This window comes from Brachyhypopomus gauderio, chromosome 16 (assembly GCF_052324685.1).
Source record: "Brachyhypopomus gauderio isolate BG-103 chromosome 16, BGAUD_0.2, whole genome shotgun sequence".
NCBI lineage: Eukaryota > Metazoa > Chordata > Actinopteri > Gymnotiformes > Hypopomidae > Brachyhypopomus > Brachyhypopomus gauderio.
In genome coordinates, this window is record NC_135226.1 from 17,276,952 (window position 1) to 17,330,196 (window position 53,245).

A 53,245-nucleotide genomic window follows, 5' to 3' on the forward strand; every position below is an offset into this window, starting at 1 on the left:
TATGGTGTAGGACTGGAGCATCTGCAGTGTTATGAGCCAGGCAGAACCCTTAGGTCCTTAGGAACTAATCAGTTCGTCCTTGTAAGCACAGACGAGCTGAATTTCACTATGCCGTTTCTAAATGGATCCAGCTGTGAGATATTAGGAGAGCTCCAACAGCGGATGTTTTCAAAGTTAACCGCATCCCTGTTTGGCTATGGCCTTCTTACCATCAGGTTCTACATGGTTACTTCAGCCCCTGTGGCACTGCACTTTTAACCTTGAAGCACCACAATTCTTGTTTTGATAATTGTATTTTATTAAATTATGCTTTATATTTTCATACTTTATTGTAATATACGTTCAGGTATTTTTTACAAGTAAATTTTAAATTAGCATTAATTCTAGTTTATATTTTTATATTTTCTTTTTATTATATTTTTATACTCATGTAAAAACTGCTGTCCTCTCCGGGGCTGAGAAATGACTGTGTTGTGAGAGCTGTTTTTGACTGTGAGATCACTGTTATCCTCTCCGGGATTGAGGGAAGAGCCTGTGGTATCCTCTCAGGGATTGAGAGAAGATAGACATCCTCTTAGGAATCGAAAGAAGATGTTATCCTGAAGACTGTTATCCTCTCATGGGTTAAGAGAAAACAGTCATTCTCTCAGAGACTGAAAGAAGACTGGCATCTTCTCAGGGACTTAGAGGAGACTGTGTGATAGGACTGTTTCTGGGACTGAAAATATCTGATACCCTCTCAAGGATTGAGAGTTGACTGTTTTTTGCTATAGCTATATATAAATTGTGAAATATCCTCATCTCTTCTGTTGACCCTGCTAATTAATTATAGGTGTTATTTTATTGTTATTTAATTTCTTACTGTATAAAATTATTTCACCTGTTTTCATCAAAGTTTGTGGTAGTTAAGACATTGTGTGGTTTTACAGTATAACCAATTTTCATGAAGTATGTGTTGTCTTTAAATCCATTAAATGAACAAAGCTCAGGAAATGTAGTTCACATCAGCACAGCAATGTACAGACATATGTATAATTACAGAATGATGTTGACTGGTGAGTTGTAGACCACCATCAGGAGGCTCTACAATGTTCATGACTTTGGATACAACCACAGGCCTTGTGTTTTCTTACTTAACTGGACAGAAAACAGCAACAGTGAATCATATCAGCATGAAACTTTAGGCATGTGTTTGGATTAAAGCACTAGTGATACCTTTTGAATCTGACCCTGATCCTGGGTACAATTAGGTACTGCAGTACCCTGTCAGCTTTTTAAATCAGGCAGCTTTGAATGTTTCCAAGTTGGACACTAAAAAGGTTCAAAGATCAAACTCCTTTGCAAATATAATTAATGTTAAAAAGTGCAACTTTCAAGTTATTATGATTTGTTTAAAATATATGACTTTACTATTCAAGGGTCAGAAGGTCAAACATTATATCTTTCGAGACTTTGTGCTCAAACACCAAATTAAATTTTTTCCTTAATTCTTCATTGTTTCATCATTCATCATATGAAGACCATTAAGAGACGTAGATGAATGCAGAGACTTAGATTAATGCATCTTCTACCCTGTGGTCCCATGAGGCCTGAATTGTGTTGATGAAGTACATTTTCATTATCAGCATAATAAGAGTTTGCTTTCTGTTGCTTATCTTCACACACCTCCTCCTTCAATTAACAGTGATACAATTATTCCGCATACATGGATATATTGAGCAAATCGATCTGTATGTTTTATTTGCACATGGATTCACATTATCTGAATGTAATAAACGTGTGACAAAGTCAGGCAGCTGAATTGTACAGTCTCGGGGCCTTCGAAAAAAGGAGAGGGTCACTGGGTTAGGTGTAAATCCCAGAGGATTAGGATTAAAGTTATACTGTAACTTCCCACTGTGTGGGATTGACTTCCTTGAACTCTCTTCAATAAAGATGGATGGGCCATAGTTCAGGAAGAGAGAATGGGCTGAAGAAACCATGTTTGTAAGACAATTCAGACCTGCTTTGCGCTTTGACTTCCCCTGTGACCTCAGCTGGCCATATGGTGGTCTGAGTGAGAACGTCATATAGACGTGTGTCGATCGAGATGAGTTGAACTGTACAGCTCCGCTGTTGTAAACTTTGCTAGCATGTTGATGCAACATTACTGATAAGTCCTAAAGATCTGGGAATAATTTGCAGCTCTCAGCTTCACTATTCATAATTGATCATATTGTGTAACTGCACACGACAGGTATATTTTTAAGCCAGAAAAGTGCTGATGGCAAGAAAGGCATGTGTGTGTATATAAAGACATTACTGGGAGAATTATGGTATCTTGCTGACCTGTGTAAAGTTTCCTGACTGCATTTCTGTTTCTTACTGCTGAACTCTCTCAGATTAATCAGTTGAAAATAGAAGTAATACGTCACTGTTCTGTGAATGTTTGAATGTGTGTGGGTGTGTGTGTGTGAATGTGTGTGTGTGTGTGTGTGTGGGTGTGTGTGTGGGTGTGTGTGTGTGTTCCCAGTTCTCTGGCAGGTTATTTTTTGCTTTCTGCTGCCTCAGCACCTGACTGCACATCTGGGGACCTCCCAAAGTCCCATTAAAACACTTATACACACACACACACCACAAACACACACAACATATTTGTGAAAAGTTGGAGAACAATTGATGTTTAGTGACCCATACCCTGCAACTTCAGACCAGTATACACCAGTCAACTTACCCCATCTTCATACACATCAGCAACTCCTCCCCTGTAGACAGGGTGACTGGAAGGGAAGAAGATGAATGTCTGATCATCTCAGATGTTCAGCTGCTTCTGAGGAGGCAACACAGGAACAATAGACTCTTTAGATCATAATAATCATAATCTAAATAATCAGCTATACAACACCATACTATATACTATACTATATACCATACTATATACTATACTATATACTATTTTTACTGTAGAGTTTGGGAACTGAAATATTGCAGTGTGTGTGTGTGTGTGTGTGTGTGTGTGTGTGTGTGTGTGTGTGTATGTGTGTATTTGTATGGATATCTCCCTATCAGCTACTCCACCCTCTCCTGTAGATAGGCTGTGCAGTAGATGACTTAGTAGAGGAAGGTGCTTTGAATGACAAAGTCATAAGTTGGACTCCCAGACAGCATAAATACTCTAATACTGACAAATATATTTTGGATCGATTTGGATCAGAGTGTCTGTGAATGCTACAAATGTAATGTACTTATCCCCTTTAACTTAGTCCCCGACCACTCACACACACACACACACACACACACACACACACACACACACACACACACACACACACACACACACACACACACACACACACACCTGTAATATATCTCTAGTTCTCCCACCCACAGATGACTCAGTCCACAAACATACATACCACCATTTATACCCTGCTTACGTAAGTGGAGTATCCAGAAGGAGTGCTGGTTGTAGTCATACCACATTTAAGAGTATGATGTAATTGCATTTAAAGCACTAGGTATGAGGTAGCATATACAAGCACACACCTGAGATACGTGTTATGTTCCGTTGCCCGAGTAGCACGAGGCCTGTGTGCGTGTGTGACCTTTAGAATGTGCTGCTGCTTCACGTACTGTACTCGCACACAGGATCGTTGCAGCAAATTCTGGGCCCTGTACTCTCTCAATGTCAGCGGGCCCCTATAAATGCCAGTAAATGAGGCACATGAGCAAAATGGGCCCCTCTCCCTACTCGGGCCCTGGGTAGTCAGGTCCACCCCCCCCCCCCCCACTACCACACCCATGCTCGCACATTCTATGACCACGTATTGGAACACACCTTCTTTCGTAAATGTAAAAATATATTTCGTCAATTATTATTATTTTATTTTTTTTATCGAGCCCTGATGTAAAAATCCTGGATAAACGAAAGATGCATAAACAAATTAATTAGATGTGCTATTCCACAGAGTATTCTCAATTCAGATTTTTCATTTTTTTTTAAATAGGCCTACATATTCATATACAAACTACTGATGTAAACATTTTAAACCATAGCGCGTGAAGCACGCCTAATATGTGTGCTTCGTGTAATTCACTTTGTGACACCGAAGGCGACGGCATCGTTACTTTTTAATTTACAGGAAAATGACGCCACACCAGTCTGATACTCTCCGTCAGAGAAGCACGCGCAGGTTAAGAGTTAATCTACCCCAAAGTGCGCGCGCTCCATTTTTTTCACGAAAGCTGAAGGCTCGTGACGTCAGGGCAGTGCCTGCTACCGCCGGAGCTGCAGCACCACGAGAGAGAGGACAGCTCCCGAGAACGGCGCGCGGATACAGGTAAACGCACGAGCCCGGCCACACACACACACACAACCGAGCGTTCGTCTCGCTCTTGTTAACGGAAAATCACTCGCACACCACGAGCTCGCGCATGAAAGCTGTCTCACAGAGAATCTTATAATTGATTAACAGCTGTCCTCACGAGACGCGCCCGTTTGCAGCTCGAGCGACGCAAGTGGAAACGTATCGCGAGGAAAGCGACCGACACCAACCGGGGCAGGTGCACTCACGCCAAACGTCATCGTCATCCTCCGTGATCGACAGCATCGCCGCGGGAGATGGAGAGCAAGGACAAAACCGCCGGTGAGGAACTTTACGTCTCCTACCGCCGGGGTGTGGGTGTGGAAACGGTACCGGCGGCGCGCGGGGCAGTGTGTCGCGTGCCGCCGTGTTTGTATGGAGGTATATGGACTGCGGTACTCTGAGCTGCTGCCCTAATGGGCGTCAGTCTGTTGCTCATCCCCGGTACAGACGGTGAGTTTGAAGTAGGGGTGAAAACATCTGCGCGATGGTCCTGCGGCAGTGCTCGCGCCGCCCCGTTCTGACCGCTCGCGCGCTCGCGCGCTTTGTTTTGCGTGGAATGGCGTTGGGAATCCTGATGCAGCAAAAAATTCGGGGAGAGGAAGGGTGTGTGTGTGTGGGGGGGTCTTCTCGAGCTACAGTGCTCAAAATACATAGATGACATGTTTCATTCATTCGTATTTGGCATAATCTTACGTTAATGTAACATCCAGTATTAATGCCGAGTGCAGCACACTGCAGATTTTTGAAGATTTGTTTAGATATGTTAAGACCCAGACAAGTGTCTTCGTAATGTTTGTCTGTGTGTGCGTGTGTGTGCAGAACTGTTGTGTCTAGTGGTTTTACAGCATGTGAAGAATGTTGATAAGCACTCCTGTATTCTTAATGTAGAGTGCAGGCTGGTGTGAACATGAGTGTGTGTGTGTGTGAAGTGTGTTCCATCTTTGAGGATTACTGCCGTCTTGCTCTTGGTTATCAGCATGCAGGATGTGTAGCACACTCTCACTTTACTGCACCCAAATGTTCAGTTGGAGTCCTTGGTGTGTGTCAGTGTGTGTGGGTAGGGGAGTGTGCACCTCTGTGTGTGTGTGAGTGTGTGTGTGTGTGTGTGTGCATAACTAGGTTGACTTGACCTCCTGTAATCAAGTCTTGGTCCTTCAGGTTGTGGTCTGACCTATCTGTAGCCTACGGCAGCTCCGTATGCAGCTGAGTGGGGTGCTGGGTGAGACGTTCTCCTACACCCCTGCTCCTACACCCCTGCTGCTACACCCCTGCTACTACACCCCTGCTCCTACACCCCTGCTCCTACACCCCTGCTGCTACACCCCTGCTCCTACATCCCTGCTGCTACACCCCTGCTCCTACACCCCTGCTCCTACACCCCTGCTCCTACACCCCTGCTGCTACACCCCTGCTCCTACACCCCTGCTCCTACACCCCTGCTGCTACACCCCTGCTCCTACACCCCTGCTGCTACACCCCTGCTCCTACACCCCTGCTGCTACACCCCTGCTCCTACACCCCTGCTCCTACACCCCTGCTCCTACACCCCTGCTGCTACACCCCTGCTCCTACACCCCTGCTCCTACACCCCTGCTCCTACACCCCTGCTGCTACACCCTGCTCCTACACCCCTGCTCCTACACCCCTGCTCCTACACCCCTGCTGTAGCACTACGGCTGCTGTGCACATCCATGCTAGCTACAGGCGAGGGCACAGTGTGTGTGTGTGTGTGTGTGAAGAAGCACCTGCACCACACTCAAGCACGGGCATGCCCAGCTGTGCCTTTTCCAGACGCAGCATCTGCTGGACCAGGTCTAGTGCGTCCACTCCTGCTCTGCTCTGGTCTTGGGATCTGCTGCAGCTCATGGCCAGCAGCACTCTTGTCCACCTGGCTCAGGTGTGTAGAGGAAACACCTGGAATGATTAGTGCGCTGTCAGCACAGCAGTTCCAGACCAGAGTGTTAGGAGCCTCGGTGTGTAAGGGGTGCAGTGACCTCACTGATACACTCCAAGATCAGCAGAGTTCTGGAACATCTGACGTTTAAAACAAGGTGTGCAAGACATTTGGTGCTTTTAGTGAGTGTCAGTGTTAGAGATCAACCCAGAATATTTGCAAAATACTTACAATGTGGAATGACCACGTTGTTTAGATTAGAGATGACATTACATCTACGTGTGTGGAACCTAAGATACTCATGTAGTATACAGAGTCTAGCTAAGATACTCATGTAGTATACAGATTCTAAGATACTCGTGTAGTGGAGTGTTGCTGATACTTCTTATTGATTATGGCTCAAAGTTTCAGATCTCTGGACATCTCACCCAAACAGCATTTTTCTTCCCTTTTCTTGCCTCGTTTCTGTCACACACACAAATAGGCACTGACACACACACACACACACACACACACACACACACACACACACACACACACACACACACACACACACACACACACACACACAGAGTGAATAAATGATCTGTGGCTGCCAGAGCTGCTGAGTGTTGTAGCTATAGGATTGTGATGTTTCTGAGTTATATAGCTCATGGTTTATTGATGTTATGGTGGACAAACACCAAGCATTAGAGTGTGAAATGACCGGAGGTACCGTTGACCCGCACGGAGCAGCCAGACGTCCGGCCTCCGCACGCAACAGCACACCAGGAACCAACAACCCTATAGGTCTCCATTAGTGAGAGAAGAGGCATGAAAAGTGTTGTGTCCAGTGTTAGTAACAGAGTCCTGTATGTTGTGAGGTTCTGCATGTTTTGCATGTGCACATATATGTGAGAGAGAGATAGACAGGGAGAGGTGGAGCGTGAAGGGGGGCGGGTGTAGCCACCGTCAGGATGGTTTTAGTTAAGGTCTTGTGTTTGTGTTTAGGGACTTGAGGTTGTGTGTCCTGTACTGCAACACTAGAGGGGAGTGTTAACCAACGCGAGTGTTATAAATATGAGCCTTAACTAATCTGACACTGGAAGGGAAGAAGATGAATGTGTGATGATTTCTGAGATTCCGCTGCTTCTGGGCCGGAGGAAGAGAGGAAGGAAGCAAAACAGCCTCAATAAACTATAGATCATCATAATCATGGGATTTTTAAGAATAGATATTGGGAACAGTGTGTGTGTGTGTGTGTGTGTGTGTGTGTGTGTGTTTGTGAGTGGAGGTAATATCTGGAAATCCATGGCCTTAACTGGACTATCCAATTTCATGTAATGGGCATACCAATTTTAAAACTTGCCAATTTCACATAATGGGCTGAGAGAGATTCCATTGACTGGGAACAGTGTGTGTGTGTGTGTGTGTGTGTGTGTGTGTGTGTGTGTGTGTGTGTGTGTGTGTGTGTGTTGACTGGGAACAGTGTGTGTGTGTGTGTGTGTGTGTGTGTGTGTGTGTGTGTGTGTGTGTGTGTGTGTGTGTGTGTGTGTGTGTGTGTGTGTGTGTGTGTGTGTGTGTGTGTGTTGACTGGGAACAGTGGGAATAAGAACTCAGCAGTGCTACTTCAGTCCATTCCAGTCTGTCACTCCAGCCTCTCCAATTACAACATAAAAGTCAAGTTGGTTAAGAGCTCTTGGATGCTAATGGCTTTTTGGCACATATACAGGAAATGGGATGTAATGGTTTGATATCAGCGGTTTTCCAGAACGGAGAGGACGGGAACAGAAGCAGGACGCCTGGGGCAGCTCGGTACTGCAGAATGGCTGGACGTCCACACCCAAAGACGAGCTCCTGGGAGACATGATGAGAGACATGAGCTGCGTCTCGAATCACACTCCGCACACACTTGACACTCCTACGAACCACTATGCACTACTATGCACTACTAGGCACTACTATGCACCAAACTATTCGCACCTCAAATCGAATGCTTCACGTTTCGCACTAAACACAAATGCCATTTTATCTCACGCCAGCGGACCGCGTCACCCACGGCAGTTTGGGTCAAGTGCGAAATGCGGCTAGCGATGGGGCCAGGAGGTCAGCTGTCAGCTGACATGCGTATGGCGGGTCGGGAGGCACAGTTTAGGGCGGTGGGCGGGTCAGAACCCACTGATTGCTTTGATAGCTCCTCCCTCTCTACAGCTGCAGACAGCGTCAGGGGCCGGGGCACTGCACACCACGTGGTTCGGCATTTAACGTACATCACCCCGGCGTTAGAAGTGCGTGACGTTCCACTGCATTTCGCAGCATGAGCACAGTATTGGCTCTATAAAGTGGTTGGTGCGCTGTGGAAGGATACGACTCAGCTTTGGTAGGTGAACCAGAGAGGGTCTGTAGCTGACGCCTCTGTTCACTTGACTTGCCTACGCGCTCTCTTAATGGCTGTGTCACTGCAGAACGCAGAGTTCACCAGAGACACTACAGTTCTTCTCTTATGCTATGTTTGGTTAGGAGCTTGCAGCATTATTGTCCTTAAACACCTTTTTTAAAGTATTTGTTTTATGTTTGAAAATGCTGACATAGTCCTATAATGACACTGTTATAGTGTGTGTGTGTGATTGTGTGTGTGTGTCTGTCTGTCTGTGTAAATTTGCTGTTCAGCAAAAAAGTCACACTGGTTTAAAACAAATGTCATCTACCAGACTTGAAAACTGATTAGTGTCATTTTTGACACTTAGAATAAATTATAGTGTCATCTATTACATGAAGGAATAGTGTAATCCCGTTCAGTAATGAAATGATTTACTAAATTAAGGTTAATCATACACTATATATATATGTGAGTGTTCTGTGATGCTGGAATTGTTAGCTGTAGGTCAGCTGCTCAGCATATATGTGTGTGTATGTGTGTGCGCGTGTGTGTGTGTTTCTGCCGAAGTCAGCATTGTGGTGTATATCCATCTTGCTTCTCTCTCTCTCTCTCTCTCTCTCTCTCTCTCTCACACACACACACACACACACACACACACACACACACACACACACGCTCGCACACACAGACACAGACACACACACGCTCGCACACACACACACACACACACACACACACACACACACACACACACACACACACACACACACACGCACACACAACCATATGTTCATACACACTCACGCACACACACACAAACACACGGGTGCAGCAGGATTAATTAGGACTGAAACATTTCACTAGATTTTTACTAATCCTCTTTTTAAATGAATAGATATGGTTATTTCTACACACACACTCATCCTCTTTGAGTCACCAGGGACGTTTGTGTTGGAAGTCTGGCTGTGTGGGCGTGGCCCTTACAGGCTGAAACAGCAGCACTGATTGGCTCTGATGCATGAGGTGGCCTCTGTAGTCACACTTCTCTTTCCATAGTAGCAAAGTTAATACTGACATATACTGACAGTGCCAAACCTGACCAACAATCTGTAAATGCAAATGTGTTCAGTGATAACATTAAGTTTAGACTATACAATATGGCATGCTACTAGCTTGCTACTACTCACATTAGCTTGACTTGACACATGCAGATATATATGTGTGTATGAGAAACACAAACGCCGTGGACCGTCTGCGGACTGCAAAGGTTCGGAAGTATTAAAAGCACCTAAGACGGTCTTATGTAATCTAAGTGGGCATAAGAGTATAAGCGTACATCCAGGTTAGACACTCATGTTACTGTTTCTGTCAAGGTTATGAAGGTTATATACACCAGTGGCCTGAGATAAGTAGTTTAGAATTCCTCCAGCTATGCTAATATACTCAAGGAACAGGTAGGATGAACTTCTCAAATGAATTAGCTGGTATAAATGCCTAGAAGTACTTAATATTCAAACTTTTACACCTCTGCTAGAGGTACACTTTAGGACATGACACACACAAGCACACGCAAACACAAATGAATGCACACACATTCACTGGCCAGAAAAAGGCTGAACAGAGACCTCTGCTGGTAGACAGTGGAACTAACACGCCAAGCTTCAAGCGAGGTAAATGGGCAAATGTTCTACCATGAGCTGACAAGTCTCCCAAAAAAGAGATTATTCACACTTATACTGTATGAAGTAAGAAACAGATGACACAACAGAGAAATTTATGTTGCTGCAAAATGTCTGTGGCGGATATTTGGGTGTGTTTGTGTGAGTGAATGTATGGCAGTGGTCTGTGTGTCAGGAGATGTGTGTGTGTGTTTAAGGATCTGCGGAATCTCCTTGTGCTGCACTTTCCACATGTAAACAGCAGTATTAATAGCTGCTTTCCCAGGTCCCTCTTTCCACATCGGGAAGAGCTCTTCTACAGTGACACCCTCTCTGTTACACACACTCACACACGATCACATTACACACCGCACACACACACTTAACTAACGGAGAGGGAATGTGAGTGTGTGAACTCCTGTGTACATCTGTAAGTGTGTGTGTGTGTGTGTGCAATGGTTTGATGGTTGAGTTTTACAGAGCATAGAGAGACCTAATGGATTAGTAAAGAATTGAGCAGATCTATCAGCACACACACCACACACACACTACACACGCACACCACACACACACACACACACACACACACACACACACACACACACACACACACACACACACACACACACACACACATGAGACACAGTCTATATACAGTAATAGACTAGCACAGTACAGATTACAACTTACATGCAAGCAAGACTCGATACGCACACACACACAGACACACACACAGAGACACACACAGTGGAGTGCATGAGACGGGATGACACGCTACCTTAGTCTGTTCTGCAGCCTGCTGTCTCATGGCAACAAAGCAGAAGATGAAGATGAAGAAGAGGGAGTGACGAAACATGAGATTCCTACAAAAGAGCCCGGTCAGACACAAACACACACACGCATGCACGCACGCACGCAGAGTCAGACAGAGACACGTACAAAAACCCTTAAAATCATCAGTTACACACACATACACAAACACATTCACACTGTGCCTGTTGAATTAATGAATGTGTGTGTGTGTGTGTGTGACTTTAGCTTTGCAAACAAGGACTTGTACAGATATACAGTAGCCTGCTGATATATGTTAGACCAGGTGCTGATATATGTTAGACCAGGTATAATGGCTGGCGTGTGAGAGTTACGTGAGTTGACCAAGTTTGTATTGCACTGTGTATATGTTCGTTGTCTGGCTTTGTGTGCAATTTGAGTCTATAGCTCTGTTATTATTCATTATAAGATATGGGTAATATCTGGATAATGTACACCTCAGGATGATGTAAACTCTTTTCATTATGATTTGTGACAAATGGAAATTAAATGTTTTATGTCTTGCTAGAGCAGAGTGATCATCAAATGATCAAAATGCTCATCAAATGATCAAAACCAAAGCACTGTCATTCATGTACTTGAAATCGTCCTTGAAATGCACTTATTCAGGTGCCAGTACACTACCTCAGAAAGGGAAGCTTGTCTTACTCATTTCCTGAAATCCACGTCTGATACAGCAGGCATCAAACTGGCATGTGAAACATGTCAATTATTTGTCTGGAGGTGTTTGTTTTGTTTTAGCTTTTGCTGGCTCACTGGTTGTCGATACTGAGCCGTGTTTCACAGCTGGACTGGAACCGGTCCCTGTTCTATGGAGGACAGAACATGACTCACCTCTGTTACACTTCTGTCTTTACACCTCTGTTATGCTTCTGTCTTTACACCTCCTTTAAATGTCTGTCTTTACAGTTATGTTACACTTCTGTCTCTACACCTCCATTACATTTCTGTCTTTACACCTCTTTTACACTTCTGTCTTTACACCTCCATTATACTTCTGTCTTTACACCCACATTACACTTTTGTCTTTACGCCTACGTTACACTCCTGTCTATACACCTCCATTTAATCTCTGTCCTGACACCTTTACACTTCTGTCTTTAAAATTCTGTTACACTTCTGTCTTTACACCTCTGTTACACTTCTGTCTTTACACCTCCTTTACATTTCGATCTTTACAGTTCTGTTACACTTCTGTCTTTACACCTGTTACACTTCTGTCTTTACACCTCCTTTACATTTCGATCTTTACAGTTCTGTTACACTTCTGTCTTTACACCTCTGTTACACTTCTGTCTTTGCACCTCTGTTACACTTCTGTCTTTGCACCTCTGTTATGCTTCTGTCTTTACACCTCCTTTACATTTCTGTCTTTACAGTTCTGTTACACCTACGTTACACTCCTGTCTATACACCTCCATTTAATTTCTGTCCTGACACCTCCTTTACACTTGTGTCTTTACAATTCGGTTACACTTCTGTCTTTACACCTCTGTTACACTTCTGTCTTAACACCTCTTTTACACTTCTGTCTTTACAATTGTTACACTTCTGTCTTTGTAGTTCTGTTGCACATCTGTCTTTACACCTCTGTTATACTTCTGTCTTCCTCTATAACCAGTGTGCTCTATATTCAATGTTTTTCACTCCAACAATGCCCATCACCGCAGCCACACAGGACACCATGTGCATGTCCAGACTTTCAAATATAAAACTAGAATGATAGATATTGGTAAACACTTTATGTGTGTGTGTGTGTGTGTGTGTGTGTGTGTGTGTGTGTGTGTGTGTGTATACCCATCTGGTTTGCATCAGATAAGCAGGCAGTTGCCAAGGTAACTATATTCACCATTGATGTCATAGGGGATTATGTGGAGTCTGCACACTTTTGAATCACAACCGTCACGTTCTGAGACGTCTGTTCAATGCTATGATGCCGGTGGTTTTTGAGGTACTTTGAAGGTTTTGCACACCATGGCAACATGACGGTAGGCCACCCGGATGCCTCTTCTGATGACTGGGTCAGTATCTAGTAACCATGGGGAATACAGTATGTAGGCGTCCCAAAAAGCCCCAAATGAGGAAGATAGAGTGGAGGGAGATTCAAACCTCAGACACACGGTTTCTCTCCAAACTCTTCACTAGGTCTGCTGGGACTTTCTGGAAATCAGACGGAAGCAAGTAAGTTCAGAACAGAAAGCACAGTAAACAGCTTTTTTTTTCGCTAAGTGGTAATAATGTCCCGCTGGCTGCAGGGCACCGTGATGCTGTCGGGGACGACGGCGTGCTGAGTGAAGACGGGAAGGTCAGTCTGGCTGTGGACATCTTGATAGCAGACGGCCCTCTCACTGCAACAAAGCAGGCGGGGCATTTCCCACAATGCCAAGCGAACACGCACCAGTTGGGACTGGACTGGAGGTTGTGGGAGGGGAGTGCGTCTCTCTACAGTGAGAGGGAAAGATAGTGGGAGACACTATATGATCACACAGAAACAATTAGTAAATGTATTTAACGACTGACACAACTGATAGAAATTACACGTCTGACGCGTCAAGGGTTTAAAGGATCAGTCTAAGCTTCTTTAATCTTAATCTGCCACTTATAATGGCAGCTTATATGCAGTCTTTGAAAAATGTTTTTAAAACTTGACAATCTATAACAAATTTAAACTATAATCATTAGGCTACACTCTAACAGCCGGTTTACACCTGGCATTAATACCGATCGCAACAAGATATATTTTGACCGGATTCCATTTCCACTTGTCACTAAAATGTGTCGCTAGTGTGAACAGGCGTTAATCGAGTTCACTCTCCTGTGTAAAAAGCACACCGACACATGCACAATTTTTTATTTATTTCCTTCCCTAAATGTATTTCCTCACCTGCTACTGTCAATATGCAGTCAAATGTGGGACAAAAAACATGTAACCAATCAAGTGCATTGCTGGAGGAGAGACAGCTTTGTCTTACAGCTGCTCTCTGTCCCGCACCGCTGCTGTCCAGGGGATGTTCTGCTGTCCAAGGGGACGTTCTGACCGTGGGGTAGAAGTCATTATGGGTGGGCAAGTCGAGTTTGATACAGGATGTCTGACATTCCTTTGGCTGTGATGCCGGACGTTCAGTTGAGTTTGTGACGTGTCCTCCAGAATGGATTATATTTCACCGGCCACTAGCACTCAGCAGATATATTTCATCTTTAGGAAATTTATGCGGATATCGAAAAGCACAGTCTGTTTGTACTTGTGGTAAATGTGGTGAAGATCTGTCTCTGACCACTTCCACGTGGGGTTTGAGTTTAGGGTGACCACGATTTTGTTTTCAAAAAATAGAACAGAAATATCTGCTTTATTGAATTTACCACCCTATGAATCCATTTATTATGAGTGCTGTGGGGAGGGAGTATAAGAAGACAATATTTTATCACATATCTTGTGATACACAAAATGGACATCACAGAAAAACTCCATCCAACCATCAGAACATCACCATCAGCTTTGAGTCATTACAACATTAAAACTATAAACTCTATGTATCTTCTGTGGCCTTATGCGTCTGCGAAGCAACTTAGACATACATACTAAGAAGCTGCCTGATCAATGGTTGCGCGACATTCATTCAATAGTAATTGTGTCCTAGGACGTTCTTGTCTTTGTCATGTGGTCAGATGAAATTCGAACAAGATCTGATTACCCAAAATGCATGTTGACACACAGTGTAAACTGCCTTTGAGTGTCTTGGGGTGAAACAGTGAAAACAGTGTTTTGCAAGTAAATCGTTTTAACCAACTTCTGAACTCTAGAGCAGCACAGTCAAAACCAATTTCTTTTCATTAGTGAGCCACCAGAATGTGCAATAAATATTACTCTGAAACCATGGCTGACAGTTTCTGCTGTGATTTTGGTGTAAATATGATGTTTAAAGTGTGGGACAGGCCAGATGGGGACCCAGACATCAGTCATCAGAGTGTTTTTAGAGCGGCTGTGGAAGGTGACCCAGTTGATATTCAAATTTCATGCCATTTTAAGTGCAAACTCATTTCGCTCAGTTCGAAAGCTCCTTGTAGATGAGTTACTTATCCTCAAGGTTCTTCACGGCACATGTTCACAGCAACGCTATCAATGTTGTAGCACTAATGTTGTGATCCATGATGCCAGCATAGTGTCCTTGATAGCATCCTTGATGCTCCCCGGGCGCCGGGCTAGGGCTGCCCACCGCTCTGGGCACGTGTGCACCACAGCTCCCTAGTAATCACTAGTGTGTGTGTGTTCTAACTGCACAGATGGGTAAAAAGCGGAGGACGAATTTCGATTGCGGTGAAAAATCACAATTGACAAAATACGGCACATTTACATTTACATTTGATTGTGATGGTGCTGTCATGATCCACCAGGAGGCCTTGCCCACTGCCACACACATACACACCTGATTATTAGAAACCATCTCCACCAGTCTCTTGTTCCCCGCATTTGTGTCTTCCCCTAAATGAGTTTGCCCACAGGTACTTTGGTCCACTGTCCGTCTGTCCCACACGTGAGAAGACGTGTTCCACACGTGAGAAGACAGCTGTTACTCCGCAGTATCTTACGCTGCTGAACTAGAGCCAGCGACGGTCCGCTGTTGTTTCTGATGATCTCAGAGCGCTTTGGTTGCTTGAGTCTTCGGTGGCACAACATAGGCACTCCTTTCTCTTCCTCACCTCTCTCTTCCTCACCTCTCTCCCTCCCTATATGTGTCCCGCGTCCTAAAGGTCCAAAAGAAATCAGTCTTCTTTTTGTTTCTGTCTAGTCCTTTTGTAATAATATAAAGATGCAGTAAGTCATGCTGGCTGTGGTAGACAAAGAGTGCTAGAAGCTTTATGATGTGGAGCTCTGTTTGATGTGTGGACTCATGCCCCATATACCCCAGTCCAGCGCCCTCAGCACACTAGACGCGCTACTGAATCACTACGTCCTGTCAAGCCCTGGACCTCCATGTACTAACACCCTTATTAGAAAAGCCACTTCCTGAGCAGTGTTCTGCAGCTGTACGCCTGAACTCCACAGTCCCATCTGTTGCCCTGCACAAGCTGTGCTGGCTGTAGACGTTCATGATTTGCCAGTTCATGGCCAGAGAAGCAGGTTTTGCCGGGCTGATGACGCGTGTTAAAATCCCAGAAGCCCGGCACTGCCACGTCGGTGTTAAGGCTGTGAGGAGAGAGACATCCGCTCCACACACACCACACACTCGCAGCTCAGACACCGACCACACTGTTTTTTGCCGTCAAAGATGAATAATCTTATCAAACACTTTATGAATTAGACAAATTAACTTATTTAAGATAAGTGGTCTTAATTTGTTTCAGCAAGATATTGTAATTCACTTTGTGCCAGACTTACCTGGCAAAGAGAAACTGTTTGTGATTTATATTTATCACATTATTGGAGTGATATTGATATCTCAAGTATTTAGGACACAAAAAACAGGTGTGTTGATTATAGCAACAGGATATCTGATAAAGATCTGACACAAAAGCAACATTCCAGCATTACTGACCATCACAATCAAATCAGTATAATCATATTGACTGCAATAACATAAAACTAAAAAGACAACATCTGCATGTTATTTAGTTATTTGTATACAGTGCTTTCTCTGGAAAGATGTAGAAAGTAAACCTTATTGACAGATTTTTTTAAGGTGTTAAAGTCTTATCTGAGGCCAAATGTTTAAATAAAAGAAGGTTTGGTGCCCCTTTTTTTAATAGTTTTGTGATTTTTGTGTTTTTTTTTTCAGATTTTTACATTTTTAAGTATTTTAAAGTGTTCATTTATAGAACTATTTTTATTTTGCATTTAGGCTTTCCAAAGACAGATCTGTCTCTCTCTGTCTTTATCGTGGAGAGTTCGTTTGCTCGTTTCTCTCAGGCTCTATCATGGAGAGCTGATTTGCTACTCTCAGTCATTATTGTGGTGAGCTGCTGTGCTCGTCTCTCTCTGGGGGACGTCGCCTCCACAGACGCTCAGAGAGAAAATGAGTCTTAATCCGTTCTCTCACCCTTACTCACACAGTACAGTGAGACTCCACTAAAGGTGGCACGGGCAGATTTACTTCATGTTCAGTTTAAGGATCAGTTTTTGAGGCTATTTTTTATCCTAGTGTAAGACGTCTTATAAAATAATTCAGTTACTTAACTGGCATATATCTGAAAATGTTCCACTAGATTTATTTTGGCATGTGTCTAGAGGTCAGGATGTTTTTTACAATGCACTATAGTAGCCAGTAGCTAGTATACAGAAGGTAGATGATAGGCCATTACAGAAAAAAGTTGCAGCGACATAAAATTAGCATTTAGCTACAAGTTTGACATTTTACATTATTTAGCACTTGATTATGAAATGTTTTACAGAATATAATTAGTAATATGTAACTACAGCTTTTAAATGTATGTATGTACCTACAGTGCAAATGAAACTGATCAATGGTCCAATGAACCCTTTAATACACATTAATACACAAATACAAGAGATGTGAACACACGCTTGTTGTAGATGCTGTAGGGAAGGAGTTCTCTCTGATGATGACAGGGGCGATGTGTCTCCTAATATGGGTTTGTAGATTAGAGCACAAGATAGTGTATGTGTGTGTGTGTGTGTGTGTGTGTGTGTGTGTGTGTGTGTGAAAGAGAGAGAGAGAGGGAACGAGACAAGTATGGTGCTAACCAGTATGTTGATGCTAACCTAATGCTGTATAATAATACACTAATAAGTCCATCTTCTCTCCTTTTTTGCACAGCAGTCTCTCTCCATCTCTTTCCATCCATCTCTCTCTCTTTCTCTCTCCATCTCTCTTTCTTGCACTCTTGTTCTTTCTTTCATTCTCCCCCTTTTACACCCACTCTCAGTGCTCCCAGTGCTCCCAGTACTCCCACCCCCAGTACTCCCAGTACAGACACATGTTCTGACTCTTGTGTGTGGCTGGTGGGCGGGGCCACTAACACAGGAGACATGCATTTGATTTGATGAAGCATGTGTGCTGTTATACTGATAAATGAGTCAGGTACTCTGGATATGAGTGGCTGCCTAAACGCAGAACATTTGTATTCACAACAGCAATATTACATTTGACCATTCCTGGCTTTGGTGTAGCTTTTTTGCATCAAAATGAAGTCAACGGAACCTGACAGCAGTCAATAAAACATGCATGGCATATAGCTTATTTTAACAGCCAAACACCATACTTGTATATTATATATACCACGTACAACGCATCAGGGTTTTTGAAAGCTTAAACGAGTGTTCCAATACGTCTACAGCCCTGAGTACCGGGCACTGTCAGGCAATTCATAGCAACTAGAAATCAAGGGACACAGTTTTGTTTGAAAAAGGATGGACCTAAAATGAACCTTTCTTTTAGGGAATGTTAATGCACTCAAGAGTTTTTGTGCATGGAGTTTTTGTCGAGATTTTTGTTCGTTACGGTTTTATTTATTTTATAGTCTACATGTCGGATGCGACATACTGCTCTCTGCCGCCCCCATGTGGTTACAAATCACCCCTGAATCTGTTACACTTTGACAGGTTTTGAATCTTCTTTGTAAACATCTGTTCAGGGGCCTAGACTCACTAGTTGCTAATTTCACGAGTATAAACTCAAGTCAGTTACCCATAGAGCAGAACAAATGTGCATATTTTATGTACCTAAATCTGGATATTTTTAGCTGTTGATTAGGCCTACAGAACCAATGATGATACTTTTAATATAAAACAATCTTTAGATGTTTTTTTAACGATGATAACTGCTTTCATGGCGACTAAAGACATTTTATCCAAAGTGTAAGTTTCAGAAACTTGAAATCACTCTCAGAACCATGAAAAGTGTTCATCAGTTCCGCCTTATACTAATGGAATCAGAAGCGTGCGTAAGTGCGGGTGTAATCAGTGACGTGTCCCGGGCGCAGGAGCGAGGCAGCGGGGGACACAACACAGACTGCAAAGTGCACGTGCCTTCTTTGCTTCATTAAATGATTTATTCATTTAACGTTGGTAGTTTACCTTCTGCCGTCGACCGTTGCATGATGGGTTCCCGTTCGTGGTTTCTCTGTAAAGCTGCTTTGTGAGAACACCTGTTGAATATGCTCTATAAAGATACACTTCTCTTTATAGACACACGCGCCTTATTATTATGATTGGCATTTATGACAGAAACAAAAACAACGACTTGTGTTATGCAATTTTGGTCTCGTTCAACAACGACTTATCCTCTAATGAACGTGCTTACACGGAACAGCCCTGTTTGTGCATTACAAACGCTTCCATGATCTCTGAATATCTGATCCTGAAATGTTATTTGTTTGTGTCGTGAAATCCCTGTAGCTGTTCGTCGCGCGTGCACCGCTCACGTCATTTCGAAAAGCTAACCAACCTCGTCCTGCATGTGACGTCACTGAATCGCACGTCTTCGCGTCCCCCAGCCGCTCGCCCCCGCGCGCGCATACATTCAGGCGTTTTTGAACGTGGCGAAGCCGACTTCCCTCACACCCCGCGCGAGACGGTGAATAACCCGCATTAGCTCACGCGCCGCCGCTTCCGTCACTCTCCCCTGCAGTTCAACTTTCGCCCGCGCGCTCGTTCATGGAGTTTTCCTTTATTGTCTCCGAATAACGCGGGGACGGACGGCGTGGTGGAGGGGACACGGGTGCTGTCGTTCATTTACGTCTGAGTTGGAGTTAATTGTCAAACTACTAGGATGTATCGGTCAGGCGCGTGGAGTGTCGTTGTATTTGACTCACGGATGTTTTCAGTCCACCGAACCTCGGAACCGGTCACTCGGGTGGCGGTGCCCTGGTGAGAGGGGCGGAGTGTCGGGCGGATTGTGGGACTGATGAGGATGAAGATCGCGCGGCTGCTCCGGCAGAAAGGAGCGCACATGCTGCGGTGTCTCTGCGCGGAGCGAGCCAAACCGAACACGAGCGCGAGCGGTGAGAGACATCTTTACATGCTTTCCTCTCCTTCTAGCGCCTCTGTGCTCGTGCGTGTTTGCGTATGCGTGCGCGCACGTTCGATAACAAAAGACATTTTAGTTGTGTCAGAATCAGATTGCGCTCCGGTTCGCCCGGAGGGAATCCTTAAATGGGCCACAAGTGCTAATTTGACACCAAGCTCTGAAAGAACAGACGCCACACACACACACACACACACACACACACACACACACACACACACACACACACACACACACACACACACACTCACGCGCGCGGAGATATACAGATGTTCAGGGTTGTAGGCTGCATGGCTTTTGTGTGGTGTGTGTAATAAAGATGAAGAGACCTTAAGATGCGTGCTATAGGAATGAAAGCGTAATAAATACTTTTAGCACAAACAATTCTTTAGATGTTTCCGTGCTACATTTGATGAATGCTGTAGACCGAGAGAATTACGTCACTGAGACAAATAGCGACATCGGCGTCATGTCTTCAGCACCACGGACAGCGCACGCGGTATTCTCAACGCGAGGAGAAAAGGGTCAAAAATACGTTATTAAACCTTGATCTTGTTTTCTCTGTTACGCATAAGGGAAGTATGTGTAGGCTTTTGTAAGTTGTGTGGGTGTGCATTTGCACGTTTCTGATGTATTCATCGTTCTAAAGTGTATGCGTGTCTTGTGAGAGATGTTTATTTGTGAGAGAGGTCAGCTGTAGTGGCAGTTTTTAATTCGTTTCAGATTTCCACATTCCCCCTACGCAAAGTGTAATAGGAGAGAGTGAAAATGATCACTGCAAGTTTTCTACAGCAACAAAACACATTCATAAATATGATATCACATGCACTATATTTTACAATTCATGACTTTCACAGAATTCTTTGTAAGAAGTCACAGCATGTGCTGCATGTTTCTGAAACACCGTGCAAATTCAGAACACGCATGAATCTTCAGAAAAACACATCAGAACCCTTCAGAAACTCTGCGAGCCCAGTCCCAGAGGAAGAGGGCTGCAATACAATGGAAGTGTTGTTTCCAGAGGACACGGGGGCTTGAGTTTTGTGGCATAAGAATAGGACTAAAGTTAGAAAATAAGTCCTGTGCCCAGTGTTTAAAAAGTCTTTGTGTGTGTGTGTGTGTGTGTGTGTGTGTGTGTGTGTGTGTGTGTGTGTGTGTTTTCTTTGTGTGTACCATGGACCATTGTAGTGGTTCTTCCCTTTCCTGGGGAGGAGTAATGGAACCGTATCAATAATGGATGAAATACTCATGTTGTGATGCATGTACGTGTGTGTGTGTGTGTGTGTGTGTGTGTGTGTGTGTGTGTGTGTGTGTGCATTAGGTTTGAAATTCTCAGGTTCTCAGGACAGAAATGATATGAATAATAGGAAAATCATAGAAAAAGGAGAATAAACTACCCGTAATTTGACAGGGTAAGGTGTTTGTTACAACAAGTATTGGGAAGTCTGGGAAAAAAAACATAGGTTAGGTTTAGCTTAGGTTTTATTATATTTTTCTTATCAGGTATTTAAATAGACACAAAATAGCTTTTCTAACATATGTATAAAGTCATGTCCTAAAAACAAAAGGTGTGTGTGTGTGTGTGTGTGTGAGTGAGTGCGTGTGTTTGTGTCTGTCTGTCCATGCATTCTGGGTAAAAAGCACATAAATATCTAAGTTACTTTGAGTATGTTCCATTAATGTTTTATAGCTTTATTGTGAAATAAAGACCTACATAAAGAACAAAACCTTTTGGATATTATACACAGTATTTGACATTAGCTGTCCAATCTGTTTGCAAAACCCCTATTGCCAACCAGAATCACGGTTAACTGATTGACATAGAGCCTGCACATCTGGCTGTACTGTCTCTGGGGCAGAGTACCCACCATGTCTGTCTGGAGCTCTGCTCTCCGCTGAGCTCTCTTGGGCTAGAGAGAGTAATCTCTGAGTATGCCTTTAACATGAGAGTACTATTTGAGTATGCCTTTAATATGAGAGTAATCTCTGAGTATGCCTTTAACATGAGAGTACTCTTTGAGTATGCCTTTAATATGATAGTAATCTCTGAGTATGCCTTTAAAATGAGAGTAATCTCTCGGTATGCTTTTAATATGAGAGTAATCTCTCAGTATGTCTTCATTATGAGAGCTTGTGCTTCACTGTCCAGGGCGAGTAAAGAGCAGGATCTTCTTTCAGTTACATCTGACTATGACTACACTGCTGCACTGCCACCTGCTGGAGGTTATTGGTATTGCAACGGAACTCAATGCATCTTACAGTAATATCAGCGTCTTAAAATCTTTTCTCAGATGTAACTCTCAATCATTTGCACGTCTTGTTTACATATTTTTTGATATTGGAAATTCATGAAGAATAATGTAGCGCTCCAGAGAGTTTGAGATAAATGTATTTGAAATATCAGTTGCAGTATTTGTGTGTGTGTTTGGGTATGTGTATGTATGTGCTTGTGTGTATGCTTGGGTTAGATGTGTGTATGTGTTTGTGTGTTTGGGTGTGTGTGTGTGTGTGTGTGTGTGTTTGGGTATGCTTGTGTGTTTTTGTGTTTGTGTATGCATGTGTATGTTTTTGTGTGTGAGTGTGTGTGTGTGTGTTTGGGTATGCGTGTGTATGTGTGTGTGTGTGTGTGTGTATGTTTTTGTGTGTGTGTATGTGTGTTTAGGTATGCGTGTGTATGTGTGTGTGTGTATGCATGTGTATGTGTGTTTGGGTATGCATGTGTATGTGTGTGTGTGTGTTTGTGCTGGGGGTTAAAGAGTCAAATGGAGAATTGTTCTGGTTCTGTAACACTTTCTGAGATGTCCATGCATTTTAAAGATGGTTCAGTTTTAGGGTGAGACATTTTGCAGGACTGAATAATTAATTACTTCCAAAACAGGACTCACAGTCCACCCACAGCTCAACCTGTCACATAGGCAGACAGACTAGCTCTGTGGTTTGTGTTGTGGTATGCTTTGGCACTTTCAAACATGCAATTCTTCACTTTCTCCATTAGATGGCACTGCAGGGCTATAACACGTTTTCTTTTTCTTTGTTTTGTTCTCTGTGACTGGCAGAAACAACTCCCACCCATCCATCCATCCATCCATTATCTGAACCGCTTAATCCCGCTAGTCGTATTGCTTCAATTTCAACTAGCACCGTTCTGTGTCTGACCATTCAACACTGGTTAAACACACACGCACTCACACCCACACACACACAAACACACCCAAAGTTAGAGTCTTGATTTAGTGGTTTTAAAGAGTACATAAACCTGGTATTGGCCTTGGAGTCTTGGTCTGAGTCTCATTATGCAGAGTCTTGGTCTGATGGTCTAAATCTCATTATTCAAAGCTGTGGTCTATCTCATTACTCAGAGCTGTGGTCTGAGTCTCATTACTCAGAGCTGTGGTCTAAGATTCTGTTCAAGGTCCCGAAGAAGATCGAAGAATGTTGGCAGCACGCTGAACGTGCTGATCATGTTATTTGCCGTGCGGTCTGTGATCTGGAAGAGTCTCTCCCTGGTTTATGTTCCTCTGTGACAGCACATGACAGTCCTGCTACTGGCAGGTAGTTGCCTGGGTTACAGATTAACACCACAACATCTCCACAAAGGAACATTCAGCTCACATGATCAGATAACGTTAATACCATTGCAAGAGGCCATAGTATTTGACACATTATATATATATATATATATATATATATATATATATATATATATATATATATATATATATATATATATATATATATATATCAGTAGCGAACCGTGACCTTTAAACCTGGGCCCGCTACCCCCCCCTCCCCCCCGAAATTTTTTTTTTCCTTTCTTAATAAACTAAATAAAGAAAAACTGAGACGACAGTACAGCTTTAAAAACGCAATAAACAATAATATCTGTACTAGATAACATCTTAAGCAAAATAAGTTTCCAAACAAAATAAGGTTCACAGCTCCGTGGTTCTCGGAAGCGGAATATGTAAACAACGCGCACGAGGACGTCAAAGGGATGAATCGAAACTAGCTAGCGATGGTGCTAACGACAGCTAGCGTCGCCACAGCGGGCGGAAATTATCATACAGTTAAGCCCGCCCACTAAGAGAGAAGATATGATTGATCAATTTTGCTGTCATTTGAAACTGGTATTGCGCTGAATTATAACTGCCAGGCCCTCTGTAAACGAACAGCGGGCATCACAGTCCTGATAGGGGGAGACACAGGCTCACAGGCTTCCACTCAACCCCTCACCTTCCAACACAGATTGAATAGACACGGGTGAATATTTTATTTGCTTATATTTTTGTAATTGTTTAGATGTCGAATGTCAAACTGTAAGTAGATAAAATAAAATTGGATAATTATATATATAATGCTTTAAGAATATTTTAGGCCCTCTGAGAGGGCTTAGAGGGCCCTGACGGTTCCCCACTGATATATATATATTATTTATTATATAGTTTTATGTGCCTGATGGCACATGATAACCTGTGACACCAATAATGTAGGATAAATAATTCAAGTCTCTTACTTCAGACTCAGAGGGTTGTACTCTAGTCCACATTGATGGTGTAGGGGGAGTCGTGAACCCCAAAGGGAGCGAGTCTAAAACAAGAAACGAATATACAAAAATACTATTACACACAGAAGCCAAAGAACATGGAATGAATAGAGATGATGGCGACGGCAGTGTGAACAGTTTAGCAAACAACAAATAACAAGATAAAATCCAAGGCTGTATAAAACAAGAGCACAAGGCAAAATAAACGCAAGGAACTGAAGACACATGTGAACGAGGTCAGTTACTGTGACTGTTTTCAACTGACGCTAGTTCCTCTTTGATAAATTAACATACATGTAGGTACAGTTGATGAATCTGAGTGCTTGAAATTTTATTTATGAACTGAATTGTTGCTCTTAATCTGGAAATTTCACTTATATATCAAACAATTCCCCACTGGGCCACCAGGAGGCCTCGTGTTCCATCGAGGTCCTCTGACCCGGGACGGGTGTTTGATGGTCCTGCTCGGTATCTTAGCTGTTCCCAGAACTGCTCTTCTCTTCTGGATGCTCCATTTACCACAGGAAATGTTGATGTGTTCTGCTATAACCATCTGTTCCAGGTCTTCTCTGAGTCATTGATGTTTCTTCAGCATTTGGTCTTTTTTGTTCCGCAAAAAAGCTTGAGATTGTTACATCTGTCTCTACTGACCCCTTCTTCTGTCTGTCCATCACTGTCTGATCATCCTGCGGTCTGTCCGTCACTGTCTGATCATCCTGTTGTCTGTCCATCACTGTTTGATCATCCTGCGGTCTGTCCATCACTGTCTGATCATCCTGTTGTCTGTCCGTCATTGTCTGATCATCCTGTTGTCTGTCCATCACTGTCTGATCATCCTGCGGTCTGTCCATCACTGTCTGATCATCTTGCCATCTGTCCATCCCTGTCTGATCATCCTGTTGTCTGTCCGTCACTGTCTGATCATCCTGCGGTATGTCCATCACTGTCTGATCATCCTGCGGTCTGTCCATCCCTGTCTGATCATCCTGTTGTCTCTCCGTCACTGTCTGATCATCCTGCACTCTGTCCATCACTGTCTGATCATCCTGCGGTCTGTCCATCACTGTCTGATCATTCTGTTGTCTGTCCGTCACTGTCTGATCATCCTGTTGTCTGTCCGTCACTGTCTGATCATCCTGTTGTCTGTCCATCACTACTATGTCAAGTTGGTGTTCCACTACCATTTTGTCAGTCTGTATGTGGAAGTCCCTCAGGATCTGAACTTGTTCTCTTCCACCTTCGTCTGCGTATCTCAACTTCACTTCAGGACTTCCAGCCCATACTCATCACAGATGTTTATGTGTACTATACCAGCCACTTCGGGATGGCCTTCCATGTACGCTCTGCCTGCTGGCATCATGTATCTGACTGTTATGTGCTGGTGTGGTAGATCATAACCTCTATTGATCTTGTTTTCAGAGCTTGGTTCTGTGCTGCCGTGATTAGTGAGTCTGTGCTGCTGTGATTATTGAGGCTGTGCTGACGGGATTAGTGAGTCTGTGCTGATGAGATTATTGAGTCTGTGCTTCCATGAATTGAGTCTGTGCTGACGTGACTAATGAGTGTGTGTTGACGTGATATGTGAGTATGTGCTTATGTGATTAGTGAGTCTGTGCTTACGTGATTAGTGAGTCAGTGCTGCCGTGAATAGTGAGTCTGTGCTGACGTGATTAGTGAGTCTGTGCTGATGTGATTAGTGAGTCTGTGTTGATGTGATTAGTGAGTGTGCTGCCGTGATTAGTGAGTCTGTGCTGACAGGATTAGTGAGTCTGTGCTGATGTGATTAGTGAGTCAGTGCTGACGTGATTAGTGAGTGTGCAGACGTGATTAGTGAGTCTGTGCTGATGTGATTAGTGAGTGTGCTGCCGTGATTAGTGAGTCTGTGCTGCCGTGATTAGTGAGTCTGTGCTGACGGGATTAGTGAGTCTGTGTTGATGTGATTAGTGAGTCTGTGCTGACGTGATTAGTGAGTCTGTGCTGACGGGATTAGTGAGTCTGTGCTGACGTGATTAGTGAGTCTGTGTTGATGTGATTAGTGAGTCTGTGCTGACGTGATTAGTGAGTCTGTGCTGACGGGATTAGTGAGTCTGTGCTGACGTGATTAGTGAGTCCGTGCTGTCTTTCAGTCCAGCCCTTTCCAGCCATTGGTAGGATTTCTCCATATGTGGTATGTGCTGTGCAGGAGATTATTCCCCCATGTTTGTGTTCCTGCCTCCTCATCCATCTTGGCTTTTTGCTGTCTGTGGTACTAAGCGCGTCATCTTCCTGGAGTACTCCTGAATCTTGGATGTTTCCTCCTGGATAGTAGCTCTAATGCTCACTAATACTATAAAAACATTTCTTTCCTTACCACAAGTGAGTGATCTGAGGTAAGGAAAGAGGAAAGAACATTTTATTGTTTTAATTTATGTTAAACAAATTTCCATGGGAGGAAACTCTGAAGTGAAGCTTTTAAGATATTTTAATGCCGGACCATTAAAAAAGGGCCACAATAAATTTCAGTTTTTCTCCTTTTCCCTTGCTGCTGCCTAAAATGTGGATTGTAGTCTGGTAGTGCTGTCCATGGGTCTCTCACTGTCACACACACACGCACACACACACACACACATGCACACACACAGTATGAAGATCTGCTGTGGCATATTGGCAGATCTGATTCATTCACATCCAACATTGATCTTGTGTGGGTGGTAGTGTATTTATCTGTGTGCTTGTGTTAGCAGAGAGTCAGAGTGAAGATTACAGATCATTTTCCAAACTGCACAATCAGGGGTCAGTATAATAACTGTCAAAGCTGCCATGCCATTGGCTGCCAAAATAGTTTTCATCCATGAATACACCAATGAGAGCACTTGCTCTGCTGTTCCACGGACACTAAATACAGTGAGATAAGGTGGAGTCAGTCCCACCCAAAGTCAGAGCAATGCTGAGATGGTGTTATAGAACGCCTTGGGCCAGGTGAATGAGGGTCAAAGAGATGTAATGTCATGGTCTGATCTGCTTATAGCACTGTGTCTCTGCGCTCTCTTCATCTTCATCATCATTACCAGGAGTCATAAATGTCCCCATTCCCCTTAGGCTGTCTCATATGTGTGTGTATATGTGTGTGAGTGCATGTATGTGTGTATGTTTATGGGAACCCTACTAATGCATGATAATGACAGTGAGTTAGTGACTTGTTCTGGCTCTGTCAGTGACTTATAGAGTTCTGAATGCACACACGCACATGTGTGTGTGTGTGGGAGAGAGAGAGTATGAATGAGAGTCATTACAGTGTAGATCAGATGTCCTTGCATGTCTTTCTGTCAGTGACAGCAGCATATTACAAGTTTTCAGCCCCAGAGGAGATCAGACACACTGCTCCTAGCACCTGAGATGACATTCAGCCCACAGCCTGTGGACGTCTGGTGTGCTCACTGATGCTGGGTGCCTGTACCTGAAGGTATAGACATGTGTGTGTGTGTGTGTCTGTGTAGGTGTGTGAGCTACAAAGTAGATATCCTCACTCTGTGAAACAAGAATCTGTAAGCTGTGACAAAAATTTAAGCGATCTATTTAGGTCACAGTGATTGGCCTCTTTATTGAAGGGTGCAAAAATATTGTAGCATGCAGCCTGTAGCGTGTAGTGTGTAGCGTGTAGCGTGTAGTGTGTGTGCTCTGAGCCGGTCCCTGAGCCTCCTACCAGTGAGGAGACCCGACAGTGTCCATCCCTGCTCTCCGCCTACTCAGCTAACAGGGCTCTGTGTTCACCATTCCGCACACTCGTCCTGTAGGGCATTCGCACGAGAGGGTGGTAAAAGGCGCTAAGTGATTGATTTCATCACCAAACAGGTATGGGAGCAAGATGGCCTCCGTGCCTCAGACGGACGATCTAGTTCAGAGGGTGCAGCCATGCTGCTGGGGATCTTCTGCCCTGCAGAGTTTGGCATTGACTGTGGCTCCCTGCCTCTAATACTAGGACACTCCTGGTTGATTAGTTGGGTCTGGTGGGTGAGACTGAAGTCGTCAGAGCAGGTGGTGCCCAAACAGCCCCCCCCCCCCCACGATAATATTTAACGCCCATACACACCACAAAGTACTGCTTTTCTTGCCCTATACTTATTAATGAACTGCCCTCATGACTGTGTGCGTGGTGGAGGAGTCTGTTTTCCATGTGGTTTTAGTCTTTAAAAAATGTTTGCTGTTTCCTCCTGGGCTTTGCACAGCCTCCAGCCGCACACGCACACACGCACACGCACAGTGCCCCCTTGCTTCATTGTACAGTTTCTCAGCCTACCTCCACGAGCTTTTCATCTGCACTGCAAACAGGATTACGTCCACAGAAGATCCTGGATCTTAAACCGGGCTCGGTGCGCGTGGCTCTACTTTAACTCGTCAAGCCGTCCGTCCGCGACAGAAGGACCCAAACGTTATAGAACAACATGTTGATTCCCGCACGGAGACACTAGCGCTCGGTCGTCGTTTGCGCCTCGACCAAATGCTCTTCCAGAAGTGCAGCCGTCTACCGAGAGCGACAGCTGGCGAGTTTACGGTCCCGTTTCAGCCGAGTGGGACGGTACCGGGGTGGACCCCGCTGCTGGGCTCAAACCGCCGGTGCACTGTGATATATCAGCGAACTCGCGTTATGCGCGTTTAACGAGCCATTTTTAGCGCGGTGGCCTCGAATCACCGTTTTAGACGCGCGGAGATATGAGGCGACACCCGCGGTCCGTCCGCTTTTACGTTCAATTCAATGACGTTAGGTCCGTTGTGTAGTCAGAACAGTGTCTGCAGAAACAGTTCGGGTCGCCTTACTCGGTTCGAGGGGGCGCGCCGCGCGGATACGCGCGCTCCCGTTACCTCCACGAGCCCCCCATGCGCCCTCGCGCCGGGAACCGGAGCCGCCGCGTCCCGCTTTCTGTCCGTCACTTCACGCCGAACTAACGAGCACCCGCGCCACACTGGGTCTGTGTGAGTCCCGTGTAACTCCCGGGAGATGGCGGCGGCTATCGCCAGCTCTCTCATCCGCCAGAAACGGCAGGCGCGCGAGGCCAACGGCGAGCGCGTAGCCGCGTCCAAACGGCGCTCGAGCCCCACCAAGGAGCCGCGGTCGCTGTGCGCGCGCCACTTCTTCGGGGTCTTCAGCAAAGTTCGGTTCTGCAGTGGGAAGAAACGGCCCGTGCGACGGAAACCAGGTCAGTTCATTTACTGTGAGAGGGGCGCTTGAAATAAACACTCTCACGTTGAAAGGATCTAACGGCGCCGTTATATAAGGGTGGTTGTATATATTAGCCATGCATTAGAACAGGAGGGTTTCTTATTTTCGTGTGTGTATCATGTGGGCTCATGTGTTTGCTCAGAAACATCACAATCCTCACCAAGCTTGACAGAACCTTTTCAAATTTAACGATTAGATAATTTTAGGAGAATGTCAGGTCCACATACTGTTTACATATCTGAGCCAACAGTTTAATGATGTTGTGGTTACTACTTGTTCTGTTAAGCTGTATTCGTGATTTTTGGTTATGGCTTTTGAGTCTTGTTCACACCAAGCAGTTGTGAGTGTTGCTGTTCTAAAGCTCACTTTCATAACCAGGAGTAGTGCTGAGGTGGAGGATAGATGGTGCTGACACCTTCCACACACCTGCTTCATGTGCTGAGCATACACCGCACAGTGTCCTGTGTGGTCAGGGGGACCAGGAAACAGTCCTCTCTCAGATTTAAGAGGCCAAGCTTATTTAACAGAACATTTCTGGCGAGACTCCGGACACGTGGTGTGGGAGAGCTTGCAGGATGGGGTCGGGTCCCAGATGTGTTCCTGTGGAGTTCCTACAGCAAACGTCTCTGACTCCTGCAGACAGGCGTCTCAGCTGGAGCTCCTGCTTGGGCCTGATTGGTTCACACCACACCAGGTGCTTGTCTTAGCGGATCCAACATGAACTCGTGGCTTTAGGCGTGTTTACCAGTGAGGGGTCACGTGAGGCTTGGTCACGTGCAGCTTGGTCATGTGCGGTGTGTGTAGTTGTGGAACAGCTACTCCCGCTGCTTGATTTTGCTACACAAGCAGGTTTGCACACGTTTTTTTTGTGTTTCTTCACACAGGAACTTCCCTATAACGTGTGTGTGTGTGTGTGTGTGTGTGTGTGTGTGTGTGTGTGTGTGTTGCAGAGCCGCAGCTGAAGGGGATAGTTACAAGGCTGTTCAGTGAGCAGGGATTCTACCTGCAGATGCAACCAGATGGAGCCATCAATGGGACCAAGGATGAGAACAGCGACTACAGTGAGAGCACACACACACACACACACACACACACACACACACACACACACACACACACACACACACACACACACACACACACACACACACACACACATTTATTTCTCTTTCTCTGTCTTTTTTGTCTTGTGCTCTTTGTTTCATATGAACAACATCAACATTTTTTCCTTATCTTTTTGCATAGTGACATGAGATTCAGGTGTGTGTGTGTGCGCGCGTGTGTGTGTGTGTGACACAAACTGACAATATTATTGGAGTGCAGAAAATATGGCAGTATAAATCCTATCAGAGGTCACCAGAACTGATCTCCTGGGCTCAGATCGAGCCTGACCCACATGATACTCTTCTGGGCCATAGCAGGGCAGAGCCACAAGGGGGCACTCTTCACACTCTCCAGGTGACTGGTTTAAGGCTTTCATCTCTTAACATGCTGTAAGGAAGGCTGACGTGAGCACACCTCCCCAGCGTCTTCCGTTAAACGATGGAAACGTTGCTTTGAATCAGCTCGCTCTTGTTCCCATGCACGGATGCCCACACGCTCACACAGTGTTCTGCGTGTGTGGAAGGATGTTTGACTCGAGGCTTAGGCTGGCTTCCTCCTCCGGCCTGTCACTGTCGTTCCTCCTCATCGCCCTGCGGCTCTTCCTTCTCTGGTTCTGTCGCTGCGGTGCCTACGGAAGCGTGCCAGAGACGGCGATGGATCGCATCGCTCTCGTCTCTCACGTCTCCGCGCGTAGCGGCGCGGCTCACGTTAGCGTGGGCACCAGGCACTGCCCTGCTACCGTTAGAAGATGGAAGCCCCCCCCCCCCCAGAAGCCATTGCATACTGGAACTGGGCCTGGAGGAGAACCTTCCAGAAGGACAACCATTTCTGCACTCCACCAATCAGAGTATGCTAGAGTGGCCAGATGGAAGCCGCTCCTGAGTTAAAGGCCCTTTGCCAAAGTTTGACAAAAGGCACCTGAAGGACTCTCAGACCATGAACTTCAAATGAAATGAAAAAAAAAAATTCTCTGGTTTGATGAAGTAAAAATTGAACTGAATGCCAAGCGTCCTCATCACCTGGCCAACACCGTCTCAACAGTGAAGCATGGTGGTGGTAGCGTCATGCTGTGGGGTCATTGTTCAGCAGCAGGAACTGGGAGACTGGTCGGCGTTGAGGGAAAGATGAATGCAGCAAAGTGCAGACATCCTTGAACACTCCAGACGGCTCTGGACCTCAGACTGGGGTGAAGGTTTGTCTTCCAGCAGGACAACGACCCTACGCGTTAGATCGCCGGGTCGCATCGCAGCACGGCTCACGTTAGCGTGGGCACCAGGCTCTGCCCGGCCGATTCAGGACAGCTGCCTCTGAGTGTAGAAAGGACGCAGCATTCCAGAACTTTCTTTCCTTCCGTGGGGCTAATCTGCGCTACAGGAGGGTGCGAGGCCAAGAGGGGTGTGAGATACAGGGGCAGAGAGCTCAGTATTCGCTTCAGGGCTTTCTCGAGTTACACTTCGTTTTTTTTTTATTGGATAAATTTGTTTTATCTGAAGTGAGAAAAAAATATCGATTGGCGAGGAACCAGCGTTACGGTGTGATCCCTTTCTGGGCTAACTTGAAAATGAAAATTCAACACAGAGCAAACCTGCAGAATGAAAGAGCTTCTGAGAGATTCACAGTTCAAGAGGGCCACAGTGTGAAGGCGTGTCTTTTTATTACAGAGGCACAGAAAGAGCTAGACTTACAGTGCGTTACAGGCTCACAGTATAACAAACACAGAAAGAACCAGAGGTACCATGTGTGACTGTGATATAAAGCCCCCTACATGGCACCTTCTCACCTGAATTTTTAACATTCATCCCAAGTGACTATGAAATCAAAAGTGGACAGCCAGGACGAATAACCAGTAGTCTTTACATTTACATTTATGTCAGTAATGCATCCAATGATTGGAGGTCCTTACCAACCCCTGACCAACCACTGCAGGGCATTGGGTGAGGTGACATACTCTTCAGTCATGTCCTGCAATGATAACGTATTTCCCAGTTGGCTCACGATGCAGTTGACTGGGCAGAATGGGGAACCCTCTGGTGCTCTGACAACCTCATGATTTGGGGTTGTTTTCTAGTCAGGGTTGAGGGAAAGATGAATGCAGCAATGTGTAGACATCTTTGAAGAAAACCTGCTCCAGAGTGCTCTGGACCTCAGACTGGGGTCAAGGTTCATTTTCCAACAGAACCACGACCCAACGCACACAGCCAAGATGACTTTGGGAGTGACTTGGGGACAACTCTGTGAATGTTCTTGAGTGACCCACCCAGAACCCAGACTTGAACCTGATGGAACATCTCTGGAGATGCTGCACATCCAACCTGATGTGCTCCAAGCTTGTAGCATCACATTCAAAAAGACTGGAGGCTGTAACCACTGCTAAGGTCCTTCAACACAGAGGCTGCCAGTACTCATGTACACGTGGTTCACTTTGTTATTATGGGCTATTGTGTGTAGAATTGTGACTATGAATTTAATATATTTTGAAATATGGCTGTAACATAACAAAATGTGCAAAAAGTGAAGCTACATTCTACAGGTGTATGTTCTACAGCTGTATGTTCTACTGGTGTATGTTCTACAGCTGTGTGTTCTACAGCTGTGTGTTCTACAGCTGTGTGTTCTACAGGTGTATGTTCTACAGCTGTGTGTTCTACAGCTGTGTGTTCTACAGGTGTATGTTCTACAGCTGTGTGTTCTACTGGTGTATGTTCTACAGCTGTGTGTTCTACAGGTATATGTTCTACAGCTGTTGTGTGTTCTACTGGTGTATGTTCTACAGCTGTGTGTTCTACTGGTGTATGTTCTACAGCTGTGTGTTCTACAGGTGTATGTTCTACAGCTGTTGTGTGTTCTACTGGTGTATGTTCTACAGCTGTTGTGTGTTCTACTGGTGTATGTTCTACAGCTGTGTGTTCTACAGGTGTATGTTCTACAGCTGTTGTGTGTTCTACTGGTGTATGTTCTACAGCTGTTGTGTGTTCTACAGGTGTATGTTCTACAGGTGTATGTTCTACAGCTGTGTGTTCTACTGGTGTATGTTCTACAGCTGTGTGTTCTACAGCTGTGTTCTACTGGTGTATGTTCTACAGCTGTGTGTTCTACAGGTGTATGTTCTACAGCTGTTGTGTGTTCTACAGGTGTATGTTCTACAGCTGTTGTGTGTTCTACAGGTGTATGTTCTACAGCTGTTGTGTGTTCTACTGGTGTATGTTCTACAGCTGTTGTGTGTTCTACTGGTGTATGTTCTACAGCTGTTGTGTGTTCTACAGCTGTGTGTTCTACTGGTGTATGTTCTACAGCTGTGTGTTCTACAGCTGTGTTCTACTGGTGTATGTTCTACAGCTGTGTGTTTTACTGGTGTATGTTCTACAGCTGTGTGTTTTACTGGTGTATGTTCTACAGCTGTGTGTTCTACAGCTGTGTGTTCTACAGCTGTGTGTTCTACTGGCAGTGTTGAGAACGTTACTTTAAAATGAGTAATTAGTTATAGTTACTCACTACTTGTTCAAAAAAGTAACTGAGTTAGTAACTGAATTACTCTATAATAAAAGTAACTAATTACCAGGGAAAGTAACTATTTGCGTTACAGTAAAAAAACGTTATATGCCAATGAATAAGGATTTTTTTGAAAAAGTCAGTTGAAATGAGTAGATCAGAAAGGAGTTTAAATTTTGATATTTATTGCACATCCACAGACCAGTGCAGGATAAAATCCTTTAAAATCCCAAATCTTTGTAAAAAAAAAAAATAATAATAAAAAAAGCAAAAGTAAACAGTTACACTATATAAAGTGCATTCATGTCTATCAAATTAAATTAAATTATCTTAACCTGAGACAACTGGTTTGTTCACAACAGAAGTAAACTTAACAATCAAACCTCTATTCTTAATTAAATAAATCAAATACCCAGTCTGGTAGACATTCAGGAACTTCAAGTATTTTCTTAAATAATGTTTATATCGCCACCTTGAAAATGCAAATTTTTCTTCGGCTTGCACCTGACTCGCCATTTCTGCTTCTTCTCCGTTTGTGTCACTGGCGTGCTTCGGCGCGTGTGTAAAAACACTGGCTCTGATTGGCTACCATAACGCTGCCTTAGCCAATCGCTTACGGACTTGTTAAGTTAAACAGGTGTTACACCGAGAACTGTGACCTATCGAGATCTGTTACTCCTCACTAGCCTGGGCAGCGGTCCGCTCGGATTACTGTTAGTATATCAATATATAGTAATGCACCGCTTTTAATGACCAGTAACGTCAACGGCATTGTAACGACAGGAAAAGTAATTAATTATATTATCCCGTTACTGACAAAATGATGCCATTACCTAACGCCGTTATTTTTAACGGCGTTATTCGCAACACTGTCTACTGGTGTATGTTCTACAGCTGTGTGTTCTACAGGTGTATGTTCTACAGCTGTGTGTTCTACAGGTGTATGCTCTACAGCTGTGTGTTCTACAGCTGTGTGTTCTACGGGTGTATGTTCTACATTGTGTGTTCTACAGCTGTGTGTTCTACGGGTGTATGTTCTACAGCTGTGTGTTCTACGGGTGTATGTTCTACAGCTGTGTGTTCTACAGGTGTATGTTCTACAGGTGTGTTCTACAGCTGTGTGTTCTACAGGTGTATGTTTTACATCTGTGTGTTCTACGGGTGTATGTTTTACATCTGTGTGTTCTACAGCTGTGTGTTCTACGGGTGTATGTTCTACAGCTGTGTGTTCTACAGGTGTATGTTCTACAGGTGTGTTCTACAGCTGTGTGTTCTACAGGTGTATGTTTTACATCTGTGTTCTACGGGTGTATGTTCTACATTGTGTGTCCTACAGGTGTGTTCTACAGGTGTGTGCTCTACGGTGTATGTTTTACAGGTTTGTTTTACAGCTGTTGTTTGACAGGTTTACAGACTACAGGTGTATGTTCTACAGGTGTGTGCTCCACCTGAAGGTTGACCTGCAGACCCCATATTCCTCACTATGTTATTCACGTCTGTATTCTGCGCACACACACACACACACACACACACACACACACACACACACACACACACACACACACACACACACACACACACACTTTCTCATCGGGCATGTGTTCTGTATTCTCTGTGAACAGTGTGCTCTTATTCGATCTACTTAAACCCACTCATATACACTCATCCTCCATTCCCTCACTGTTCTACCCTTCATCCTCCATACTCCTCCGCTGCTCTGTTGCTCTCTCTCTTTTTTTTTCTTTCCACTCTTTACAATTCCTTTTTCACTGTAAAACACTGTTTTGGGGACATCGTGCAATCTTTCTGATTTTCCATAGAGACTGAAGCACACTATACCATGCCCATGCTATAACGTTGTGTTTGATCTCTCTGTCTCTCCCCTCTTCCCTCTCCTGACCCCTCTTCTTTCCCTCTCTCTCTTCATCTCTCTCTTGTCCTCTTCCTTCCCTCCTCTCCCTCCCTCTCTCACTCCCTCTCCCCCTCTCTCTCTCCGTCTCTCTCCCTCCCACTCCCTCCCTCCCTCCCTCCCTCCCTCCCTCTCTCTCTCTCTCTCTCTCTCTCTCTCTTCTCTCTCTCTCTCTCTCCCTTCCTCTCTCTCCCCTGTGTGACAGCTCTTTTTAACCTGATCCCGGTGGGTTTGCGAGTGGTGGCCATTCAGGGGGTGAAGGCAGGACTGTATGTGGCCATGAATGCTGATGGCTTCCTCTACACATCAGTAAGAACACCAGTTCTTTCTACTATATGTGTGCAGTGCGTCTTCTCCAGCTTCACCCATTTTGTTGGCCTTTTCTCTCTGGTCTGAATCTGGTCTGGTCTGGTCTGATCTGGTCTGGTCTGGTCTGATCTGGTCTGGTCTGGTCTGATCTGGTCTGATCTGGTCTGAATGTCCGCTCCTGGCTTTATTCACCATCACTGTGCACTATTGTTTGTTGCGCAATAAAGGAACTTGTGTTATGCATCTGACGTTTGAAGTTGCGTAGTTCACAGAGGAGCGTGTGATGTTATGGAATGACACTTGCGTGTGATGGAGTGGTCCAGGTAACAGAGCGGATGCCCAGGGGAGGTGTGATTGGGTGAGTGGGTGGTCGGGTGGTCCGCTGGTCAGAACATGAGGGGTCCTGGACCAGCAGAAGTCGCATTGTTGAGGGTGAAGAATCACACAGTGATTCATGTGTTCAGCTTTAACGTATTCATCTCCAGACTTACTGTTTAATAATCACCATTAAAGAATAATTCAGGGACTAACAGTAATTCAGTAACTGCACTGAAGCTAATATGAAATGTATGTATTAATAAGATTAAGGAATGTGTGATCCAGTCGGTAATGTCTTGAAATGTTAAATGTATTTTCCTCCTAGGCAAACCCTGACTGAAATACACAAAAATACATAGAAGTACACAGAAACACGTTATACAAAATACTTTATACACAGAAAAACATGTTAGAATGCCTATGCTCTATTAATACACATATAAGAAAATGATCTAATTTTTAGGTCACTAACTGGCAAAAGGAGTTTATACAGTGAGTGTCACGGGTGTAGAGTGTGCAGAACAAGGACAGGAAGTAAAGATGAGTCTCCAAAATGAACGAAAACCACAAACGTACAAGTGCTCTGACTGGAACATCAAAGGCAAGATAATGACGGGCTAGTTTCATAGCTAATACTGTATTTCTTGAATATTTTCAATACCTCATGAAGTGAGTGTTATTCTATCCGTTATGCTCTATTGTTCACAGTTGATGGTTGATATTCTGTAGTGTATTGTGTTTTGTGCGTGTCAGGATGTAGTGTGCTCGCATTTTAGTTGTGTTAGAGTTTAGTTGTCATTTATCCACTTGTTTATATATTTGAAGCCATAAAGTGGCAATACTGAATCACAGTCCATCAGCAGCACATGTCATAGGCCTTCCTCCTACACACACACACACACACACACACACACACACACACACACACACACACACACACACACACACACACACACACACTGCACAGTCTACTCACATTTATCCTTTCACATATGCACTTGTGTGTGAGATCAGCTGGTTTCTATGCAGGGTGTGACAGAATTGGTTATTTCTGAGTTTCAGAGTGATAATGAACTTACATCTACAGAGGTGTGTGTGTGTGTGTGTGTGTGTGTGTGTGTGTGTGTGTGTGTGTGTGTGTGTGTGTGCACGTGCGTGCATGCGTGGAGGATAGAACAGCATGATGGAGAGAGCAAAGGATGTAGAGAGGGGGAGAAGGGGGGGAGAAGGGAAGGAAAGACAACAGAGCAGGTGACAGAAGGAGAGAAAGGAAGAGAAGGAGAGGAGAGAAAGAGGGGAGAGGGAGAAGAGAATGAGATGGGGAGAGAATGAGTGTCTTATCCTGTTGGCAGTGTGTGAGTGGTGTAGATTTGCGTCCTGTGTTTGTGTTGGTGTGTGTGTTTGCATTTCTGTGAGTATGTTTGTATGTGTATGTTTGTGTGCAAATGTGTGAGTGACTGTGTGTGTGTACCTCAGGTGATTTCTGCTCTGTTTGTAGTCTCCGCCCTGTCCACCTGTGTGTGTCTGATTAACTGGGACAGAAAAGCACACACAAACACACACACACACACATACAGATTGGGCAAAATACTTCAGTGAACTCACTGAATACTGTTAAAAATGTATTCTGTTACAGTATATATAAAAAGTAATGCATTCAGTATGCTTTAAAAATATAAAACATTATGTATCATTATGTATTTTCTTGTGGGTGTTGAATTTGTTAACTACATTTGCATATCAACATGAATTATACAAAACAATGATACATCATGAATGCTCTCGTAATATGAAAGATGAGAGAATGTTGATATCATTTAACCCAGTTCACTTTCAACTAGACTATCATATATCATATATATATATATATATATATAGGTCAGATCATAATGGGAAGTTTTGGAATGCTTAAACATTTATTAAAATCTAAAATGATCAAAATCAAATGAAAATGACATTCCAAATATCTTATTCATGAGACTAGTCAATATCTAGTTAATTTTACTGAAGCAAAAAAAAAAGTGTTTTGGGCTAAAAGGCAACATTTGTTTGTGAAAGGCAATCATAACCTTTAACGTTTAGACCTTTAACCATAACCTTTAACCTTTATACCATGTATGAACGAAGTTTACTGAACATTAACACAACACTCACTGGGATGTCATGATGGGTGAGGATGTTTCCTCCAGGATGAAGATGTGCAGCAGTAGCATTTGAGTACGTTGGGATGTCTGTGTAACAGTGGGAGGGCCATCCAGTAAATCGAGGTCTTTTTAAGAGCTCTCCAACAATCATAAAACTTCATCTCCCATGATGCCTTGTGGTCCAGTCTTTGAAGCAAATACAAAAGAATCATCTAAATCATCTTCTGAACCCTCAGAAAAGGATGGACCAATGGATGTATTAATTCTGGGTGCCATGTAACTGGCTTCAATTAACGTGAAATGTGCCATATTTGTCAATTGTGATTTTCACCTCAATCGATATTTGTTCTCCGCATTTACCCATCTGTGCATCTGTGTTAGAACACACACACACACACAAACACACACACACACACTAGTGATCACTAGGGGGTTGTGGTGCACACTGGTTTTCTTACATTGTCTTCATCATCTCCAGACAGTCACAGTTTGGGCATTTGGGCTGCAGAACTTTGAGCTGAAAATCATTTTCGTTGATAAGTATTTCTTCTCACCTTCAAGGAGGTCAAGACCAACAGCTATTGGTTGTTCCACATCTACAAGTGGAATTCACCTGGCTGGAATTCTGGAACTCTGAAACTCCCATAATGGGAACAATAAATTTTTATTTACCTAAAATCTTCTCAGCTGCTAAAGGACACCAATGCACCTTGTTCCATTTGCAGAACACTTAGGAAGTGTGACGTAGTCTGCGTGTGGTTCCTTGTGACTCTGCTCTCTTTAGATCTTTGAATGCATTGAGGGTGGGTGTGTTTGCATGTGTGGTGGCAGAAAGAATCACAAGCTGCTGGTGCTCATCAACTTATTTTGAAGCATCACACCCAGATCCTCAAACTGAATGGAGTCATCTGGATCTTCAAACTGAATAGAATCATCTGGATCTTCAAATTGAACAGAATACTCTGGATCTTTAAGATGAACAGAATCATCTGGATCCTCAACAGAATCATCTGGATCTTCAAACTGAACAGAATCTTCTGGATGCTTATCATCATCCTTATTCTGGGCAAACTGGTTTAATGCCTTGCTTCCATTATCAGTGATGGTACACTGAGCGTATCAGCGTTGTACTTCACATGAATCTCATGGGATTCATCTGCAGTGACTTCGTAAGTATAAAGTTCCTTCGTCCTGGAATGTGTAAGGGCTACAGACACCACAAATCCAACAGCAAATCAGGCCAATAAGAGCTTACGGTTGCAGTCTGTCCATATGTCTTCAGTCTCCAGTTGTGCAGGCATACTTCACATTGTCTTTTCTTCATTGCCTGGTCAGCACTTTCACATCATGTGGTCAGGCTTTTTTGGCATGCTCCCCCTCCCCGTGATACAACTGTAAATAAGACCAGTCCCCATGATTTGGGTACAGTACAGTGTATGCTGTGTGTATACTGTTTGACTGACCTTTCTCCTGGAAGCTCTGAGGTCAAAGGTCGTCTGGAGATGACCCGTGTGCACTATAGTATGTTTCAGCTGGGGAGTGTAAGAACTTAAGTTTTACAAGATAAGTTTTTTAAGATTAAGTTTGTTTATGTACAGTTATTTACTGGACAGATAGGTTAGCCAAACACTCAATTGCTTTTGTTTTTCATTTTTTATGCATAAAATTCATACATAATACACCCCACATTTGATCACTTGTGTCCTGACTACATCAACATGTGTTGTGCTTTAAACACTGGTGACCAACATAAACTCTCGTATATCACGTATATGGAGTACTTGTGACCAGTGGTGATTCTATAGACTGTTGTGGTCCTAGGCAAAAATTCACAGGGGGCCCTTAGGGAATTCAGGTTGCATACTGTCATTGCAAACTTTGCACACTACCCCTGCTGTAGTTTAAAGTCTGTCTGTCACAGGGGGCCCCCTTTAATCTGAGTCTCAAACTAGAGCGGGTGCCTGTGTTGTGGAAAACATCATGTCTGGTCCCTGTCCCAAAGAAGTCATCTGCATCCTCTCTCAATGACTATAGACCAGTGGCCCTAACCTCACACATAATGAAGGTGCTGGAAAGGCTGGTCCTCTCACACCTGAGACCCCAGGTGAGCTCTTTCTTGGACCCCCTGCAGTTTGCATACCATCCAAAGATGAGTGTGGATGACGCAATAATCCACCTACTGCAGAGGGTGCACTCTCACCTGGACCTAAACAACACCTCAGTGAGAATCACCTTTTTTGACTTTTCATGTGCATTCAATACTATCCAGCCCCTCTTGCTCGGGGAGAAGATGGATAAAATGCACGTGGACAAGCCCATGATTACGTGGGTATTGGACTACCTGTCTGAAAGATCCCAGCATGTGAGGTTAGGAACCTACCAGTCCGATAGCCTGGTCTGTAGAACGGGAGCACCGCAAGGAACTGTGCTCTCCCCCTTTCTATTTACATTATACACCACAGACTTCCAGTACAGGTCAGACCTCTGTCACTTACAGAAGTACTCGGACGACACTGCAGTAGTCGGGTGCATCATGGATGGACAGGACGGAGAGTACAGGGATGTTGTTAACAGCTTCGTAGAGTGGACTGCAAAGAACCATCTACTCCTCAATGTAGATAAGACCAAGGAGATGGTGGTGGATTTCAGTAAAAAGGGGTCACAAATCAGTCCCATTAACATCATGGGTCGGAATGTCGAGTGGGTGGATACCTACAAATACCTGGGTGTCCTGCTCGACAATAAACTGGACTGGAAGGCTAACACAGAGGCCGTGTATAAGAAAGGGATGAGCAGGCTATATTTTCTCAGAAGGCTCAGATCATTCAATGTGTGTAACAAGATGCTGGGAATCTTCTATCAGTCTGTTGTTGCGAGTGCACTTTTCCATGCGGCAGTTTGTTGGGGAGGCAGCATCAGAAAAGCGGAGGAGAAAAGACTAAACAGGCTGATCAAGAAGGCGGGTTCTGTTCTTGGCTACCAATTGGATGGTTTCGAGGTGGTGGTTAACAACCGGTCACAGAGCAAGCTCACAGATATACTGGACAACAATACACACCCCCTCCATGGGCTGTTGGTCGGACAGCAGAGCACCTTCAGCAACAGACTCCGACAGCTCAGGTGTAGAAAGGAGAGGTACAGGAGATCGTTTGTACCAACAGCGATCACACTGTATAACACACACAGTACCAGGACACCAACAGACACCAATAATTCCCTGAATACCTGAGCACAAGCTGGACACTTTAAACTTGGACACTTTACACTTTTGACACTTTTGAAGGACTGAGCACGGGCAGGACACTTTAAACACTTAAACTTGGAAGTTTTTAATTTATGATACGGTTATTATTTTATTGTTTATTTTACTTTGTATTTTATTATTATTATCATTCTCTTTAATCTTAAGTTTGTATAGTGTATTTTGTTTTTGATTGTACTGGAGTTGCTGCAATATGTGAATTTCCCACCGGGATTAAATAAACTTCTATCTATCTATCTATCTACTGGTCTGGAGCACCACACAGCTGCCTGCCTTGCCTGTTGGCAACCGTCACATGTGACCAGCATGAGCTAGATTTGTTGTGCTCTGAATACTTGTTACCACCAATGAAACTTGAGAGTGTTGAGAATGGAGTTCTGTGGAGGACTGAAGCCTGCTTGTTCCTCCTCTCCCTCCCTGAATCTCTGTTTACTCTTCTCTCTCTGTCTCTCTCTTTCTCCCCCTCCATCTCCCTCTTTCTTTCCCTCTCCCTCCCTCTCTTCCTCTCTCTACAGGAGGTTTTTACAGCAGAGTGCAAGTTTAAGGAGAGTGTGTTTGAGAATTACTACGTGATCTACTCGTCCACGGTGTACAGGCAACATGAGAGCGGCCGCGCCTGGTTTCTGGGCCTCAACAAGGAAGGAATCATTATGAAGGGCAACCGCGTGAAGAAGACCAAGCCATGCTCACACTTCGTACCCAGACCTATTGAAGGTGAGGACACACACACACACACACACACACACACACACACACACACACACACACACACACACACACACACACACACACACACACACACACACACACACACACACAGATGGAGGTGTCAGCATGATAGTGTAAAACAAGATGTGTGTTTCTCTCCCCCACACCTGTCCCTCTTGCTAGGGAGCAACTCGGCCAAAGCTTAACGTGTAAAGCGTAAACTGTAAAGTGTAAAATGAGAAACACAAACTGTCTAAAATGTAATGTGTAAAAGTGGCTTGCCGGGGGCTGGAGTGAGGGTGAGTCTCGGTGTTCAGGGTGGTGTCAGAGGTACACACCTGCGTGGATGCCAAGACAACTCTCTTTCTCTCTCTCATATTCTCTCTCTCTCTCTCTCTCTCTCTCTCTCTCTTCCCGATCAGTTTGCATGTACAAGGAGCCGTCGCTGCATGAGCTCGAGGAGAAACAGCACTCCCGGAAAGACTCAGGGACTCCCAGCAGGAACGGAGAGGAGTTAAACCAGGACTCCACTGAACGGGAGGGCTCATAGCTGCCCTCTGTATCTCTTACATTCACACACACACACACACACACACACACATACGCACACACACATGTAAACACACACACACAGCACCTCCTGGAACACCTCCTGGAGTAACAGCCACAAGAAAATCAAAAGGAGAAACCAACTGAGAAGAAAACGGCCCTCAAAGGGGGAAGAACCCGAGTCCTTTCCTGTGAATCTTAGAAAGAAAACAAAATAAAACTACTGTACTTCAAATCAGGACATTTTATGCAAAGCCTGCCGAGTGTGTGTCCGAGCCAAGTTCCCTCGGAGCTGAAACGATGGTGTGTGTGTGTGAGTGCGCGTGTGTACGTTTGGAAGTCTAAGCTTTAAGCCATGTAGGAATTCTCATGTTTATTTATGAATGCAAATGCACTTTCACGCGCTTCTGTGTGTTGCTCCGATCATTATTACCAATGGTTATGATCGATCGCCTCTCCTTTGTTTCCTCTAATCATTGGTGTGAATTTATTTAGGGGTGGGAGGAAAAGGAAGGGGATCTTTTAATTCTCTACTCTCTGATAGGCTGAAATAGCAAATTGTCTGTGCTGTGATTGGCTGAAGGTCTGTGTTGTGATCTTGGTGGAATTAAACTAATGATTTGAATAAGGTCATACATTAAGTGATCAAAGAAAGAGATATTCATGAAATCTACACAAAAAATTACATTTAACACAAAAATATTCTTTACATGGTGTGTGCGTGTGTGGGGGTGGATCTCCCCAAATAGCTTTCCACAAATAATACAGTCACAAATCTGTCATGTAACCTTCATTGTGTAGCAGTTGATAGGACGCTTTGGCAGCGATGGGGGTTATTTTAACAGCCGTATTTTCACAGAAACAACAAAATGAACTCTTGGATTCTCATGTATTCATTCTGGATGGTTTCTGATATTTTAATGCTTTTTGAAAATATCCCTAACCCTAACCCTAACCCTAACACCCCCCCCCCCCCCCCCCATCCCATGTAGACTCATTCCACTGTGGCCCTAGACACTTTGCCTGCTCCTCTTTAATCCTGCATGGGTGTGTTTTGTGTCTGATCTCCTTGTGTGTGACCCCTGTGCCCCCCTTTGCCTTATAACTCCGTATCCGATCTCTCAGTTTGAGCTTGCTATATTTGACCCGTCTGTCTGATCTCACTCTGTCCGATATCATTGTATTTTATCCCTGTGTCTGATATCTCTGCGTATGATCCTTCTGTGCCTGATCTCTGTCTGACCTCTCTTGAGTCTGATCTCTCTGTGTGGGCTCTAATGATTTTTAACACTTTCCCTCTGTGAGGGTTGTGTGTGTTATCCTGCCAAAAGCACAGACTGCCCTCACTCTGTCTCCACCGGACCGACCTTTCCCCTTTACCCTTTACCCTCCTCACCCGCCCCTCACCCTGATTCCACCAGATTGCCCTTAACACCCTTCTCCCAACACACACACACACACACACACACACACACACACACACACCTACATTCATTACATACATCCACTCATTTGCACAGAAATCAGCACACATGCTAGTTCATGGCTCCCGACTTTCGTTAAGGACAGTAGGAGAGAAAGACAACCTTAAATTAGATTGGCCACTGAGGTCCAGCTCATGCCCATTTTCAGCCTTTCACTTCATTGGTCAGATACATGAATGAAAGAGCCAATTAGCAGTCTTTAGCCAATGAGGGTGGAGTTTGTGGAGTTTGAGAAGTCTTCCATTTTGAAGAGCACCAGCATCACCTACACAGGTCAGTGTTTTGGGACAAGGGGTCAAAGTGCGCGTCGTCATGACGCTGTGTGGGTGTCACTGGCTGGTAATTAAAGATGTCTGCCTGCATTTCAGAGAACTTTTTAGTTTTTGATTACTGCCTAAAGATAATCATCTTTTTGCTGAACTGGAATTTTTATTTGTGTTTGTTAATGTTTGCACCTTAAATATGATTCATAAGACCCATAACGTAAATCGTTGTGTACAAAATGTTGCAAAAGATCAGCAGGTTGAAAAGATGATTTAAGCATTAAAAACAATGAAACCAAATCCCGGTGTGGCAATTTCTGATTCAACCACTTTTACTTATGCTCACACACATACACACACACACACACACACACTTTAATGAATGTAATGGGTGCGAACACGGCACTGGTTACCCATGTCTGTGTTTCAGTCTGTGTTCCTCTCATAAAAGATGAAAACATAACCGTCAGGTTGACAAATACAGCTGTGTGTGTGTGTGTGTGAGAGAGAGACTTCTCAAGCTGGTATGACAGAAAGACTGAACACACAACCTTCTGCAGGTTTGAATCTGTGTGAACTTTAATAATCTGTGCGAAGACGTTTTTTTTCCCCTAAGATATTTTTTGCAGTTCCTGAAATAGGTGATGCTGGTATGGAAACCGTCTGCCTGGCTGAAGTGAATCTTTCCTTTAAACTCCCTTCACTGTCTTGATGTTTTAAACCCCATGTAGTTCACTCTCTCTGTCTCTATCTCTTTCACACACACACACACACACACACACACACACACACACACACACACACACATACACACACACTATATTCTAACACTATTACTTTCTTAGTCTCTCCATTTTTCTTTTTTTTGTTCTAAATCTGTCTTTATGCCTCTCTTTCTCTCTCTCACACACACACACACATACTCTTATTTCATTAGAGTGTTGGTATATTTGCTGTAAGTCATCACCAGGACTGACTCTCTGACTTACTTCCAGAGGTGTTCTAAAAAAACACTCAGAGCAGAGTATGTAGGTTAGACATCTCTTCATAAATCACATGCAGATCATGCATCACCTAGACACCACAATATAACAATATTACAAAAACAGAAGGCGTTTTAACCCCAGCTTCTCCACTGCATCTAATCCAGTTGAATTTATCCAGCTCTTAGCACAGAAGATCTTACCATAAAGCGGTTCGGCAGCTTGGGACTTCAGTTCCCAGAATCTCCTAATGAAGGGGAGTTCACCTTACCATCATCCACCTATCAGGGACTGCTCTTCAGATCATCGATCCCCGAACTGAACGGTGTCGCCTGCTTGCCGGGGCGCAGCACAGACGAACGTCTCGGTGAGTGTGCGACCCGAAGGCCCTTTCTGCTCAACACGTTGTCTGGCTGTCCAGTCTAACCTGCGTTTGAGTTCATCCTTCTTCCTCCTCCTTCCTCCTCCTCGCCAGGACTCCTTTTCCTGAGAGCAAGCTGGATACTCTAGATAAGTGTTGAGGCTTTTTGTTACAGCATCTGATTTCTTTTTTATATAAATTCTACAGCGAGCACAGACCCAGCAAAGATTTTCCTTGTTGTATCATGGCGGACTGTCAAGGCATTAGATGGGCGAGTGATGTTTGGCCTTGTGTTCCTACACTCCCACATGAACCGCGTATTCCAGGCTTCAAGGTGGTTTTTTATCTTCTTCAGGAGGGCAGAGCATGCTGGGAAAGTTTCCGCCAAAGTTCCATCAGGGAGACCTGCGAACGCTCGGCCGCAGGCAGTGGGTTGGAGGAACAGGCGTTGCTTGTGACGTTTTCCCCGTGGTTTGAAGATGGTTTGAACCAAACTAACACGCAGGGATAAGGGAGCTGACGCTGGATTGGCCTCTCAACCTGCCCGTTCGTTTAGATCTGCTGTTACAGAAACATAAACCCGGGAGACTTCAGCTATGACGTTTCCGTGCAGTGCGCTTTGCTTTATTCCTGAAGAGGCTTCCTGCCTCTGTGCCTGTACGGCGGTGGTGCAGCACATGTCATATGTGAATGTCAGATCCGCCCACAAAGATCGACGCTGCCACTCCCGGACAACTAATGTGGTGAGTGTTCCTGCTGTCCGTCTCCTTGCACTGCCATAATGCCTCTGGTGGTTGACACCGGACCTGAGGGGAACCTCTTCCACACTTAACTGGTGGATGAACTACAAACTCCTTTGGAGTCTCCAGAGATAACTTTGAGAGCAGCAGCCTTAGATGGAGGATCTTCAGTGTCTCAATCTCTTATAGGAGCAAACCGCAGACTTCCTGTTGATTTTAAGATTACTGTAGTTAGGAAAACATAATCCCTTGGCCATTTTCTGTTGTTTTGCGTAGCTCAAAAGGCAGTGACCGTCAAAAGGTCTTTGGCTTTAGACTCGATTCCCATTTCCTGGGTGTGATTACCTCTGGGAGGTTTTTAGCAAACACAATGCCACCCCGGTCTTATCCCGCCATCTATATGACTGCACAATTGAACTAGTAGGGAACGCTACAATACCCAAATGAGGAGGAATGGGGTATGGAGACCCATATCTAGAAGATGTTAGCTCAGGGTTTTGTTTGTTCTTCCAGGTCAGCTGTAGCCTTTGGTTTCTTCTTTGTTAAAAATAAAGACGGTGGGGTGGGTGGGTTTGGCTCCATACCTGGGTATTGATTCACCAAAAAGTTTGCTTATCATCCCCCTCTCACTCCTGTCACTCTAGAACAGCTACCTCACTAGGGTATTCACTAAGCCTGACCTTAGGAATGTGTACAATGTAGTTCATATTCAAGAGCGAGGTGAATAGAAAGCAGCTTTTATCACCACTAGGGGGCGCTATGAATAAACTGTTTTGCCATTTGGCCTCAGCAGCACTCCCTCTGTGTTCCTGGCCTTAATGAATGACATCCTGAGAGATGTGATGATTTATAATAGCCTTCATCAATGACAATTTAGTCTACTCACCTTATTCTATTACCAATGTAGGACACATTCATCAGATACCGACTCATTTCCTTTCCAGTATTCTGTAAGTGTAAAAATGTGAGTTCCACATTAAGTTGGTGTCCTTCCAAGGGTGCATTGCTGTAGCGAGATTACCATGGATGACCTCAAAGTGGTGGAAATGACAAACTGGCTCAGGTTCACGTCAGGGAAGAAGTTGCTGAGGCTGGACTTGTACCTTTAGGGTGTATTTTAGGTAATCAGTCTCCCATGGCCCCATGGACTCTGGTGACATCTAACATCCTGGTGGTAGATGACTGTGAGGCAGTAACTGTCTGTGCTACTATGGTGAAACAAGGAATAAACGGACCATTATTGAGGGAGCCGTCATCCTACCCGCCAGGGGACGAGAATGGTTTTCCACCAGGGACTTCAGGAATGCTGGAGGGTGTGTTGGAAGTTCTGACCCAGATACATCGCCCTCAGAAGGGTTAATGAGGTCACCTAGCAGCTGGGTCCACCATCTTGGTAATGGGTCTCTCACACATTTCAAGTGTTTCTGTTGAAGCCTGTGATTCCAGGTCCACTAGATGAGGTCACACCAGAGGGGACAATACCGCCTGTTGAGATTCATGGGACCCTGGTCCAGTTGCTGAACTCCAAACATGGAGGTGTTGTTTGTCATGGACATCCTCATTTTTGGCTGGTCTGGACTCCCAAGGTCCAGTTGGGGTTGTCATCTCTCATCCCACTTTCTGATTCTGCAGCTCAGGATGCCATTTCCCAGAATTCCCCAGGATAATCAGTCCTCTGGGAGCTCACCATCCTATCAGGAATTATCCCCAAATACTGAATTGTTACACCTGTTTTCAATTCTAACATCCCCAACATATACTGCATACCTAGTGTTTCTTCTGTTGTGTTTTCTCATGTTTTTTTTATTTTTTTGGGTTAGTTTGTTGTCTTGTTTGTCCATTGTTCACCAGTTTTGACCCTCATCTATGTTTTTTTCCTGCAAGTTTGGTTTGCACCGTAATCAGTAAAACATACTGGTTGATTTCATCTGCTTCTGCTCTGTTGCACCACTGTTTAAAATCTATTATAGTTTTCAAGCTTGTGTTCATTGAAAATTAGTTTAATTAGACTACGAACTGGTAATTTAGCATCTCCATTATGCTGGTGTTATTTCTGCCTTGACACGTGACAGACACCAAGAGGGAGTGAACTGCACAAGTACTGTCCCACACTGACACATATGCTATAAAAAGACCTGACAAGAGATGTTAGCAAAATATCAAATGCAGGCTTGACAGCAGTGTGTTCTGTTTATGTGTGTATGTGTGTGTGTGTGGGTGCACCAGTGGTTGTGTGAAACAGCTATTCTCTCTCTACCTACATCCCTGTTTCTTTCATTCTCCCAATCCAACTCTCACACTCGTTAACGCGCCCACAACACACATGCTGACTCAGATTTAATCTTGTTACAGTAAATTATGGCTGACTAGTGCATCTCTCTCTCTCTGCATGCTTGAATTATGTGATCTATCTGTATATTTACAGCGCTGTTATGGCTCATCCACGCACGTAGAATCGATGTATGCAGTTTGCGCCCTCTGTTGGTGGAACATGTGCACCACAGTGACCCAGGAATAACGGAGTGTGACCGAGAAAGATGGAGAGAGACAGAAGAGGGAACAGATGGGAAATGCTACTGTAAATCCAACTGGGTGTTTTCCTTTGCTTTTTACTGCAACTACCATGTTTATAGCTCCACTGAGGCACCAGATCATCATGATATAAGCAGTAGCTAGTAACACATATGAAGTACTATGAATTTTCCTTTTTTCAGTAATGTACCCATCTTTCTTTGGTTGCTTCTGTGTACTTTATGTACTTCTGTGTACATTACTTTCGGTTATGTTTCCTTGTTTAAAAATACACCTGGTTATGCTGCACTCGTAAGCGATTTCATGAGCAGTATTTCTTAAAAAACAGGCATAAATGTATTAAAAACATTGAACTAACACGTGCGCTTTGGTAAAACCACGGCAGTTATGAAAGAGGACATTAACGGTCAACACAGCACACACAGGGGACACAACTCTGGCAGTCAGGAGGCTGAAGACCTCAACGGTACAGCCAGAAGTGCTGTTTTACAATTTACAGTTGACTGTAAAATGTAATCCAGCCTAGCTATAAAGCAGGTGTAGCTAATAAAGTGCTCACTCAAATAACCAAACAAGTATCAGAGCAGGGGCGTTAAATCAAAGACTTTTATGCCACATATACAGATATGTGCTACTGCCGCCCCTCCAAACACTCAGCAAACACACAAAGACACACTGTGGACGAGGGGGCCTTCGTGCCCTGCTGAATGGAGGCACTAAATAATATACAACATAAGGGTCCTTACATTGCATTTTCCATTCAGATCTGGGTATCACCACAGAGTATTTGAATAACTACAGTAAAATTAGAGTCAAGTGGCCACAGATCACCAAACATTTGTTGGTATTTCTCACGTACACACCAGTTAAGGAAAGTGAAAAGGGAACATAGTTTTTTAAAATCTAACTGACATCTGCTATACTGCATCTGCTATACTGCATCTACTATACTGCATCTGCTATACTGCATCTGCTATACTGCATCTGCTATACTGCATCTGCTGTGACGTGGAGTGGACATACTTTACTATCTGCTATACTGCAGGATTTACACTTTTACGCAAACCTACGCAAACCAGGGGGGTATTCCAGAAAGCGGGGTTAACAAACTCTAAACTTAACCCTGAACTCTGGGTTGTCTTACCCCGATCTGACATACTCCGAGTTTTCGGTTCCAAAACGGCGGATCGGAGTTAAAGTAATCAGGGTCGCTCAACTCTGAGTAGGTTGACCCAGACAGATGCGCGTTCACGCGTAACTATGAAAGGCATTCTTAATGGAACGCAGATAAATAGGATTTATCATGGACTTAAACGCGAAAATCAGCCGAACATCGTATTTCACACCACTGTAGCTTGAAGTATTAATGACTGCGTATGCAGAATATTTAGATATTATTAAACGTAAATGTAATACTGCGGTAGCTGCTAGAGAAAGGCAGTCAGCATGTCAAAAAAATTGCCAACAGAGTTAATGCGTGAGTGAAAATGATATTTTTATATTTAGCAGAAGGGTGCGATTATATTATTATTTTCTCCACCTTTATAATTGAGTTTTTAAATATTTTTTATTGAACACTTACTAATTCCAGGTCTAATCTGAGTGGTGTGAAACACACATGGCATCAGATAAAAATGAAGTATAAGAATACTGTACAAAGTGGTATGGCTGTACATAACTATATCTTATTCTTACAATATATTATAAAATATATTTATTTACAGGAAAAATTAAATAATGAAACATAACAGTGAATTTGACTGTAATGTATATTAAAAGGTTACAGGGTGGATGGTGGGGTGGGGTGGGTGGTGGTACATGATTTGATGTGGAAAGCAGTGATTGCAGATGGAGTCTCTGACAACTCCACCATCTCTGTTGTCACCCACATGCATGTAAGGTTCCTCGTCTGTGGGCATGTCAGAGATGGTAGGCTGTCGCTCTTCCTGGATAGTTGCAATGTTGTGTAATACCACATATGCCATTATTATGTGTCACGCCTTATCAGGGGTTACTCTGAGCCCCTTCAGGCACTGGAACCTGGCCTCGAGGATTCCTAGGGTCATTTAAATTCTTGCCCTGGTTTTGCTGTGGGCCTGATTGTAGCAGGACTGTGGTCCAGGTGCAGGATCTGAATAGGGAGTCATAAGGTAGGCCTATAGGAGAGGCAGGGATACCCTCTGTCTCCATGAAGGAGGCCGTCATGTCCTATAATCACACTAGGGTTTGCAATGATTTAACTATTACACTGCATGTGAACAACTAGCAAAACTACCGCAGGCCTACTCTGTTCAGATTTGTTGTACAGTGTGGAATCATACACGGATCCTGGCCATCTGGCTTCAACATTTGTGATGAGGTGGGAAGCATCACATATGATCTTGATGGGAAGAATGGTCAGTTACAATAGCTACGTTATTTTTGTTACCATTAAAGATAAGTACATTATTCATTAAGGATTATAAAGGTTAGTACCTGTACATTAATGCTATGGATGAATTTTCATGTTCTAATGGTGCTGGAATAGGTAGCATATGTAGGTTCCATCAATACAGCCAATCACTCTAGGAAATCCTTAAAATGTAAATGGAATGAAGTTCGTTATATATTGCTTCTCCTTTGCTTAATTTCTTTATTGTCCGTGTGAATTAAAGACAAACCAATGATGCTGTGGAATTCCTCTTTGATGTCCATAACTGGCTTAAGCCCAGGAAACACCACAAAACCGGGCACTAGTCATTTTCATGCCGGACATAGTTTTCGGACAGACCGACATACAGTAGCTTTGCTGACAGATTCCGCATCTCCTACACTATAAAGAAAACTTCCACTAGCAAAAAACGAAGACCGATATATAACAATCTGGAGAGAATTTAGGGCTGATCCGCGATGTGTAATATTTGAAATGTTATTATAATAATAAAGTTATTGATGTAAGTAATGGATTGTGCTGAAAACGATAACGTTCATTAAAAAAATAATCCGAAAATGATAGTAGGCCTATGTCTATTCGGGGTTTTATAAGGCGTTCCCGACGAAGAACTCAGCGAATAAACTGAGCTTCAATATCCACATGATCTTCGAGGAAAGGACACGTCATGATGACGTGTTTGTAACTCTGGGTCAGGTCCAAGTTAACCTGCCAGCGAGCAGGTTAGCTTCAGAGCGTAAGTTGCTATAGCAACTGACATAGAGTTTGTTTTAACCCGCTTTCTGGAACAGGAAACTCCGGGTTTTAGTGAACTCAGAGTTAACAAACCCTGAGTTAGTCACTTAACCCG

General features: G+C 44.1%; 1 protein-coding gene across 4 annotated transcripts; it reads left to right on the forward strand.

Moving 5' to 3' along the window:
* Nucleotides 1–4,220: 4,220 nt before the first annotated feature.
* fgf12b (fibroblast growth factor 12b) lies at nt 4,221–45,648 on the forward strand. Of its 4 annotated transcripts, XM_076976473.1 has the most exons (6): nt 4,221–4,319; nt 4,455–4,625; nt 30,760–30,870; nt 36,517–36,620; nt 42,860–43,058; nt 43,475–45,648. In XM_076976473.1, exons 2-6 carry the CDS (start codon nt 4,601–4,603, stop codon nt 43,600–43,602), a joined length of 567 nt encoding a protein of 188 aa, XP_076832588.1. In that variant the 5' UTR covers nt 4,221–4,319; nt 4,455–4,600; the 3' UTR covers nt 43,603–45,648. The 4 variants fall into 4 exon arrangements, with proteins under 4 accessions (XP_076832588.1, XP_076832586.1, XP_076832587.1 ...); XM_076976471.1 differs by lacking the exons at nt 4,221–4,319; nt 4,455–4,625 and adding an exon at nt 10,619–11,135; XM_076976472.1 differs by lacking the exons at nt 4,221–4,319; nt 4,455–4,625 and adding an exon at nt 19,613–20,046.
* The last annotated feature ends 7,597 nt before the right edge of the window (nt 45,649–53,245 follow it).

Excerpts from the sequence above, each read along its gene's own strand:
- fgf12b (XM_076976470.1), top strand. The coding sequence starts at position 29,588 with ATGGCGGCGGCTATCGCCAGCTCTCTCATCCGCCAGAAACGGCAGGCG. Across the intron at positions 30,871-36,516 it reads GGATGAGAACAGCGACTACA|CTCTTTTTAACCTGATCCCG; the intron begins GTGAGAGCACAC and ends CCTGTGTGACAG. Across the intron at positions 43,059-43,474 it reads CGTACCCAGACCTATTGAAG|TTTGCATGTACAAGGAGCCG; the intron begins GTGAGGACACAC and ends CTTCCCGATCAG.